The sequence below is a fragment of the Benincasa hispida genome, chromosome 1, assembly GCF_027475165.1.
Source record: "Benincasa hispida cultivar pf3 chromosome 1, pf3_genome.v1.1, whole genome shotgun sequence".
Taxonomy (NCBI): domain Eukaryota; kingdom Viridiplantae; phylum Streptophyta; class Magnoliopsida; order Cucurbitales; family Cucurbitaceae; genus Benincasa; species Benincasa hispida.
In genome coordinates this window covers 6,405,458-6,477,546 of record NC_143478.1, presented here as the reverse complement: position 1 = coordinate 6,477,546, position 72,089 = coordinate 6,405,458, and the positions used below count along the sequence as shown (strand labels likewise).

The 72,089-nt window shown below is 34.1% G+C and overlaps 4 protein-coding genes across 12 annotated transcripts; 2 read left to right on the top strand and 2 right to left on the bottom strand.

The window, feature by feature from the left end:
• Positions 1-29,623: 29,623 nt before the first annotated feature.
• LOC120071165 (UDP-galactose/UDP-glucose transporter 2-like) lies at positions 29,624-33,968 on the top strand. The gene is made up of 7 exons (XM_039023274.2): positions 29,624-29,910; positions 30,816-30,844; positions 30,942-31,143; positions 32,549-32,791; positions 32,873-32,974; positions 33,106-33,213; positions 33,595-33,968. Exons 1-7 carry the CDS (start codon positions 29,785-29,787, stop codon positions 33,844-33,846), a joined length of 1,062 nt encoding a protein of 353 aa, XP_038879202.1. The 5' UTR covers positions 29,624-29,784; the 3' UTR covers positions 33,847-33,968.
• Positions 33,520-38,396, bottom strand: LOC120071147 (myb family transcription factor). 8 transcript variants are annotated; one of them, XM_039023265.2, is made up of 5 exons: positions 38,193-38,396; positions 37,522-37,620; positions 36,922-37,173; positions 34,565-35,887; positions 33,520-33,772 (listed from the first exon to the last, which is right to left on the bottom strand). In XM_039023265.2, exons 4-5 carry the CDS (start codon positions 35,885-35,887, stop codon positions 33,755-33,757), a joined length of 1,341 nt encoding a protein of 446 aa, XP_038879193.1. In that variant the 5' UTR covers positions 36,922-37,173; positions 37,522-37,620; positions 38,193-38,396; the 3' UTR covers positions 33,520-33,754. The 8 variants fall into 8 exon arrangements, with proteins under 8 accessions (XP_038879193.1, XP_090167331.1, XP_090167333.1 ...); XM_090311199.1 differs by lacking the exon at positions 33,520-33,772 and adding an exon at positions 38,043-38,110 and having other exon boundaries at positions 34,131-35,887; positions 38,193-38,391; XM_090311205.1 differs by lacking the exon at positions 36,922-37,173.
• Positions 38,397-46,791: 8,395 nt separating this feature from the next.
• Positions 46,792-49,887, top strand: LOC150038193 (glyoxylate/hydroxypyruvate reductase HPR3-like). The gene is made up of 2 exons (XM_090317960.1): positions 46,792-47,371; positions 49,246-49,887. Exons 1-2 carry the CDS (start codon positions 46,910-46,912, stop codon positions 49,765-49,767), a joined length of 984 nt encoding a protein of 327 aa, XP_090174086.1. The 5' UTR covers positions 46,792-46,909; the 3' UTR covers positions 49,768-49,887.
• Positions 49,888-51,154: 1,267 nt separating this feature from the next.
• On the bottom strand, positions 51,155-54,534 carry LOC120084879 (ADP-glucose phosphorylase). 2 transcript variants are annotated; one of them, XR_005483775.2, is made up of 5 exons: positions 53,905-54,534; positions 53,461-53,751; positions 52,727-52,999; positions 52,356-52,417; positions 51,155-51,414 (listed from the first exon to the last, which is right to left on the bottom strand). XR_005483775.2 is itself a non-coding variant. In XM_039040695.2 (4 exons), the coding sequence occupies exons 1-3, from the start codon at positions 54,385-54,387 to the stop codon at positions 52,739-52,741; spliced, it is 1,035 nt and encodes a 344-aa protein (XP_038896623.1). In that variant the 5' UTR covers positions 54,388-54,533; the 3' UTR covers positions 51,155-51,414; positions 52,727-52,738. The 2 variants fall into 2 exon arrangements, 1 of the variants encoding a protein (XP_038896623.1); XM_039040695.2 differs by lacking the exon at positions 52,356-52,417 and having other exon boundaries at positions 53,905-54,533.
• Positions 54,535-72,089: the final 17,555 nt, after the last annotated feature.

Below are 72,089 nucleotides of genomic sequence, written 5' to 3'. Positions count from 1 at the left end.
GATCATGATAGGAATTCACGATAATATAAGCTTGCATCGATTAACATGTTGAATCTCAGCTAACCCGTTATTTTGCATTAATTATGCATTCAATGTTCTATTTTTGTAGCCAATGCAGGAAATGAATGCAAACGCGGAAACCGGACCATTGCATTGACGACCGCATGCGGATAAACAATTCATCGAAAGGCAAACGCATCAATCAACGCACGGATGTTGCAGTAATCAGTCGTATGCGTCCATCGCATGGGAGTTGCACTCGTCAAGTGATTGCGGTCATCATATAGAGTTGCGGTGTTAAGCGAATGCGGCCATTGAATGATTGCGGCTACGCGACAACGCATTCTAATGGAATTCACTCCTACCTGCTTTTAGGGATAGTAGAAATGTTGTTCCCTTAAGTGTTTATTCTTGGTCTTGAACAAGGGGCCCCACCCTCTTATTGGCCCGAGGGGGACTCGGTTTGATGATCAAACCATAAACCAATTGTTCATTAGAGGATCGATGGGACTTAAAGAACAAGAGGTAATCTTGGGGGTAAAACAGCCTTTTGACCCAGCCGTTATTATGAACAACCTGTGAATGGTTAACTTACTAATTATGGCTATATCGAGTGGACATAATATATCTACAGTGAAGGGAGTGCAACTACTAGGCTTCAATGGAGTGACCCGGTAGTCAACGGATGGGGATAATTTGGTGTAAAGAGTTTAGTCAATTAATCTCAGATCGTTGGAGCCCATGATCTGTAGGTCCATTAGGTCTCCCTACTAGCTCACAGACGAATTAGCCTTAGAATAGCATGATAAGTTGATTTGATACGTTCAAATTTGAATTAAGGGAATTAATAATTATATGTGATATAATTACATATTTAGTTTTGGAATTAAACGTAATTGGAAAATCGATTAATATATAAATATAATTTAAATATTAATTTCATGAATAGGGATTCATGGTGATGCATTTGGTGACAAATTAATTTAAAATTTTATATTAAATTAATAGAATCAATTATATTGTTTAATTAATTATTAATTATTAATTTTATTAGAAAATTAATTATTGAATTAATTTTTGTAAAATTAATAAAATTTCAATTTTAATTAAAGAATTAAAGTTGAAAATTGATTTTGATTTTGAATTGAAATTCAAAATTCAAAACGGAAAAAATTAAAAAATTGGAAAAACCCACAAAGTGAGATTTTTCCACTCAACTTCAAAGTACCTTAACCACCATAATCCATTAATTCCACCAAGTAGGTGGTTTCTTCATGGGATGAAGACTTCAAAGCATGGGTTGATGGTTTAAAATACAAAAATGGATTCAGCTAAAAAGGACATGCAATTTGCTAAATTGCTAAGTTTTTGAAAATTGAAGAAGTTGTTCTTCAACAAGCTGAAAAACCAGAAAACCTCTCCTCCAATTTCCTTAAGTTCAAGCTTGTTTTGAGTCCCACAACTCAATATAAGGCTCCTAGAGAATAGTAGGGAAACTCTAGTGGTGGTCCACGACTTCAATTGGAGAAGATTACAGCTCAAATTCGTGTTTGAAGAGGATCTTCAAAGGGATGTGATGAAACCTTCTTGATACCCCATGAACATGCTTATTTTGATGTTAAAATTGAGGAATTAGAATGCTTAATGATCATGTTTTCTTCCGCTGCATGTTTTTGTAAACCAATACTTAATGATTCTGTTTTCTTTCGCTGCATACTTGCTAAAACCAACAAGTTCTGTTCCCAACTCTCCAATTAGAGAATCCCCAAAATGGTAGGCATATTGAATCGGCGATCTAGCCACTCTCACCCATGCAAGTCAAAGGACCGCCTTCATAGGCAGAAGTTCACAACTCACTCAGGATTCCGGTCATGTCACCTATGGTCATGCTGGTGGAACATAAGTCTATACTATTAACGATATTATATAATGAGACTAGTCATTTTGTGGTCCGGTCTTATACAAACTCTTTGTATAGGATACCCCGCTCATATTTCTCATATGAATCATTAGGATCATATCATTTGTAGAACTTTACAACACTTGTAACATCTACAAAGCGGGTCGTATCCGTAGTGTCACCAGGATAAGGTACTCAACCTTATCCATCTATTACAGACTATTTAGGTTATCATTTAAACATAATCTACCTGTATGTCTCTACATACATGTTTAAATTACATAATACAATCTAGGATCTTTGTTTATTGGATTGAGTGTATGATCATAAAATAAAAATTATTTCAATAATAAAAATCTGTTTATATAGAGATTACAAGAGAGATTTAGGACACCAATCCCCATAATAGTAGAGACCATTGTTTACATTTTGAACATGGTTCCCTAAAAAAATGTTTCTGAAACACCATATGAGTTAAGAAGAGAACATAAAGGTAGTTTACATCACTTCTGTTGGGGTTGATGTCCTAAATCTCGTAGGGTCCTATAGTTTGTAAACACTTGTATGAACAAACACTTTGTGATTTATAATATATGATATTTTATTCACTTCAGTCTATGAAATATTTGATATTTTAGCTACATTAACCACAAACTAATAACTAATATCCATGGTTATCGTTGTAACTTAAGCATATATGTGGAGGCATACAAGTGGATCGTGTTTTAAGTGATAACCTAAATGGTCTGTAGTATATGGATAAGAAGGGATACCTTATCCTGGTGACACTACGAGTATGGCCTGCTTTGTAGGTGTTACAAATGATCTGATCCTGATCATTCGTGTATTAGACATGTGAGCAGGGATATTCTATACAGAAGAGTTTGTATAAGACCAGACTATGAAATGTTTAGTCTCATTATATAACGTCGTTCATAACTGAGACTTTCATTTCACTAGGATGCCCATAAGTAACATGACCTTAATCCTTAGTGAGTTGTGAACTTCTGCCTATGAGGGCGGTCTTTTGATTTGCATGGGTGAAAGTGGCCAGATCGCCAACTCAACAAGCCTATCATTTTGGAAATTCTTCTGATCGGGGAGTTGGGAACTCAGCTACACAAGATGGAATTTACTCCTTCCCCGAAGCAAGGATAAGTAGATAAATTTCTCTCTTAAGGGCTGATTTCAGGGTTGAACAATGTGATGTCACACCATCTCTTGGCCCGAAAGGGGTTTAGTCAGAGTGGGACTATGATTTATTGTTCATTAAGGATTTGAGGTAACTACAGGAGCAAAACGATAATTTGGCCTAACTATACTTACGAGCGATTTGTGAAGGGTCATCGTACTGTTGATGGTTATATCCAATGGACATAGAAATATATCTATAGTGTGAAGAGTGCAGCTGTCAGTCTTTGGTAGAGTGTCTAACAGTTAAAGGATGGTGGATAATGTGATTAAAGATTTTAGTTAGTTATTCACGTACTGTTGGAGCTTCCAGCTACAGGTCCAAACGGTCCCCTTGGTAGCTCAATGGATTCAAGTTGAGAATCATTTTTTGGGTTAATTTTAAATGTTCAAATTAATAAGAGGGAATTTGATACATTAATGTTTGATTGGAGGAACTGATATTTGAATATGATTCAAATATAATTTTTATGAATTAGATTCATAGTTATTAATTTTAATATAAATATGATTTATATTAAATGCCATAAAATAGAAAAAGAACTATGGTTTATATATATTGTATGCGATGCAATATTAAAACTATAGGTTATAAATTTAATATGATAAGTTGGTTATCATACTTATTTATATTTGTTAATTATTTGATAATTAAATTTATTTTTCTCAATAACTAACCTTAGTGGGTGGTTACATGGTTTTATGGCAATTGTGGGATAAAATGAAATTTGACTTCAAAATCTCACACGACTTAGATAATGAACTATCGAGTGACTATACGATAGCATCGAGTTTACTAGACAATAGCTTGAGAGACTACACGATCGAGTATCCAGTCTTTGCGATAGACTTTCATCTTCTACACGATAGTTCTACGTTTACTCGATTGTCACCTCCTCACTCTAAATCTTCCCTCAAACCAAAATTAGCCAGAGCCCACAACTTCTAGATTCTCACACCGAGAATACCAAGGAATCTTGTGGTTGTGTCTAGATCTTCGGGGATCGAGTTGATATTCATTGCTGTTCGAGGGAGTTCGAGTTGCTCGTTGTGTTCATGACTGATCGGGGGATATACTTGAAAAAAGTGTTCTTTAAAGATATTGTCTCCCTAACCTTTGTATTATTTCAAGAAGCATGCTGTAATTTATGATTTAATACATAATCTGTTTAGTATGACTTTGAAAGTTAGTCACTGAAGGTGGTTGTCGGAGCACGAAATTGGTTGTCAAAGTTTGTCGTGTGAAGGTTGTCGGAGCCTAGAGTTGATCATCGAAACTTGTCATTAGAGGTGGTTATCGAATCCCGGAGTTGTCATTGGAGGTGGTTGTTGAAGCCTAGAGTTGGTCGTCGAAGTTGTCAGCATAGGTGGTTGTTGAAGTATGAAGTTAGTTTTCTGAGTGTGACAGCGATAGTCATCGATAATGGTCGATGGGTGGAGTCATCGAAAACATTGGAAGAAGGGAAAGTTAAGGTGGATTGGTAAAATATACAAACATAAATCCACCAACATTTAAAGTTGGTAAGTCAAACATTGAGTTGGTATATTATACCAACTCAACTTAACTCATGTCAGTGAGCCAAACACCCCCAAAATATTTATTAGCACTAGATAATAATATGTTTCAAGTTTCTCTTTTATTAGGGAAAATTATATTTTCTGGCAATTTGAGTTTAGGGATTTGTAAGCGTGTTTTTCCCATTTGCAGATGTAGCAACTTTTCATCTTCACAGATTCCTTATCAGCTTTCTCTCTCACCCTCATGTTCCATTTTCTTCTCTCTCACTCTCACGTTCCATCTCTGAGTCGTCGGCCGATTGCCAACTACCTCGTTCACCGATTTCCATTTTCATTCTGATAGGCTCCCTTTGCAAGCTTCGGTAAAGAGAGGTTGAACCAGACGATTGTGGGAGAAGGCAACGATGGTGAGGAGGTGGTGAAATTGATCGACGGTGACGCAAAGTTATTAGAGGAAAATGCCGTCATATGCGTGCTGCTCTCCCTCCCCCCCCCCCCCCTCCCCTCCCCTTCTCCTCTCTGTGCGGTAGCCCCTCCCTTTTCAATATAAAGTAGCCCTAATTACAAAATTGCCACAAGTCTTTATTTACGTAAATGTCCTTAAATTTAAAATAATTAAAATAACTAATCATTTTCAATCATGTATCAATAGTATACCAAGTATATCAAGTGTCTTTCAATAGTTTATCAAATGTGTATCAACAGTGTATCATGTGTATACTAGTAGTTCCGGTGTATCAAGGATATCAAGTGTATATCAGTAGTGTATCAAGTGTATATTAGGTATATCAGGTGCGTCCGATCTTTTTTGACATTTTCGAAGTCTGGGTTATTAGCCCAATTTTTAAAATTTATTTTGCCAAATATGCAAGAAACCCTTTTATTAAAGATAATTTTTTTTTAAAAAAAAAACCCTTAAACGTGTATATAGTTTAAAACAAAGAATTTCAAATTTACAAGTGAATTAAAGTTTTCTTCTCAAAATAGTCATACAACCAATAATATATTTGTTTTAATAAATAAAAAAATATATCGACATGAGGAAAAAATCCTATATTTTTTTGCAGAAAACTATAGAGAGAGAGTATTTGATTTCCCAATGTGGTGTGATCTCTCTCAAAATTATTAGCATCCAAAATTATAACATACTTTATGAATTCATTTCAATTATGCCACATGGAAACTACTGTCCTGAAAGCAAATTTAGGACAAATCGTTCTTACCGATGTGCACTCGTAGGATATGGAGGGATGGAATCAAAGCGAGAGAAATTCATTTGCTCAAAATCGGGAGGAAGAAGAAAAGTTGAGATTGAAAGTTTGACCTCGAGCCCACCTGCCCGACCAGACGAATGACAGCAGTGGCACGGGTGGGGAAAGGCTTTTTACCCCCACTCTTTTAACTTTTGCAAGTCCCTATAAGTTGTCTTATATATATACCTTCTAAATAGTCCTTAATTCTCCAATGTGGGACAAGTGAAAAAAACAACCCTCATGTACTTTGTGGGCCTTGGGCCTAAGGTATATGTAGGTTATTCTCAACAATCCCACACGAATGACCTACAAATACCGAAAAATGATGAAAAAAAAGGGGGAAGTGATTTTGAGCAATGGAATGATAGTAAACTTAAGCATCAATATCTTGTGATTTGAATTGATGCATAGTGAAGTAGGACAACTGTGTTCACAAGGGTGAGTTGCTATTGAACTTTTGTGAATTCTGGTTGAGACTGTTGGGATAGGTGTCCTAATTCTCCCGAAGTCTCGTAGTTTGTAAACATTGTACACATTGTTATGAATAAAATAAGAGTTATTTTATTTTGCATTTACTCATATCCAATAAACAAAGATCCATAGTTATTATATGTAAACTTAAGCATGTATATAAGAAAAGCAGATCATGCCTTAAGTGATAACCTAAAAAATTTGTAGTATAAGGATATAGGAGGGATACAAGTGTTGTAAACTACTACAGATGGTTTGATCCTGACCATTCATGTGGAGACATGCGAGTGAGAGTGTCCTATACAAAGAGTTTGTATAAGACCGGACCATGAGATGACTAGTCTCTTTATATAACGCTGTTGATACTTAAGACTTACATCTCACCTAAACGACCATAGGTGACATGATCTTAATCCAAAGTGTTTTAGAAACTCTTACCTTTGAGGTCGGTCCTTTGATTAATATGGGTGAGAGTGACCAGATTGCCAACTCAACAAGCCTATCTTTTTAATTCGATTATATATGATACATCAAATGAAGGATTAATGTAAACATGATTTACATTAAGTATCATAAAATAGAAAAAGAACTATGGTTTATATATTTCGGAAAGTTACTCACGGTAAAGCTATCAAGTGAAATTGTTTCACTAAACGATAGTAATAGAGTGACTAAACGATCGTGGACGTTAACTGTACAATAGTTCATTCAATTGGTCATAGCTAAACGATTGTGTAGCATTGTCTATATGATAGGTTGCCATTTACTACACGATCGGGCATATCGTCTATACCATAGACGCTTCCTTTCTCCCACTTGCTCAATCGACTACACGATCGTTGTCTTCCTATCTCTTCCTCTAACCAAGTATATACAGAGCACACAACTCCTGGATTCTTACACTGAGAATACCAAGGTAACCATTGTGGTGGTGTTTTCACTCATCTCGATTGATTTCGAGGTTCTGGAGGCCGTTCGTTGGGTTCGTGATCGTTGTGATCGTGCTTTGCATCGGTCGTTGCGTTTGAGGGCTTTTTTGTTATTCTTGAATGCTTGTAGATTGATCGAGAGAGTTTAAAGAATGGTTCTTCAAAGGTACGCATACTTTATCCCTTGACACTCTTAGTAAGCATGCTGTAATTTCTTGTTGTGCATGACCTATTTGTTTCTGTTCTTGTACTGTAATTGTTGATGTTCAATTTTGAATGGAATTTAGAACGGTCCTTTCGCTGCTCATGAAAATTCTCATGCTTGATTTCCTTCAGAGACCCCCATAACATGTTTCAATCCTTTTATGTCACACCCCCTTCTAGATTACCCTATTAATTTAGAAGAGAATGTGACAACAATAGTTACCAACCCTTTCATGGCACTTATTGTCTAACCATTAACCTAAACCTCTTAGAGAACCTTGAAATATAACAACAGTTTAAGAAACTTAATCTTAGATAACTCAGATAGGGTTAAGCATACAACATAATTACATTGTTAACAAATACAGAGTTCAGTGGGTCCCGATAGTTAGCCCTTGTCCCTATCATGTTCAACACATATGTACAAGCATTTACAAGTAGACACCTAAACTTTTCTGAAAACTGGAGTTTTTGAGTGGCAGAGCAGCAATGCAGTTAACATTTGGGGAATTGACCACTACCTGAGGAAGAAAACATTTAAAACAAGTGAGCTACTAGCCTAGTGAGTGACTAATAAACCATAAACATCATGCTTTAAAACTAGAAAACTGCCAAGCGAATTTATATTTAAAACTTTCAAGCATAGCATAGCTTAAAACATAACTTAACATAATCCTTAGTTGAGAGAGAACCCTTTTGTTCAATCCCTAAACACAAACCTTAGTTGATGTGGAGTATTCTCAACACAACCAACGTCAATTCTACCTACATGCATGTGGTATAACTAAGTACTGTCATACGTTAGGTACTACTACCCAGATATCTTCTCTTTGTCCTTTGGTATTAGATTCTAATAATCATCACAATACTCATACTTTGAAAACATAGTATCATAAATCATATGCTTGAACATTTTTACAATTAAGTATCAACTTCCAACGCATGCTTCTTATAAAATAAGTATAGAAATACTTAGGTTATGCTTTATAAATTTCTTTAAACTAGTATGCGTTAATGGCTTCATGAAATATAGTTTGCTTGGAAATCATCTTAAACATTCTTTTAACATAAGCAAGCATAAGCCTAAACATTTAAGTAAAGCATGTGTAACTAAAACATTTGGAAGACATTAACTTGTCACTCACAACTTTGGCGTTCCTCCTAGGGTTGATAAACCCTTCCTATTGCGTTAACCCTGTGGAAATGAATAACATGTTTAGCTAGTGCCTTTAATCTTCTTATGAGACTAACTCACCTAAATAAGCTTAACATTTAACATAAAGCGTCCCTTTCAAGCTCCAACGCATACCTCCTTATGCGTTCAACACTTAGAATTTTCTTGAGTTTTTATGTTCTAGCTGTGCGACCAACAAGCACACACCAAACGCCTATCACATGCTTTATGCGCCCAACCAGTCGCACATCAACACATAGCCAGCCTTTCTTATGGCCACTACTTCAGCGCATGCCTGCATAGCTCAAAGCAAACCCTCACGCACAGGCCCAGCATATGCCTTTCTATAGTTGTTCTTCCCCTCGTGCATGCCTGCTGAAGGAAATCTAAACATAGAGATCCATGTGACTGGAAGCGAATCGTTCCAAATCCCATTGAGAAAGAACACAAACAATTACAGTCCAACGGAACAGATTATGCATATACTATAAATTATAGCATGCTTCTTATAAATGAATAAACAAGGGATAGTGTATGCAAACCTTTGAAGAACCTTTCTTCAAGTATCCCTCGATCGTTCAGCAACTTGTTCAACAGCACGAACTCAAATGCAATGATCAGAACTCGATCTCAACGAACGTCTGGATGAACCTCAATCACAATCGAGTCCAACTCGATCATCGAACCTCAAACAAAACTAGAACACCACCATTAGAGTTACCTTGGTATTCTCGATGTGAGAATCCAGGAGTTATGGGCTCTGTGTGACTCTTAGAGGAATCAAGGAGGTAGACGATCGATTAAGTGGGAGATGGATGAAGTTTATCGTATAGACTAGATACATGATCGTTTAGTAAGAAGCAACCTATCGTATATAGACTTGTTACTCGCTCGTGTAGTACCAAGTAACTACTGTATAGTAAACTCGATACTTGATCGTTTAGGTTGTGAGACACTATCATTTAGTAAAACGCTTTCACACGATATTCTTTTCTTTTGTGAAATGATACAATGAATCAACCACTGGTTTTGGAAAAACATTTTCCTTTTATCTCATAATTACTATAACCGTGTATAACCCCCCACTCAAGTTGGTTATTTAAAGAAAAAGGATAATTATCATATAATTAATATATTATAAATAAATACGATAACCAACTTATCATATTATATTTATAACCTATTGTTTTAATATTCATCATATGAAACATATAAACCATAGTTCTTTTTCTATGTTATGGTATTTAATATAAATCATATTTATATTAATTCCTCCAATGATAATGTATCAAATACATCATATCAATTATATCACATATAATTTAATTAATTTAATTATATCACATATAATTAAATTTCCTCTTGTTAATTTGAACACTTCAAACTAACCCAAAATCTGATTCTCAACTTGAACCCATTGAACTACCAAAGGGACCTTATGAACTTGTAGTTTGAAGCTCCTATGGTACGTGAATAACTGACAATTCTTTAATCACGAGATCTACCATCTGTTAACTATTGGTCATTCCACTAAAGACCGACAGTTGCACTCTTCACACTACAGATATATTTCTGTGTCCATTGGATATAGTCAATCAACAGTGCGATGACCCTTCACAAATCGCTCGTAAGTATAGCTTGACCAATTTACCGTTTTGCCCCTATAGTTACATCTAACTCCTTAAGTACCATTGATTCATCTAATGAACAATAAGTCGTAGTCCCACTATGATTGAGTCCTCTCTTCCCAAGAGAGGGTGTGACCACTATGTTCAAAACTCAAAATCAGCCCTTAAGGGAGCAATTTATCTACTTACCCCAGCTTCGAGGAAGGAGTGAATTCCATCTTGTGTAGCTGAATTCCTAGCTCCCCAATCGGACGAATCCCCGAAAAGTTAGGCTTGTTGAATTGGCAATCTGGCCACTTTCACCCATACAAATCAAAAGCACCGCCATCATGAGTAGAAGTTCCCAACTCACTCATGATTAAGGTCATGTCACCTATGGTCATCCTAGTGAAATGTAAGTCTCAATTATAAACGTCGTTATATAAAGAGACTAATCATTTCGTGGTCCGATCTTATACAAACTCTTTGTATAGGATACCCCCGCTCACATGTCTCCACATGAATGGTCAGGATTAAACCATTTGTAGCACTTTACAACACTTGTAATATCTACAAAGTGGGTCATATCTATAGCGTCACAGGATAAGGTATCCCTCCTTTATCCTTATACTATAGACCATTTAGGTTATTACTTAAGGCATGATCCACTTGTATGTCTCCACATACATGCTTAAGTTACATAAAATAACCTTGAATCTTAGTTTATTGGATTGAGTAAAAGCTTATAAAATAATACTTATTTTAATTAATAACAATATGTTCACAAATTTTTTACAAACTACGAGACTACCAGAAGAATTAGGGCGTCAATTCCAACACCTGCTGCCTTCTTGGGTTGAGCAGCCTGCTTGCTTAACGGTTGTAGTTGCCTGTTTGTTCAACCAAAAACCAGTTTCAATTTTAAGCTTGAATAACTTATTTTTTAAACTTTATCTTGGAAAATTTACTTCTACAAATTTGTTTTAAAATGTCTCTACTTACTTACCTTAAAATTTGGTCTTTAATTCCTCTTGATTTGTCCAAAAATCTCAAATCTTCATCACTGGCTCAAATTCATTAGAGAGCTTGACCTTCTTGCAACCTTCTTCAGATTTCACTTGAATTCCTTAGAGACTCCTTTCAGCAGCCCTACAACTTCAACTACACTCATCAAGCTTTCGAATGGCTCTAGAATTACTTCATTAGCATGAGTAAAATGCTAAAACTGACTCTCAGAACTGAGGTCATTCTTTTACAGTGAAGATTGCATGTTTCAGCTTGAGTCCTACATGCCAGCTAGCCCACTAAGTGGGATTAGTTCCCTTAATTTTGACAACTGGCCCACTAGAATGGGTGACTAAGTTATTAATCACCGTTTAATCAACGTAAGAATTCACCATCAACTCACCACTGCATGGCACAATCAATGTACAACCTTTGGCCCACGCATAGCCTTAACGCATCTAGCCCATTGCTTGGTCTAGTGCCAACGCCTGACTTCCCTTGTCATAGCCTTTGCCTTAAATATCGCATAGACTCAACCATCCCCTAAGTCGACACATGGTTCAACATCACCTTACTAATGCATGGCAACACCTTATCGCATAGCCCACCAGCCAGTGCACGCCTTGGCGATTTTTGCGCCCATCACCTTGCTTAATGCCATCGCATGGACTTGTCTGCTTACACAACGCATCTGGCCATCACACGCACGCCCAGCCTCGGTGCATACTTCACGTGTCTTGCACCAACGCACATGCACAACCCCATCACCTAGGGCCTCCATGCTCTTGCACGTGCATCCCTTCCTATCTAACCTCCCATGGGCTTGCTCAACATATGACATCTCATGCGGCCATCACTTAGCCATATAGCATGGCCTCATGCCCATCACACGCCCAAATAACCTCATGGAAATGTGGCTACCGCACATCTAGGCAACACATCAAGGTTTCCAACGCAAGGCGACTATACTTAGCCAAATTTTTTCTTACAAAGTGCTTCATTTGGTCTTGCTACCCGAAGGCCTTAATGCTCAACACTTATAACATTTTTCCTTCTTTTTACTCTTCAAGCTTTTCCCTACAAACATATTATTAACTTATTCTTAATCTTGATTAACATGTTAATTAACTTACTTAAGTAAGGAAAATAGGGTTCGAGGTTTACATTTTAATTTCTCTCTTAATTCCGCGACAAAAATCATGCATAAAACTCCATTTGGGCTATTCACCTAGAACCTTGGGTCATCGTAAAAGATCTAGAAAGAGACCCTCGAACTCTTTTATAGAAGGCAACTCACACCTTCACTTTCACGTTAGATGCTTCATCAAGTCTATCGCAATAGACCATTCAAAATTGAGCTATAAAGACTTTAAAAATTATCCATCAAGTCTATCACAAATAGACCACCCAAAATAAAGGGTTATGGATCACACTAGGAGTTTGAGTTCAATATTAGTTGATGATTTCAGGATTACTCTCCTTGTTAGGCCTTTGGTGAAAGGATCTGCTAAATTCCTCTCAGACCTCACATACTCCAAGGAGATAATTCCTTTCTTTAACAGTTGTTTCATAACTCCATGTCTCAAGCGAATATGTTGTTTCATAACTCCATGTCTCAAGCGAATATGCCTCTTTTTGCTATTATATACACTTTTATTGGCAATACTATGGCAACCTGTGAATTACAATGCAAAGAAACTGGTATAGAAGTCCCTCACAGTAGCACGTTTCCTAGTAGACTTCTTAACCACTCTGTTTCTTGTCCAGCTAGCTTCAGTGTTATAAATTTTGATACCATGGTGGATCGTGTTATACAGGTTTGTTTAGCTGATTTCCATGAAATAGCATTGTTTAGCTGATTTCCATGAAATAACACCTTCTTCTAATATAAACACATTTGTTTACCTGATTTCCATGAAATAACACCTTCTCCTAGTATAAACACGTATCCACTAGTCAAACTTACTTCGTCGTTATCTGTTACCCAGTTTGCATCACAATATCCTTGTAATGCTGCAGGAAAATATTGGGTTGTATGTCCTAAAACTTGTAGTTTGTAAACAGTAAGCATATATGAAGTTTATTCAGAAAATTGTTGTTGAATGAAAATAAATTGGTAACTCTATTGTAACGAATACTTGGACTTTATGTGGAGACATAAACTGGATCAAGTTTGAGTAAAATAGTCTAAATAGTCTATAGTACTTGAATTAGGTTAGGTACTTCTTTCTGGAGATACTATTGAATATGACCTGCTTTATGATTGTTACCAATGTTGTAAAGTGCCATAAACGATGTGATTAGTTTGTTCATATAGAGACATGCGATAAGGGGTTTTCTACACGATGAGATTATGTAAGACTGACCACGAAATAATCACGGTTACGTATTAACACTGTTTACTGTTAACACTGATTAATTTCACTTCTTGATGACCTAGATAACTTGATCTGAATCCTGAGCTGTCTATGAACTCCTGTTTATTCAGGATTGTCCCTTGATCTGCATAAGTGAGGGTAAGCTCAACAGCGCTGCTCATAGGCCTCCCATTTCAGGGATAAGACTGGATAGATAGCTAGGGACATAGAATTTACAATTTGGATTTCTCTCCTACCCATTTTAGGGATAGTAGAAAGGTTCTTCCCTTAAGGGCTGATCTTGGGTCTTGAACAAGGGGCCTTATCCTCTCATTGGCCTGAGAGGGAATGGATTTAATGATTAAGATCCTAAATCAATTGTTCATTAGAGGGACAGTGGTACTTAAGGAGAAAAGATGTAACTCAGAAGTAAAACGGTAATCGACCTAGTGAGGTTACGAACAATCTGTGAAGGATCAACTTATCAATGATGGTTATATCAAATGGACATATAATATATCTACAGTGAGAGGAGTGCAACTACACGCTATAGTGGACAGTCCTGTTAGTTAATGAATGTTGATTAACTAGGTTAAAGAGTTTGACCGGTTAGTCTCGGATCATTGGAGCCCATGATCTGTAGGTCCATCGGGTCTCCTTGCTAGCTCACTGCGAACAAAATCAAAGAACTAGGTGAAGCGAGAATTTGAAATGTTCAAATTCGGTCTTTAGGGAAAATTGTATTTTATATAAGATATAATTTATAATTAATTAATTATTTTTGGAGAGTATGTTTTAAATAAAATATTAGCATGGTTTTAAATAAAATATTAGCATGAAAGTGTTTTAAAAATTGATTAATATGATTAATCAAAATTAGGTGTCAAAGTCAATTTAATATGTGATATTAAATTTATTGATTTTATTTAATTAAAATTATTTTAATTAAATAATTTCTAAAATATGAAAATAGTATTTTATATTTTGTCAAAAAATCGTTTTGTTATAAATTTATTTTAATAAAAAATTAGTTAGTGGAAAAATCTAATTATTGGATTTTCCCACTAACTAAGTAGGTTTTGAAATGGCTTATGCGAAGCTTGACACCTACATTATTCATGCTAATGGAGTTTGAGGTGGAAACCATGCAAGAAGGGTTTTTGCATGTATTTTGTTTATAAATAGGTTTTTTTGTCAAGATTTAAGAACTAATGCTTCCTTGAAAAGTCAATATGTTTCTTCCACAAATTCTCTTTGACTCTCCAATTTAATTAGTGAAATTCCCTATTCACTGAAATTTCGGTCTCACAACCGTGTTCTTCAACCGGAGAATAGCGAGGATTTACCATTGGTGGTGTCGATTGCTCGTGGAGACGAAGTTTATCATGGAAACTACAAAGGTTGTATCTCTAACTCTCTTTGTATGCTTAGTTAGTTAATATATTTAGAGCGTATATGATATGTTGCTTCCGCTGTGCGTGCTTCTTTTAATTCATCATAAAATTGTTGAAATGCAAACAAAAATCCATTGTACCTCTGAGGTACCTTAGCAAACGAAAAAGTTTTGTCCAATGATCCTTATCAGGATTATAAGTGTATCTACTCAGTCTACTCATAACATATGTAATATCGGGTCTAGCATAGTTATAACACCCAAACTTTCATAAGAAGGATAAATTCATACTTAAAGTCTCATAGGTGAAATTCGATAAGTATTTAAACTATGTTTTGGGAGGAAGTGTTGATACTTAAGAAGTGTAACTCGAGATTTGGGTTAAATTAGAGTGACTCTTCGGGAAAATATGGGAAATTAGGTGGAACCCAAAAAGTAATTTGAGGGTAACCAACCAAGTCAAACATGAAGACATTGGATAACGGAGTAGGCATACTTGGGAAAGTCAAGGTCAAAGTCAACGGTCAATGGTCAAAGTCAAAAGTCAAAAGTCAACCTTTATAAATTTTGAGAAATTGATGGTTTTGAGTGAAATTTTGAAAATTTCAGTAACTATTAGTTCCATTTGGACCAGAAATTCTAATAAAATTAGGGAGAAAGAAGGAGAACCAAGAAGGATAAGAAGGAAAAGGGATTTTTAAAGAAGTTTGAGAAATTCAAGGAATTGAGTTGCTAATTTGTGATTTAAGGTAAGAGAGGTGGAAGATGCATCAACTAGGTGTCGTGGCTTATCAGAAGTAGGAGCTGTTGGGTGGAAATTGAAGGTGGAATTGTGGGATTTGAGGTTCCGGCCTATAAAAGAAGAAAAGAGGAAATTGGTTGAAACAAGCTCATCTGGAGCAATTATTATAGGGGAAAGTAAGCTAAACCTTTGGGGAGTTGTTAGGGAAGAAATTGGGAGAGTTTCGTTGAGAAATTGTGACCGGAGGAGCAAGAAAAAGAAGAAAAATATAGTTGGCTGAAGTTAACAAAAAACATAGGGGTGTTGTTCTGTCCTTGGATTAATTCGTGGATTTAAAGGGTTATTCGAGGCTCCAAATTCAAAGGTAAGATACTTCTGAAGTCCCTCAAGAGTTCTATGATTTTAATATGATTGTTATTAGCTGGAATTGAAGAAATTAAACTTTTCATCAAAACATAAGTACCCATGGGAAGTTTGATCGATTCTGGACGTTCTAGAGCAAATCGGACATCCAAACTTTGAGGTAAGATAGTTTAGATGATGGGTAAGAGGTTTGTATAAGTTAATTTGAATGGATATGACTACAACGAGAGAAATTAGTCGTCAGAGTGTTATCGAAATTGCCAGCCAAAATTCTAGAGTTTTAGGGGCTGGAGATTGAAGAAATAGTTGACTTTTATAGTTGACTTCTATCTGACATTTATTATCCAACATTAAAAGCTAGAAAATTCAATTTTAGGTTAATTAAGGTGTTTTTAAGCATAATTTAGGGTCCAATTGATATTAATATGATGTCTCCAACCTAAAATTATAAGAAGTTGGGATCCTAAGCTAATTTTGAAATCGATTAAGAGGTTAATTTAAAGTAAACCCTAATTAGGGTTAATGAGAAAGTTAGGTAAAATTGGACAAAATCAAGATTAATTAAGGTATTTCTAACCTCAATATAAGTTCTAACGAATATCAAAAAAATGCCTTGACCTTAGAATTGAGTTAATTTTAAGATAATTTAAGGATTAGAGTATAAGGTGAAACCCTGAAATTGGATGGCATTAGGGTTTGGGAAAAATTAAGTGTATTTAAGCTTAATTTAAGTTATGAACGGTGTTGTTAAAATACTTTAAGCATGAAATTGGAAAATTTTGAGGATTTAAAGTAATCTAAAGTTGTTTAAAGACTTGGTTGCAAAGAAAAACCCTAAATTGGACCAAATTAGGGTTTTGGGAAATTTAAGCGCAATTGGTTATTAATGAAGTCTAGTTTTCAAATTAATTGGATTATGTTTGTTTGGAAAATAATTAGAAATTATCAACTAAATTTCGGGATTAGAAAGTATCCGAGGAATGAAGGATTCGAGGGAAAAGTTAGTTGACAGTGAGCGACTTCCCCAAATATTTGGCAAATATGTTTATATGCTTAAGTTGTGAGTGGTTTATTTTCAGTTATTTTGGTTGAATTAATATATATGCATGGTATTATATATGTATGATTTGGAAATTGGACATGATCTTAAAATGAGACATCTTGGAATTTAATTAGAAATCATTGGTTTTCTATTGGTTCATTTGATGTACTATATTAGTCTATGATTTGCTTGGAAGTATGTTTTGTATTGAAATTATTACCTGGATTTGGATGAGAACTTGTATTTTAAATTGTGTTTGATGAAATGGAATTTCACCACTAGAAACTGGAAATGGGATTGTACCTGGGGAAATGCTAGTATGTCTTGAGCATGTCTAGTGGGATATTATCGACATTTGCACATTAGTCGGGTTGTATTGGGAACAAGTCTTGTTTCCTCAAATTTATATTTGGACTGAAAAAGTTTATTAGGGAATACATACAACCTCTATTGTTCTTTCATATTTTGATCATTGGAGTGTGTATTCTGGTTGAATGATTTCTCATATTGCTTGCTTTGCTTTCTTTTCTGTGTCTAAATTGGCGCTTGTGGCTTTCAGAGAAAGAAAGAAGAGATCGATTGTATGCTTCAAGATTGTCTCGACCGAGTCCAGAAAGAATAGAGTCATTTGTCGAAGTATTTTTCCTGAATAGTAGTGTTGAAGAAAGAGTATCGTTATAAATCAAATGATTGCTTCGTGAAATTATAAATCACATAATCAAAGCTCAATCTTGCAATACTACCAAATAAAAATCTCTTTAATTTTTCCACCGGAGAAGAAGAAGAAGAATAAAAATAAGAAGATGATTGATTCCAACGGCAGTGGTTAAATCAACGATTAAAATTAGACTTGTTACCTTTATGAAGCAAGTGCCCAACATATGATCGAATATGATCTCCATTTGGTTTTAATTTAATAGGTTCTTCATCTTTTTCCTCACTAAACCCTAATTCCTATTTCTCTTTCTTTCTATTTCATCACAACCAATTTTTGTAGATCTTCGAAATATGTCTCCCTTTGTAAGATAATTAGTTGTGTGTTTTCTATTCAATCATTTGATTAAATTATGTCTTTAGGTTTTATTATCCAACATCACGTGTCCAATGTCTAGATCTTTAAATTGCAATGTTGTTGAATATGTGATTTGCAACATGTCTCTTTAATCACATATATCATTATGCTATTGGTTCTCTTTCAATGGTGTATATCAGTCACGGTAGAAATAGAAGAAATGGGAAGTGAAAAATAGAGCTAAAATGACAAAATGTATAAAAGTAAAAGAGAAGAAAAACTAAAGTTCAAGTAATCGAAAGTGAAGTAAAAATCAAATAATAATTGATATAATCGACAATTATTATCAAATAATAATCAAACAACAATCTAATAACAATCTATATTATTAGTAATCGTATAACAATAAATGGCAAATAAAAGTTAGATAGCAATTAGATAACAGTCAAATTCCATACAACCAGTGAATCAGTGCAGGCATTTTTTACTTTTCAGTTCCAATGACTCATTTAAATTGGGTTGGGCTGATGATTTTGTTGTTTATGCAAAATTTAAATTGTGTGGACATGAGCCTAATTTTTATATCTTATTTTGACTCTGATTTTTAAATGTCAAGCAAGAAAACCTTAGAAGCAAAGGATTCCTTAAATTGTTGAATTGGCAAAAAGCACGAAGTATAGCCATTATAAGCATGTAGTTCATAATTGAAGAACATGTGAATTTGCACATGTTTGAACAATCATATTGTAGACATTAAATATATCTTTGTTATTTGTTTCATGCGAGTACAATGGTGTATTGTTTTGTTTTTGTGTATTAGTAGACGATTTTAGCAATAAGTATAAGATAGTAATGATGGATAACAATCATATAGTAATCAGATAACAATTAGTAGGCAATTAACTGATAATATAAAAAATGACTAACTATGGCAATCAAATGGCAAGGAGATATTTCTTGTGATAAAGTTTGACTCAAATCGAATCTCAAATCACTATTATTTTTTTTTAACTTTCGCTTCTCTCAATTTTTAAACTAACTGTCAAAAAATAATCAAATAGTCATTAAAAACTATTAATTAATTGATAAAATATTGAATGTAATAAGATAACAATTAGAATTACTAACTAATTGACAAAAATAAGAAGTTAAGCATATCGTAATCAGGAGGCCATCAAATTGGGAAATAGAAGCACGAGTAGATGGTCTAAGCATAAAGAATCAAATATGGCTATATGATTGATATCTGATTTTTATATGATTTGTGTATGATTTCTATCTGATTGTCATGTGATTGTTATCTAATTTGGCATGTGATGTTCACTAAATATCAAGTATTTTGTGATTTTTGTTTAATTGTCATGTGAGTGTTATGTGATTGCTATTTGATTGGTATTTTATTGCTATTTGATTGTCCTATGATTTTCATTAGATATTAAGTACTTTGTGATTTCTATTTGATTGCCATGTGTACTATCTGATTGATATGACAATGAAAGATATGCAATACACAAAATTTTGATAATAAATTTTCATTATTGGTGGCTTTACAATTTAGCACATTATCAATTAAAAAAAACGTGTTAATATGAAAGTTTAACATATAGTATACGATAACAATTATATACAACATTATTCAGTATGTTATCAATTATATACAACATTATTCAGAAAAACAGTCTCATTTCCGTTACAAAATCTTTAAAGTCAAAACTAGGTGTTTCAATGAATGTCTTTCATGCATTTTTGAAGGGTTTTTTTTTTTTTTTTTTGCCATTTCCAAATCAACAGCCTTGGTATAGGTTTCAATTATATACCACAGGCTTATCTCGTGAAGATTTCCTTGTTTGCATTCAATTCTCACTAACCTAAAATAATAGAGAATGAATTAAAAATAAGTATAAGATAGTAATCAGATAACAATTGAATAACAATCATATGGTAATTAGATAGAAATCATATGATCGGAAGTCAGAATTGAGTAATGATACAAAATAGAAGGTAGTCAGATGGAAATCATAAACCAATATCAAATACTACTATTCATGTGACAAAAAAAAAGTAATCAGGTGACAATCAGAAAGCAATTAAATTATAATATCATAAAACTATTAACTATGTGATAATCATAAAGCAATTAGATGACAATATCGTAACCAAAGAAGAAGAGAAAATGAAGGCATGATTTAGGTAAACATAGAAATTTAAAATCTTCCAAGAAAATTCATACAAGAAAAGGTAAAAGAGATAGGTTCCTAATTGGGAAAAATTATGTAAAACCCTAAGAAAATTCCTAAACACCACTTTTGTTCATCTTTCTCAAATAGGAATACAGAATATATGAGGTGAATAGTATCATGCATTTATTTTTTGTTAAATTATAAACTCGGATGAGATCTAATTTCCCTAGATTTTGCCTAATACGAGAATCAAAGCGATGATGAAGGATTAAGTTAAATATTCCGTTATTAATTACACCTCCAATTGAAACATAATCACACAACAATTTTTGCACCGGGAGAAGATCAAAGGGGATCTTCACCAAAGACAATTAGAGAAAGGGTAGGACCTGGAATGGCTTTGGGCGTTTGTTGCATCCTTGAGAGAGGAAGGGAAGATGAAAAGTGTTTGTTGTAGACTTGTAACAAACCCTAAAATTTCGTGAAGATGAGAGAATAGGGGTGAAGCTAAGTGAATTAAATTCGTGAGGGTATTTTCGTCTTTTTGTTTCAATCCATCAGTGAAATTAGGTTGGGCTTAAATATTTTTTTCATTTTTGCAAAATTCATAAACATGGGTCACGGGCCTAATTTTAAAAAACATTGGGTTGACTAGATAAATAACAAAATTTAAGTTTTCATTTGGATAAATAGCAAAAACTTTTTAAAATTGTAAAAATAGCAAAGTAGATTATAAAATTAGAAAATAATGATTAACAATTGTCAAAACTACCCCACATGGAATTCTAAAGGTGTGAGAGTTTCAAAACCGTTTGAAAACAACAAATACCCTCTACCTAGACAACTATCACACATTAAATAATGCATTCTGACAAAGTGTCTAATCCACGTATAGTTTTCTTCCATACAGATTTGCTCCTAAAAAGTAAACATACTCTGGTGGGAATACAAAATTGAAAGGAATCGAAATCTCAGAAATAAATAATTAGGAGGTTGGAAAGAATAATCAATGTCTGGTAATTCATTATTCAAATACAGAATTTGTTGGAACTATAAATTTGATGGAATATAAGCCTCAAAATTTCGAAAATCATGGTAGTGAGAATTCTCATCCATCGACTATCAAAGAGGAATCTAGTTGTAAAGTCATAGCCCAAACAATAGCTTGTTAAAGAAACCATAACAAAACCTAAATCAATGAACACTTTGTGTGAGTAGCAAAATTTATGGTCATTTCTTTACGTAGTGATATTTCTTTTTTTCTAAACCGTTAAAATAATATATAAAACTAATTTGTTAAGAATATGAGAATGTACAACTAATTTATTAAGAATGTATGTATAAAATTATGAAAAACAATTTAAAGATTTGAATAAAATTGAATACATATAAAGTAATGAAAAATCATTCAAAGGTTTGAATAAAATATATGGATAAAATAAAATTTAATAATATATAGATATTCAAAATATAAATTTGGTAGAAAAATAAGGATATTTAATCAATATGAGATTAATTTGAAAAGTAGTTAAACATAATCTAAAATAATAATAAAATATGAAGATTATGTTAATTACATGAGTAAAATTAGAAGGACGGTTGTTAAGAAATATCAGCAATTACCTGCTATTTATAGTTTGATCAATTTGGGGACTACATCAACTACAAAATATCTTTATCTTCAACAATATTCGAACTGGGATAGAACCAATCTAATACATTGTCGAAATATAGTTAACTAAACTAAGGAAAAAGAAATAGATTAAATTTAGGATTTAGTGGTAGTACATGGATTAAAAAAGAAATAGGATCTAAAAATACTAGAACCAAAATAGTATCTTAATCACTATTTAACGGTCATGAAAAGTCACTTAGATGAAAAAAAAATAATAATAAAGACTAAGATAACTCAAGTACTCATTAATGAATTAATAACTCAATTAAATCGCCAAAGCGAGCATGTCTCACTTGGCACCTAAGTGTGTTAATAACCGTAGTTTGTATCCTCTATCTCCAATTGTTCTAAAAATACTCAACCAAATCACAAGAAATCCGTATACCATAAACATTTGAATTTGTTTAAAAGCTAGTTAAAAAGTGTAAATTGTTTATTTCTTTATTTAAAATTTTAATTTTTTATTATATATATATATATATATATATATATTCAAAAATATCAATATTTTAGATCCCGTTTGATAACCATTTGGTTTTTTGTTTATGTTTTTGAAAATTAAGCCTATTTCATCCCCATTTCTTATAATGATTTGCATATGTTAAGTACAATGGTTGAATTCTTAGCCAAATTGCAAAAACAAAACAACTTGTCGCAAGCTACTTTTTTAGTTTCAAATTTTTGGTTGATTTTTTAAATCATCAGTGAAAATTATATAACAAAGGAAGACATATGGGGGTGGAAGTAGTGTCTATAGATTTAATTTTCAAAAACAAAATGATTACAAATGGGACCTTAAACATTGATTGTGGCCGCTCTTTTTGTATTCACCCTCTCTAATAACCTATTTTTACGTCTAAACAATGATACAATCAATTTTTTTAGTACAACAATTATAAAGATGGGAGATCAAACCACCGACTTCAAAGAAGAAAATGCATGTTAATTATCATCGAGCTAAACTCGCTTTGACAAGTTTCTAGAATGTTGCATATCAACGTTTGTCAAAATTAATAAACCATGCGATTTGCGAATTTATGAGTTTACTTAAGTATGTTTGAAAGTGATTTTGAAATTGTAATCAATTGTCCTTTCAAATCACTTTTAAACATTTGTTTTGCAGTAATATAAGATGCCTCGACGTCTTGAGATTTTCAAGCATCCTATGATACCCTTACAAAGAGCATATTGAGACTTTTGGGTCCCTCTTGAAACATAGGTTTTAAGGATTCCCATGTTATATAAGGCATCCATTTTTTTTCTTTTTTAATCCTTCTTTTTTTTATATATACATATTTATCATTCTTTTTTATTTTTATTTTATAATTAAAATAAATATTGTCAACCATATATATCACTAATAAAAATTATGTTGTACTTGTTTTTGTTTTAATGGAAAAATATTCAAATTATAATTCAAATTGAAATTAATATATATTTGATAAAAAAAAATTCTTAAAATAATATTTACTATTTTTAAAAAATAACAAACTATATTAATTTTTACAAAAAAAAATAAATTAATAAAAATATATATGTTGTATAAGGTCAAATTATATAAAATTAATTATGAATTAATGAAGAATTGTAAGGACATTGTTGGAATATTATGTAAATTTAAAATATTCTCAGGTATAAATCTTACCAATCGAACATAGTTATCCAAGTATTCTCAAATATTTGTAAAAATATTACTACAAAAAAAACCTAATTATCTAAAGATGTTGGACATCTTTAATCTTAGGGCATTTAAAAAATTTTGTTATCTACATTCCCACAAAAACAAACGGACCTTTGATGATTCAAAATCAGTATGATATGAAAAACACATTTAAAATTGTAAAGTCAAACATTAAAAAAAAAAAATCATGGTTAAAGACATGTTTAAGATAGATTTTCACAACAAACGTGTTAAAATCACTCTCAAACATATCTTAAAACCTTTCTAAGTCCACTTTTGACAATCTAATCAAATATTACGAAAATTTTGAAAAATAATTTTAATTAAAAAATTAAAAACCCTCCTACTCAAAAGCCAAATTCAACCTAATACAATAATTTCGTTTCTCTTAATTGAAGAAGTTTAGTATTTCATAGTGAAAGAAAAATATCTATTTAATATAATGTACACAAATCAAAGAAAACCCATATTAAAAATGGCTTAGTTCTCATAAATGTTATAAAAGCCATGCTTGACGATTTGGCAAAGCTTTTACTTTGACTTCACCCATGTGAAATGTCTTCTTTCCTCTTTCTCCAAAGTTCCGTAATTCTCTTCAATCAATCAATCAATTTTGCATCAATACATTTTAATCACTATTATATACACGGGTTTTGAATTGAAAGGTATAATCAACATCAAATATGAACATAAATAATTGGCCAAAAAACACCAATACCCAAACGTAATACAGCAATCTAGGACCAAAACGAACATAGGAGAAGGAGATATCCTTGAGCTTTTGACCTAATTAATCCATGTCCCAACCCGTTTAAGTGGATGGTTGTCTCGATTCAGCCTCTTAACCCTATTTTATATAACCTTTTGGTCATCTACTCCATATATAAATTCACGGTGACTTTAGAAGAAGTAAGTTTATTCTCCCTCAAACTAACTTGTTGCACTTGTTCACTCTAGCTTTAAGCATCTAATCGTGTCTAGTGACTGGTGTGCAGATTTTCCTATTTTGCATGTTAACGTTTTTCCTCCATTAGACGAAACTAATCTTTTGTATCATGAAAAAGTCCAATTATTTTCTTAGTTTGAATTTAGCAACAACATTAATGATAGAAAAAAAAAATTAACATAAAGATTAGAAATATAAATGAAACAACATTTTTTAAAAAAGTTTCAACAACATAGAGAATGGTGGATTGATCTAACCTTATCGTTTTTTGTCGAGTAAATATTTTATGATAACTTTACTATGTTGATATTACCAGCTTTAGATTGTATGTATCAAATTTATAAGGTAACTCAAATGAATTATTAGGAACTTAAATACATAAATAATGTAAAATTTGACTACCTATATATATCAATTATGTAACTTGTTGAGTCAGTTTAAGCACATATATAATCACTAAAATACAAAGAATAACTCAATATTTTTCAACGTTTATGAAGTTAAAATATAATTTTTAAAAAACTTGGAGTGGAAGATTTCTCCAATCTCCAAAAACATGTGTTTGACCTTTTTTATTTATTAGTGTATTATTTTTATAACCATATATTGCCATACATTTATTTATACATGTTGAAAACAAAAATAAATTTAATAAAATAGAAATAGACAAAAGGGAAAATTGGGTGTTACCAATATTAGGACATTGGGGAAAGTTAATGCTAGTATTTAAATATCTTATATTGCTTGTTCTTTAAATAATCTATATTCTCAAAAATTAATTTATTTCTTCAATCCCTATGGTAGATTTTTATTTATTTTTTTAAATGCTCAAAACCTAAATGTTTGGTATTGCCCAACCTATTTTGCGCCTTAATTTTCTATGAAGTCAAAACATAGTATTAATGAAAGAAAAACAAAAACTTGTCAATTTTTTTAAAAAAAAAATTTCAACTTTCCTATTTAAATGTATAATTTTAGTGTCTAAAACTTTATATACATATATATAATATGCATTTCATTCTTGTAATAATAATAATAATTATTATTATAATAAACTTAAGCATATATTGTATTAATGGTCTCTTTTAATTTATTGGTCATGATTTTGAATATTGAACACATATTGTTAGTTTTTTTTTTAAAAATATTTGTTGTGCTATATTAGAATATCTACCCCAAATGTTTTCTCTAAAAAAAGGGGAAAAAAAAAATCTCTCTCAAAGTTGACTTATTATTAATCATAACTTGAACTTTGTAATAAATTTCCTTAAGTCTCCAGCACCTAAAAAGAAGTGTGTATTAAAATTATATGGAGGTGTTTTTATTATTTTTTATTTTTTATTTTTTAACCAATAGGGTGAGAGATTCGGACAATAAATATTGGAGCTACAAGTAAAACATCTTAATAAATAATACGTTTGTATATCTTTTCGTTTTGTCTCGATAATTTTTTTTTTTTTTTTTTTTAAAAGAGCACGTTAAATAAATTAACAACATAATAAGTAGATTTTTATTTGAATATAGCTAAGTTTGTGAGATGATAAAATATTTGAAAGCTTAAATTACTAAATATAGGAATCAAATCATTTTTTTAATGTTTCTTTAGAAAATAGAATAAGTATTAAAGTGTAGAAATTTAAATATAAAATATATAAAATTGAATATAGCTTAGTTCGTGAGATGATAAAATATTTGAAAGCTTAAATTACTAAATATGGGAATTAAATCATTTTTTTTTTAATGTTTCTTTAGAAAATAAGATAAGTATTAAAGTGTAGACACTAAAATGAAATTTAAATAAAAAATTAATTAATTTATGATATAATTAGGCTAAAATACTATTTTGATTCATGTACTTTGTGTTCGTTTCACATTCGTCATTATAATTTTAATTGTGATTTTAGTTAATGTAGTTTCAATAAATCTTAAATTACGTTTATATTTTTTTAATAAATCTTAAATTTAATTCTTTGAAATTGTTTAAATAATAATAGCAATTTCCATACCAAAAACCAATTATTTGATTATATTTTCACAACTTACAGAGAGCCAATAAATACTATATATATATATATATATTTGTTTCTGTAAATCAAATTTTTCGAATTAAAATCCGTACAATTACAAGACATGTGACCTAAGCCTAGTATCTTTATTAGAGATACATATCTAATATACCTTGCCAATGAGAAATTTGTAAATATCCCAATAACTTTTATAAAATACTTTTAGATTTTCAAATTTAATTTTAAAAAATTACAAAATTAATTTGAATATAATATAAAATCAAGAGATTAGTTTGGGCTCTTTGAGTAACAATTTCATTTTTTGTTTTTTGTTTTTTAAAATTAAGTCTATGTCATCTTTATTTCTTACAATCATCTGCATCTTTTCTAAGTACAATGATTAATTCTTAGTCAAATTTAAAAACCAAAAACAATTTTTTAATAGATATTTTTTTTAGTTTTCAAATATGGCTTGATTTTTTTAAACAATCAATAAAAATATATAACAAAAGAAGGAATTTAGAGGGAAAAATAGTATATATAAGCTTCATTTTCAAAAACAAAAAACGAAATGATTACATCTAGTTTAAAGTACTTAAATAAACTTTAAAAAAGGGTAATTGTTTTTTTTAAAAAAAATAAAGATAATTGTTTAAAAAAAACAAAAGTCGTTGTCATCAGAAAGTGATATTTTGCTATATTTTAAATAAATTGTCCCATTTTGCTATAACTGAAAATATGTATTTTAAAAAACATGATTTTGAACTTATTATTTTTGTTTTTAAAAAAAGGGTTAAGATGCTAAACCACATTTAAGCGATTAACTACGACTTAGAAATTAACGTAGTTTTTCTTAATTTAAAATAAGAAAAATGTTACCGTTTCATTACTTAATACAAGATAAATTTGATTTGAAGTTTAAGTACATATATCAATTATCTCTAAATTAAACTTTGAGATATAATTAATAAATTTAGTTAAAATTTAAAATCAATTTATATTCAAATATACTGTCACAAGCTGACCATAGTTGATATGAAATTATTGCTAAATCTCAAAAAGAAACTAATGACAATACCAAAATATACATATGCATAGAAGCTTTTTTAAAAAATGTCATAATAATTATAAAACTGAAAATAAATATTATAAAAACTAAATTTGGACCAACACTGCTTTCTTCTTTATTAATATTTATGGAAATACCCTTTTTTATATGTATTATTTAACAATATGAATACATTTTTGGATATATTGAAGTGTTAAAATAGGAAATTACATGTCTACCCCTGCTCCACCGTGTGGAATTTCCTATTTTGAAGTAAAGGACATGGCAAAAGAGCTGCAATCCACTACACGCCAATCCACAATACTGAGTGCCCATTCGGCCGTCAGATAAAGAACTGAGATGATCGAATGGTCCACAATGACTATGACGCAAGGAAAAGTCAAAGTCGGAGGCAATACTGTTACCAACTTACCATATGTGTATAATTTGCACCATATATTAATATCGTCAAAATATCCTTAGAAACCTTTCTTAAGAAAATATAAATTATAAAAAATATATATATATATATATTAAATAAAGCTTAATGTATATTTTAGTTCCCTAGTTTTTTTCTTTTTTTTTTTTTTTTTGCAATATATAGGTAGAGAAATCAAACTTATGATTTTCAGGTTGATAATACAAGAATTACATTGATTTATGCTCATTTTAGCTACTCAGCTTAATTTTTTATGTTGACTTAAAACTTTTTTTTTGTTTATATTTTTTTTTTTTTACTCTTTTCAATTTAATTCTCCATTGGTAGTGAACTACTAAAATCCTAAATTTAAATGGCATAATACTTAGTATATGAAAGAAAATGACGTATTCTATTTTCTGCCATAAATAAGAAATGAAGTATCGACATTTTTTTGAAAAATTTATGTAGACTCTCTGGAAATAAACAATCTTTAGGAGATTAAAAAATGTCATTTTCGGAAGAAAAAAAAAACCTCATATTTCTATCCATCTCTTAAACTCCATTGGATAACATTTTAGAAGACATTTAAGACAAAAAGTTGTTATTATAGTTAGGTTATAATAGTTTGTTTCTAGGGTGTAAATTATTTTGGTTTGGATTATAATGGTATGTGTTTGAAGTGTAAATTATCTTAATTTGAGAAGAAAATTGTAAATATTGTATCAAATAATAAAAAAATGATGAATGTAAAATAGTAAAACTTTAGCAAATAATAAAAAAAATTATGAATGTAAAATAATAAAAACTTTAGCAAATAGTAAATACCATAGTAAAAAGGGATTTTGAAATAGTATTGATTATAGTTAATTGGGGATTATATGATTACAAAATAGTATGTATTTTAGCAAGAGATGGTTATTATAATTTTCGCATAATCCTTACCCCAAACACCCTTTTAGATTTTAAAAACTATGGTTATTTTTCGAACTATTAGCCAAATTTCAAAAAACTAACTTTTATTAATTTTTCAAAACTTAACTTGAACTTTTAAAACATCTATAATAACTAAATGATAAAGCTTATTTTTCTTTTGAGCATGGCAATACAAGGGACGATAAACTTGATTTTTTAATTTCAGGATCAAAAGTGATTAAATATGTTCAAATTGATAATAAAAATAATGTTTATAAATTTAATTTTTAAAAATCAAACGTGCATCTTGCTGTTAGATCATATATTTTATAAGCTTACGAGAGATTAAATTGAAAAGACATTAATTATAATACAAAGATTTATATTTAAATTTTGTGAAGCATTGGGACTAAATTGAAAACGAGTGAAATAAATGGTATAGCTATTCTTTTTGGAGTGGTTTTCACTTAGAATTACGAGAAAAGCCAACGCAGCGCTTAGAACGTAACGTGAATAGAGAGCTTCACTTTCTTCACCGTCAGCCCCGCGCCTACGTTTCTTCTATAAAATCCATTCTTCAACTAATTTTCTCTCTCTAACATGCAAGTTCCTTCAATGGGGGCCGATTCATGTTCTTGATTCCTTCAATTTCCATTTTTAGATTCTTATACTTCTTTCTTTTGGCTTCCTTCATTTGGGGAAGAAGAAGAAGAAGAAGAAGAAGAAGAAGAAGACGATTCGACGAACAGAGATTATGAAGAACGAAGACCAAGTTCGGACTCTGTTTGGGATTTCCCTTACTGATAGGCCTAAATGGCATCAGTTCCTCATTTGCTCTTCTGGATTTTTCTTTGGCTACTTAGTCAATGGAATCTGTGAGGTATTTCTCTCTTTTTTCTGTTTGGTTCCTGAGAATATTTTTTTTGCGGTTCACTGGATTTCCACTTTGTTTCATAAGCTTCTGAAGATTATTGCTAATCTTAGCGTTGGATTTTAATTCTGAGAGTTGATTTTTGTTTTTTTGTTATTGTTATTGGAAGGATTTTGTGTTTGTTTGGCTGCATGTTACTCTGTTTGTTTCTCGAGAAAAGGAAATTTGGGGGAAAGAAAATCACTCGGAAAATTCATTATCCTTAATTTTAGCAGTTAACCTGAAGATTTTTCCCTTATATTACATCTCCAAATCAAATAATTGCGGATATATTATTAAAAAAATTATCATAGTCTTGAACAATCAAAACGTGTCCCTATTTTCATATTCTCTCATGAGTCATGAATGATTCAAACGAAAATTGAGACTGAAAATGGTGCGATGGTGACCTAAAACAGAAATTAGACCCAAACACCACACTCAACGTCATAATTTTTATCTACAGTTTCAATGGATTTCTGCTCCAAAGATAGTTTTGAAACATCAAATACATGTTGGAAGTGATTTTGAAATATTCAAAATCTCTTCAAAACACGCTTTTAATCATTCAAAATATTTAATGTTACACTTTACATTTAAATATCATCAAAATTGATTTTGAATGATTAAAAACATATTTACAATGGTTTTGAAAATAACAAAAGTAATTTATTATTTCAGAATCATCAATGGTAATATTGAAGGGTTGCTTCTTTCATTCAAGGATTCAAATGTTTTTCAATATGGGTTTATTTTCTGTTTAATATTATCCTCTGAGATAAACATGGCTGATATTTAGTTTTGAGATTGAGATTCTTACATGCAAACTTTCCAAAGTTAACTGAACTGAATCTCTATTTCTGCCTAATTTTTAGGAATATGTATATAACAAGCTGCAATTCAGGTGAGCCTTTTGACAAAACAAAAAAAAAAAAAAGAAAAGAAATATAGCCTTGAAATTTCATTTCATAACAAAATTAATTATGTGTTTGTTGGTGTAGTTATGGATGGTACTTCACATTTGTTCAAGGATTTGTGTATCTGTTTCTGATTTATCTCCAAGGCTTCACTGCAAAGCAAATGGTGAACCCTTGGAAGACTTATGTCAAGCTTTCTGCTGTGTTGATGGGTTCCCATGGCCTTACCAAAGGCTCTTTGGCCTTTCTTAATTATCCTGCTCAGCTTATGTTCAAATCTACAAAGGTAAATTTTACAATTTTTGGCAAATTTAGCTTGTCCTATATGCAATGAAATTTTGTTTGTTTGGGAATACATATTGAAAATCAACTAGTCTTTGCAATTGATGTCTCAAATGTCGATTGACAATCTTGTCGAGAAATAATCAGGTAGCATTTTATGATTGAATTTTTTGTGGATCAGTATAGTAACCATCCGACGATAGAATTAGAGGATGCATTTTTCTCCACACCATAAGTTTGCTTTTAGGATAGTTAGCCAGAGTTGAATTATGGCTTTTTTCCCCCTTATAATTATAATTCTCAATGTTTGTATTTTTTTCATTTGTCGTAAACTTTTAATTTTTTTAGTTTCATCCTTTTATTTCGTCCTAGACTTTTAAAATTGTAGATTTTACTATTTGAGTTGACTCTTCTTTTTCAATTAAGTTCTCATAATTACTAAGGGGCCCATTACCAGTTTTGTTTTTATTTTTCTATTTATAAAATTTTGCTGGTTTCCTTCTGAATTTTCGATTATGGTTGTCACATTTCTTTTTTTTTTTTGAAAAAAAAAAAGAAAGAAAGAAAGAAAAAAAAGAACATTTCAACTTTTACCCAAATTTATAGAAACAAAGACAGGTCTTCATTTTCAAAAGATTTTTCGATTTTAAAGAGAATTGGCTTGGTTTTGAAAATATCATTAAAAATGAAAGGTTATTTTTCAAAACTAAAAATCTAACAGAGGCCTAAATGTTCAGAATTATTATTATTATTTTGTAAGGCAAAATTTTTTACTATTAATATTATTTTAATTAGGCTGTGATTCGTATGATATGGATTCGTTTAAGTTATTATTACAGCTCAAGTAACATCCCATTCTTTTAAAGATTGCAATATTATCCCAACCTTCCATAAACATTTTCAAACTACCATTAAAATAGAAATCAATTAGTTTGTCACTTGAAAGAAATTAGAATTCAAACATTGCCACGCTATTCCATGTCGCTGCTAATCCAGATCCCAATTTCATCTAAAATTCTAAAGAATTTCTTTCCAAGGGTAATTTAAAAATATTTATGAACGATGCTGTAGTTTTTAAAAGAATGAGATTTTTTAAAGAAAGAAAACGTGTATTTTTAAACAAATGGCAAATTTTATGGTTTTATTTCTTCATTTTAGTTTAGTGAAATATATTTTGTTATCCAGTAATCTGTTAACAATTTTATTTTTATTATTATTTTTTAAAATTTTGAAATGGAGGACAAAATTGGATGGGGATAGAACAGTGTAAAGAGGGTAAATGGGAGCAAAAAAAAAAAAAAAAAAAAAAAAAAAAAAAAAAAAAAAAAAAAAACTAAATATCGAAATATCGGAAATTATATATTTAGACATTTGAATTCCATCGATTAATTAAGTTTTTTATGTTTCAGGTTTTGCCAGTGATGATAATGGGTGCCTTCATACCCGGCCTCAGGCGAAAATATCCAGCTCACGAATACGTTTCTGCTGTACTTTTGGTTGTGGGTTTAATCATCTTCACTTTAGCAGATGCACAAACATCTCCAAACTTCAGTATTCTCGGCGTGGTCATGATATCGGGCGCTCTAATCATGGACTCGTTTCTTGGTAATCTGCAAGAAGCCATATTTACCATGAATCCTGAAACCACACAGGTGATCCTCGTTGTCCAATCCTCACTTCTGTGATTGGTTAACATATGAAAAAAGAAACCTAATTCCAAACTGATCAAACAGATGGAGATGCTCTTTTGTTCGACTGTCGTCGGCTTGCCTTTCTTGATCCCACCCATGCTTTTGACGGGTGAATTGTTTAAAGCATGGACTTCATGTTCTCAGGTAACAATGAGCTCTCTTTCTCTCTCTACAACTGCATTTTATCGATAACTATTACCCTTTTTTCCTTCTTTTTCATCCCTTAATTTGCCGAGTGAAATACACTTTCTTAGAACACCACATGTTTTATGCAGCACAAGTACGTATACGGTGTGTTAGTTTTTGAAGCTATGGCGACCTACGTTGGCCAAGTCTCTGTTCTTTCACTCATTGCCCTATTTGGGGCAGCTACTACAGCCATGGTACTACGATTCACTTCTTAAACCATTTCACACTTCACTTGCCACTCCTCCATGTGCTAAGTTAGGAAGTTTTGAATGCATTTTCAAGCATGTCATAAATGTACACAGCATCACTGTTGTCCTAGCCTTTTCTTTTAACCATTTTCAGAGATTATGGTCTATCAGTTTCAGCATTCCAAAGATGATAATGATTAAGAATCACATCGAGTGCATCTGTTATGTTGTCCTAGTTTGGTGTCATGAACTTTCCTATTCATTTGTCATGATCCATAAATATCTAGGACTAAAATGGAATAAACAAAAATGTTAAAGAATGAGAATAATATGATTTAAACTTTGAATTATTGTGATCCTAGTAATAACAATTGATTTCTGTCACAGATAACAACCGCTAGAAAGGCAGTGACATTATTGCTATCTTACTTGATATTCACGAAGCCATTAAGTGAACAACATGCGACGGGTCTGCTGCTCATAGGCATGGGGATCACGCTGAAGCTTTTACCTGATTACAAGCCCAAAAACAGAGCCGCTTCAAATGCTAAGACTTCAAGACCACCTGCTAACAAGGACAATGAAATGGCTCATCAAATAGAAATTGGAAAAGATGAAGAAAGAAGGCCATTGGTCTAAATTAGGATCTTTTTTATTGTTATTTCCCTTCCCCCCAAATTTCATGTTATAAATGTAAGAAGGATGCACTCTCAACTATACAATTTCAATATATTGCTTCTCCACATGGGTTGGTTTTCAGATTTTCTGGTTTGAACTTCTAGATTGTCTTACCAAACAATGCAAAGATAAATATTAGTAAACCAAATTAAACAGAGATTTTCTGCAGCGAGGATTTTCCCACATAAAAAATGATTGTATACAAATGAAGGAATAAAAATGAGAAAAGCTGAAGACTGGTGAGATGAGAAAAAGAAACTCCCAAAACTTTCACCTGTGTAGAGTAACTGGAAAATTATAAACGTAGCAACTAATATCACTATTAAGAACAAAATAAGACATGGGATATGCAATGAATAAGCAAGCTATATATGTTCCCTTGTCCAAAAAGATCATACACAACTCGATAATCCTAGCAAGAGATGTTTGGGCTGGCTGAGGAAGACGACATCTTACTACACATTGGCATCAAACACATGAGACATCTTGATACAATACCCTGGATGAGATTGGAACCATGTTTTCGTTAATCAACTATAGAAGGATTGTCGTAGGCTTCTCTTGCATCAAGTACATCAAGGCTATATCGCTCGGAAAGGACTTCAACTTGTTCAGAAAATGACTTGTTTCCATTATCACCTATGTGTTTGACCATTTGAGACCATCGCTTTCTACATACCTCACCATTTCTGTGTTCAAGCAGTTGGTCCCATTCCACATCTTCAATGGAGCAAGCATCCAAGCTGGAGAGGGCATCAACAAGCCGGTAATCATCAACGTCTGCCCATTCATTGTCAGCAACCATTGGCGATGTCAACTGGCCATACCATTTCTGGCAGCAAATAGCAGTTGATCTTGTGGACAACTCGTCGCTAATTGCTCCCCAGCAGATATTGTCACGAAGCATCCCATGCTTGGATCTTTTTTCCTCATAAGCCTTGAGTCGCAGGTCTTTGTTAACTAAATCAAATAATTTCTGGTACTCATCTTGTGTCCACTTTCCTTTCTTCATATTGGGGAGTTTTATTCGTCGCCACGTATCTTTCACATGAAACCTATGTTTTCCAAGGACTTCTGCCAATGCTTTCCAATCCGATCCATGTTTCTCATGAAACTTTCGAACAAGTTCATATTCCTCAGGTGTCCATTTATGTGTCTCATCTCTTTCAAACAAGATGTGAGCTCTATAATATACACTCAAATAAGGCCTATAAGGTAAGGCTTTTCCTATGTCCTTCCAACAACTTTTCACTTCTGGAAACTCCCTGCAATGAAGAACTTTCTTGAGACCTTCATCACCAAGAGCGTGTTCCTCAATATATTTCAAGACAGCCTTTTTAACTATCTCATCTTCTTCTTTGGAAAACCGCTTGCCTCTAATTAAACCATCATCCTGCTTTGTTTTCCCACTACTTTGGGCATCAACTAATGGAAAAATCTCCACATCTTCTGAAAATCTTACTTTCTTAGATGATCCCTTGGGCGAAAGTCTTTCAGGAGGACTACTAATTTCCTCCTCCCTCAATCCTGCTTCTCCTTCATGAACCTTTTTTAGTGATCCACCTTCAACATACTTAGTTTTCTTCCTCTTCTCCTCCTTGGTAATATGTGAAGAACTTTCTGTAGAATCCTCAGTTTTTTGCTTCTTTTTCTTCTTCTCCTTACCACTATCTGGCCCTCTTTTACAATTATTTTCATCAATGCCTTCAGACAACTTAGCTTTTTTCTTCTTCTGCATTTCCTCGTCTTTTTTTACACAAGGTTCTGTCTCAGATTCTATTTCTTCTTTCTTAACCCGAGGTTCTGCATCCGATTCTATTTCTTCTTTCTGCTCGTCCTTCTGGGTTTTATGCTCCTTCTGCTTCTTCTTCTTCTTCTTCTTCTTCTTTTCTCTGTCCTTTTTATCTGAACCATCTGGACACTTACTTTTTTTCATTGTCTGCATCTTCATTTTGGTGTGAGTCACATCTTCATCTTGAGCAATCAATTCTGAAGTCGTCATCTAATACAGAGACATAAATGTGTAAGCAAGTAAAAGATAATAGTACGAACAACAATGATATGACTGAAAGAACAGTTCTCCCCCATCAAATAATTGCTAAGATAAGAACCTTTCAATCAATGAGAAATATGACAGAATCAGATGGACAGTACTTAAAAAAAGAAAACCTAAAAAAAAATGTTGCTAAATTAATGTTTCATGAAAACAACTGTATATAAGTCCACAACCACTATGTCCTTGAACCATCCCACGGTAGAATGTCATTTGATTAACTTGCTTCTTTAAACAACTTCTTTCCATTAAAGGAAAACTTGAAACTGCCCCTCCTTAAACCATAGTGAGGAATTTGATATATATTGATAAGTCGAGGCCTGATGAACTTAAATTGTTTAATGCTGAATTTAATATCACAAAGGATGATATGAGCATGAACAACTCTAACATTTGTCTTACTCCATTAAAGTTGTGGTTAGTCAGTTAGACCGAGCAAGTAAGTAACTATTGGTGTCAAATCTACTCTTCTTTAAATCATGCAAAACTCCTTGTGGATAGACTCCCACCTATAATTTATGGGTTTAAATCTGCCCTGTGGGGATTAGCATATTGATGTGTAACGACCCAACCCCTAAGACCTCTAGTTCGGCTATTGCGACATGCATGGCATTCTAAATATCAAAACCCAACTAAAATTTTAATTTTGAATGAGGAAATATAAGAGAATACTTTCATAAAAAATTCTAAATAATTGTTGCTTCGGGATCCCTATTAAAACATTAAGACAAATCATTCAAATGTGACAATATCGTTGTACGTCTAAGAAGAAATCTCTTAAAAAAAAAATAAAGCAACTTTGTTTTAGAAATGACACATGCGGAAACATGACACGCCTAGCTCCATGAAACTATCAACATACCATCTCGTTATTCGCCCTGTACAAGCTTGCCATTACTTGAAAATGAATTTTAGAAAAAGAATGAGTATTATGAACCGAGTTAGTAACCCCATTATCGGGGTTGGTAAATGCAAACACTCACCAAGTGTGAAGTTTTAACTTGTGGGACTTGAACTTTCCATCATTTAATACATCATCTTTCAAACTTTTCTCACCAGCTTCAAGTACACAACTCACCCTTTCCCCTTTAAACGTGTTAATGCCCAACTCCTCGGTGCTATATAAACCACTGTGGAGACTTTACCCCTACTGATGGTTAGTTGGCCTCCAGTCAGCGGGGTTGTGCCTTGGTTTACAAGCCCAACATATATAGAGGAAAGGTATGCACCATAGCCTTCAAAAACATAACATTTATACAAACAACTGCACATCTATACACATAAAGGTATTTACCATAACCTTCAAAATTATAACTTTAGAGTGACTATGCATTCATACACATAAGATTATAACTTTAGAGTGACTATGCATTCATACATATAAGGTATGAGGTCCAATAAATTATTAAGTTGAAGTACATCAAACAATAAAATCTACAGGCGCTTCAAACTTAAAAAGTTCTAAAGTTTGACATAAAATCCTACACCAAACAACCAAACACAAGATCACACCTAATTCTAGTCAATTGCAGCACAACATTTGCAACCTAGCACTAAGGCGAACCGATAGCAGAGTTACTTACCGATTTCGCAATTCCAAATTAGCTTGACTCAATTAAAATCATTTGTCCATCTAAATATGTCCTCAGACCGTGGTTGGCCCGTTCGAAACTTATTTGAAACTACAAGCAAAAAGATTCTACATATTAGAGTTAATTTAACTATGCATAAAACAAAGCCAAGAAGAATTGAGCCAACTTTACCCACAAATTCTTAATCAAAAGTTCAAGCATGCCAGTTCGAACCTCTTCGGGACTTTACATGTTAAGAGTTAATTAAACTATGCATAAAACGAAGCCGGAAAGAGTTTAGAGCCAACTTTATCCACAAATTTTTAATCTAAGTGCCTAAATTCTTGCTGCTAGGTGTCGAAGAGGGTCGAACTCGCATGCTTGAACGTTTGAGCTTTGGGTAATCCAATTCGGGACCATTGCAGTTGTGGGTCACTTCCGAAAGACCTTAATTTGCTATGATACAAGCTACCATGGTCGTTAAACCCGCTAAAAAGCACGCTAAAAATTCAAACCCTTGAATCCATACAGACCAGCGACGGCTGAAATTGAGACCCACGACGATAGCAGCCCACAGAAGGTGTCGGAGGAAAGGTGGCAACTGAGGGACTCCAACGATGACAGGGCAGTGAGAGAACTAAGAGAGCAAAATTGACGAGAGAAAAACTTATGGGTGGACTGACCTTAACAGCGATGAGGGCGCGCGGTGGAGTTGACGGCGAGGCGGAGCAGTATCCGACGAGACTGGCGGCGCGAGCGGCGGTGGACGGCAGACGCAGAAGCAACGAAACGGTGGACGGCGAGGGTTTGGGTTTGAAGCAGATGTGGGAGAGAGAGGGGTGGGAAATCGCGCGCGTGAGAATGAAGGCGGAAAATTCTCTCTCTCATTTTTTTTTTATATATATATATATATACACACACTTGAGACCGGATAAAAAGTTAGTTATTATAATCTTAAATTATTATAGTTGGATTATAATATTTTGTGTTTGGGATATAGATTATTTTAGCTTAGATTAAAATATCATGTATTTGAGAATGAAATAGTTAATATTGTAGTAAATAAAAAAAAATAATAGTGAATGTAAAACAGTAAAAACTATAGAAATAGTACGATGGCTAGTTGGGGATTACACAATAGTACTTACTGTGGCAAAAAGGGATTATTATTAGTCTTAGATAGTCGTTGTCCCAAATGCTCGCTTAAATCTCAAATTACACATTAAAACCGAATAAATCAAGATTTTCTTCCTCATATTCTAAATTTCTAAATTCCAAAACTTCTCTTTTAACAAATAAAATATAAATAAAGTGATTGTTTCTCCAATCGTGTCAATTTTGGCTGTAAAAACCCAAAATTTTAGGAGAAAAAGATCTAAATAATTTATGATAATTGATTCTAATTTGTCCAATTATAGATGTTACATGTTGGTTCCATTCTACGAGTGCATTGGGTTAGTGGAAGTTAACTAAATCTAAAAAACGCCGATAGAAAAAGTAGGGTTAGTGGGAGGCCCAAATGAAAAATGGTCACATGTAGAAAAGTAATGGAAAGTGGTCTTCTGCTGACATCATCCATGTATGATTTTATCGCTTTGCCCCTGAAATGCACCCCGCGCGCCTACTAACTCGATCCCCGATTACTCGTCACTCGATCCTCATTTGTTCATCACACGATCCTCGATGTACGGTCACTCGATACCCAGATGCATGGTAACGAAATATGACTGCAATAGACACGTGTGTACTCGATCATAGCCACATCATACTCGATACTCGATTAATGTCTACTCGATCATTTTGAACTTTTTTTAATTCTTAAGCTATTTGAAGTCCATTCTTTCACCACTTCAACTTGTTTCTTAGATTATTCTCTCTCATCTTCCGATTTTATATCACTCGACAACTGCACCTCTACACGCGAAACTCTCTCGATTCTCTCTACATCAGGTAATATTATTCTCTTTGTTTATATTTTGGCATCATTCGTCTCTTTGTTTTTTATATTTTGGTACCATGTTCCTTGACATGTACTTGCATGTTCCTTGATACGATTTTTATTTATGTTTTCATATCTTGCATGTTTGGTTAGATCTCAAACTTTTTCGTTTCGATTTTCACATTTTTGGTATTTCAGACCGTTTAAAGTTTAGGGTTTGAGTAGGATAAGTCATGAAGGTGGAAACTCAAACTGAATACTCAATAACAACCATCTAGTCACATGTAATGTAGCGAGCAAGAGACACGATGCAACATGTAGAGACACGATGTAGCATGTATCATGTATTTGGTATCGAGCAATTGTGTATCATGTATCGTATATCAAGTATCGAGTATCGTGCATCGTGCATCGAGTATTGAGTATTGAACATAATGTTGTGCAATATGGCTAGACAATTTAAGATTCCTCCCCATAATCGTTCTCCAGGCCAAGAGATCAACCTATCCTTTCACATTGGGACAACTAACAAGATTATGAAAGATAAGCTTACTCCTACTCAACTTGCCTTCTTCAAGAAGACGGTATTTAGGTGGTTCATGGACATGGACATTATCTTCAACAGCTCATTGGTCCACTACATTCTATTGAGAGAGGTTGTAAACGATATGAAGGATGCAACAACCTTCGATTTGAATGGTATGATTGTTACATTCTCCAAAGAAGACTTCCTGTTGGTGACGGGATTGTGGCGGCATCTAATCCAACAATTGTGAGGAGGGTAAAGTACTTAGATCACTGCGTAGTAGGTATTTCAAGAATGATTGCGGGAGACATTCACTTTGGTACCTTAGAGACAGTGTACGAGGAGACGGAGTTTGAGAACGACATGGATGCTGTGAAGATGAAATTGGTCTATTACACTGAATTGTGTATGATGGGAGGGAGAAGACGAAGGCCAATATACAAGACATTATTAATTGACGTGGATGATTTGGATTACTTTAATTCCATGGATTGGAGAAACGTGCTATGGGAGAGGATGTTACTTGGACTGCAAAGAGGATTAAGTGGCAAGGCAGAATATTGTCAAATACAACCTACCTGGGTTTCCTCATGCATTCCACATAATATTCATTCATTGGTCATACGATATCTACTTATTTTAGTTACAATATGACTTACTATTTATTCTTGTTTTATAATCGTTTATGCATTATGGTAGGTGTGGGTATACGAGATCATATCAATGGTTGTCGAAAAAGTTACAACCCGACTGAGTAGACACGTCGTACCTCGATCCCTGAGGTAGGAGTGTACATACTCACTGCTGACCAAAACAATACAGCGAGACATGTTTGAGTCCAACGAGATTAGTGTATTACATCAATGTTTACTTGGATTTAAGGTGAATGTCACATATAACTAATAAATTATTCGTTGTTTTGACAGACAAGGATTACACCCACACCATTAATCATGTCGGATAGGGAGAAGCGGTATAGGGACACTAGGGTAGATGAACGGCCCGTATACGGGCGCATTGATGCTGAGACAAGCTCGCCAGAGACACATAGATCACACTACGATAAAGATGCTCATAGTCACTAGACTCAAAATCACGAGCACACAAGGCATAACTTGATGAGCTTCAGTCTCACGAGCTCCCTGCTGACGAGCATGTGTCCCCGATTGAGGAGCAAGTGTCGCCTCGGTCGAATACATCCCATTCAGACCCCACGAGAGGTGTGGACATTCATACATAACTCTATGACATAGACCAGAGGAGTGTCTATGATGGAGCTTAAATTAGACGATGTGCAGTCAGACTTGAAAGATGTGAAGTCTGACTTAAGTGTCTTTCAGGCCGACGTACAACAAGTCACTAGTTTACTGCGATTCTTATGTCAGGTAAGTAATATTATATTGAACTTTTCCTAATGTAAATATATAACATATAGTGCTTGACCTAATGTACTTCATAAACGATGTAGGGTTTAGGCGTGGATTCCACCGAGATTAGTGACCCCATTTCTCCACCATCCACTGAGTCCCTTGACCCCGTTCCTCCACCTTCCATTGAGACTAATGTCCCCATTCCTTTACCTTCCACCGAGTCCCATGACCCCATCCCTCCACCATCTACCGAGTCTATTAACCCTATCCATCGACCATCTACAAAGTTCATTGACCCCATCCATCCACCATCCACTGAGCCCATTGACCTCATCCCTCCACATTCCACCGAATCTAGTGGTCGTATCTCTACACCCTCCACAGAGTCTATTGACCCCATGTATCCACTTTCCACTATATCTAGTGACCACATCCCTCCACCCATCCTCCCCATCGTTATAGTATCCACCGCTCTCCCCGAGATACCACATCTTTCTATGTTACTTCCCGAGATACCACCACCCTTTCCTCCACTGACACTACTGCATCCTGAGTTGCTTCCACCACAGGCGTTAAAGAAGTTTAGGATTAAGGTCGAGCCCAAGGTGAAGGTTGAAAATCTTTTCATTGATGCCCCATTAGGTAACCATTTGGTTTTTTTTTTTTTTTTTTTTTTTTTTTTTTTTTTTTTTTTTTTTTGGAAAATTAAGCCTATTTCATGCACATCTTTTACAATGACTTGCATCTTTCTTTAGTAAAATGGTTAAATTCTTAGTCAAATTCCAAAAACAAAATAACTTTTGAAAGTTACTTTTTTAGTTCTCAAAACTTTGCTTGGTTTTTTAAACCATTAGTAAAAAATAGATAATAAAGCAAGACATTTGAAGATGAAAATAGTGTCCATATGCGTAATTTTTAAAAACAAAATGGTTACTAAACGAGGCATCAACAATTTAGTGAAGCTCTTTAACGTATAATGATTAAGCCCTTTGTAATTTTGAATTTATAACATTTATTAATTAAATTCAATGAATATTCAATCAAATTTAAGTTATATCTTAAAATTTTGTCATAAAAAATTTCAGTTTACATGCATACGTCTCTTTCAACTAGTATGAAATAAATGTTGATATATTATATAAGAGTTTTTTCATAAGTCAATAAAAAAGAATGTGCACTTCTCAAATATTTAGTAGGAATTCAATCATCTTAAGAGTGAAACATAAATATTGATCTATTAGATGTGAAAATAGTTAAAGAAGTTGACTTTTTTTTTCAAATATTTTTTGGATTCTTTGTTTTATATTATGTAAAATTTTATTTGTTTTTTCTAAAATAACATGGATATTCTTAATTAAAAAAATCTATGCCATTATTTAGTTTTTTCAAAAAAAAAAAAGCTTATTATGATAGAGAATACATATGAAATTATGAAGTAAAAAAATATGTAGAAACTAAAGAATTATGTGGATATTGTATACAATTTTTTCTTAAGTACAAGAAAGGAAAAGAAAAGGAAGAAATAATTTAGCAATCCGACCATATATAGTTATTAGAGATTAAGAAATATTTATTAATAGAATATAATTATTTAATTAAGGATAATTGGAATGGTTGTTTTTTTTTTTTAAAAAAAAATAATAATTTGTAGATTCTCTATTTTTTTTTTTTTTTATGAAACATCTATTTTTTTAAAAAAAATATGGATAATATCATATTTTTAAACAAATAAATTCTATTAATGTTTTTCAAATGTGTTTTAGATTATTAGTTTAAAATTTTGTAAACTGCTTTTTTTATAAATAAAAAAACACTTTTCATATATTTTTGGAACCAACATAATCTAAATGTAGTTTTTTTTCCCTAAATACTTCTTTAGAATTACTATTGTAAATTACTTTTTCTTTTTCGAAAAATAAATTATCACACACAAAAATGGTGATTAGATTTGGAAGAACTCAATCATTTTATAAAAAGCCATAAATCACTAATTTGCAAATTTTCAATATGAAACATTTTGCAGGGAAGGTTATTTGCCTATCCCAAATTTTCTCTTAAAAGTAATTCCAACCAAAATAAACAACTTAAGATTATTGTTTTGGAATTCAACACTTTTTCTTAAAATATAATTAATAATCATAATTATAAAAACACGCGTTTAGTAACGATTTGCATATATTTACAAATCTATATCCCTGCACAACAATTTTAATACATATATATATATATATATATCAAAATACGAATCTTAACAAATTAATATGGATATCTTATTATAGTAGTCCCTTGCGAAGGCCAACAAAATCATATCCAACTATATTGATCTTCACCTTTTTGAAAAAAAAAAAAAGGCTAAAATAAAAATACAAAAGCATGGATGTATGAACACAAAAGAAAATAACAATAATTCAACACTTTACAAAATATTTATTGCCTCCTAACGCATGCAAAATATAAGTCACAAAAATCATGCAATTAATCAAAGTAAAAATTCCACTACCATTAATATATTCTCCAAAAAGTAATTAAAAAAACATAGAATTGTCGTTTTAGAATTTAACCTTAATTTTTTTTTTATTAAATTCACTACCATTAATAGTTTCTTCAAAAAGTAATTCGAAAAAAAAAAAATAAAAGAGATTAAAAAAAACCTGAAACCACGTTTTGGAATTCAACATTAACTTTTCAATTGACACTAACTATATCAATGGTCACCTAGATTTTAGAATCTCTACGTACTCCTGTTGAATTTTAATTTTGATCTCTGATAATTTGTAAATAAAATTCTTCAAAGACTTGAATAAATACATACGAACAAGTCATGGTGATTATCATTGAAGGGTTGGAAACTCTTTACAGATGGGTGTTAGAGAAAAGTTTGAGATTTATTGGTCAATTTTTACCTTCCAATTAATTTTTACTAATTAACCCACTAATTTTAAAAGTTAAAAGAAAGAAGGTAAAGAAATAATAATAAAGTTAAAATGGTAACAATAATCTAAATTTGAAATATATAATTTTTTATATGCTTAAAGGCCAAAAATGATTTCGTTATAATTTTTTTAAAAAAAAACATAAATTATGGTAGTCAATACGAACATAACTCAATTACAAATACCTGGATTAAGGGTGTGATCTTCATATTTGATGTTGTATTCCTGGTCTCTCAGTCATAAAACCTAAATCCTTTACTCTGAACATATAACATACTAACATTGATCATTATCGTATTCAAAGCAAAATAAAAAGGTTTTAGAGCAACGAATAATTAAAACATTGTCAAGAATGGAGTTTAGGGTTTAGGGTTTGAATTACCATGTCATTGATTTTTATAAAAAGCGGATGATTGGAGATAAGGAAATAGAAAGCCCGGGCAAGCAAGGAATTCATATAAAGAGGAAGCAGAGAGGAAGATAGAGCAATCATCTCCTGGCAATCCTCCGACAGAAAGGTCTTTCAGAGAAGCTCACAATCGGCGGCGGATTTGAACGGCAACGACACTCCAACCAATCGGCGAACATCCTTCGGTGAAGTGAAAAATGTGACTAAATGTGACTGAAGCATTCCACCGAGAGATTCTCCATCCCCTGTTTGCTTTTATTTTATTAGTTTCGCCACTAATGAATTTCTTCAATTTAATTTTCTTGGGTTGAATTAGAGGATTTTTACAGATTTAAAAGAATGATCCAAAACAAAGTATTTTGAACTAAAATGAGTATAGCTCAATTGACATAATATTTTTACTATAAACTTCGAAGTCATAGATTTGATTCTCTCAACTCACCTATTAAAAAAAACAAAAAACAAAATAAAGTATTTTGAAAATATTTAGGAAAAATATATATATATATTTTTTACTAATTGTGTGGAAAACCTTTTGATTTTTTTTAATCATCGTTGAGACGTGTCTCCAATAAAAAACAAAACAAAAAACAAAAAACAACTCATTTTTCTTAAATATTTGATTTTTTAGTATATAATGTACATCTAATTTGCCCCTTCTTTTGATTGCAAAATCTTTTCAAAATAAACTAAAAATCAACGGAAACTTTGAATTTAAATTTATTTCCTTCCCTTTTTTCTCTTTATCTATTTATAATGGGATAAATTACATTTTTTAGATTAAGATTTTATCCGGGCTAAGTTTCAAAATCTGTAAGTTTATCTATACTCTATGAAAAACAAAGCAAAACAAAGCCTCCAAATACACTAATATAATTAAATTTATTTTGATTATTTAATATGGTAAGAGCTAAAGTGTTGATATTATTAAATTTACTATAATTTATCTGCTTAAATTTTTTGATTCATTGGTAATTTAATACGGTATCAAAGTAGATTTGGAACGAACAATTATGAGTTATTCCACCCTTTCGTTTGAAGTAAACCACAAGTTTGAAGTAAACCACAAGAAAATAAAGGATGAGAATAAGAAAAAGAGGAAAAAGAAAAAAAGGAACAAAAAAAAGGTAGGTCAAAGTAAATGTTAGACAAAGATAGACAACATTAGCTATGAGAGGGGAAAAAAAATATATTAAATGGTTTTTTCATTTAATAATTTTAAAAATTCATAAAGATATTTCTATTATTTTTTTGTTTAAAAAAAGAGTTTGAATATTAAGAACCCCAATGCAACATAAACCAAGTTTCACGAACCAAATGTGTGCATATATTAAAAACCACTTATTTTGGTCACAAACTTTCACTCAAGTAATGATTTTATTAAACTTTTATTTATAACAATTTAGTTTCCATACTTTTAAGTTTACAATAATTTAGTCTATAACAGTGAAAAATTTTATCAAAATTAATTATCAATTTTGATTATGTAACGACTAATTATTCTTTATAATCTATAAACAAACTTATTCTCAATCAATTTATAAACTTTGTCAAATCTTAATAATATTTTCTTAATAGAGACTAAATCATTACAAGTTGAAAAGTACAAAGACAAAATAACTTTTAAAAAAACAATATGAATGGATTTTTTTACTGATGTCATGGACGAGTGAAGTTACGGATTTACCCTTCCTTCAAATTTCTTTCTTTCTTTTTTCTTTCTTTTTTTCTTTCTTATTCTCTGATGCAACCAACTTCGGTGAAACCGTGCACCAGCTCTGGTGAGTTAAGAGGAACAACTCTAGTGAGCAACTCTTGACCAACATCAATGAAATCAGAATGCGAGAGAGAAGAGCGATCTATGACTAAAGAAAGGAAGTGATAGAGGAAAGGAAGCGAGAGCAAGATGAACTCTTTTCTGCATGTGTGAGTTTATTTTAGTAATTTCACCAAAATTTGATATCAATAAATAGTATTTTATTTATTAAAGAAAAATCATTTTTAAAAAAAGGGGACAAATTTCATTTTTCCTCTAAAATTCGGGTCATCCATCAAAAAATCCGAAATGATTTTTAACCCTACCTATATAATATAATATAATATAATATAAAAAGATGAAATGATTTTGATCACAAACTACAATCTTTAAGGCCCTTATCCATAAAACAAATTTGGGTGTCTCAAATGTGTATTTTGGTAGTAGCCGTCCTATAGCTAAGTAGAATGGAAGAATCGGAAGGCGATAGCAAGAAGCTTCCTGAAGTTTTGGTTCTAGGTTCTCCATGGTTATTCCCCGCTCTCGAATCCCAATTCTCAAGCCGATTCCATTTCCTCCGACCATCCCTTTCCGATCTCCCCCTTCTCCAATTCCTCTCTTCCTATGCCCAATCCATCCAAGCCTTGCTCATCCCCGGCGGCTTCCTCATCACCTCCGCCGTTCTCCATTGCCTCCCGGCGCTTAAGCTCGTCGTAACTACCAGCGCCGGCGTCGATCACCTCGATTTGCCGGAATTGCGCCGCCGTCAGATCGCCATTGCCTATGTTGCGGACTTGTACTCTGAAGATGTCGCTGATTTCGCCGTTGGATTACTGATTGACGTTCTCATGAAGGTCTCGGCGGGAGATCGGTTCCTTAGGCTAGGGTTTCCGTCTACCAAAGGGGATTTTCCCTCCCTCCGATCAAAGGTACTATGGATTATTATTATTGTTATTATACCTTCCTATTCTAATTGAAAATTACTCCTTCTGTTTCACTACACAGTCTCACTCGTTAAAAAACATTTTTCATCTATAATAGTAAAAAAAAAACGTTAGTATGCAGTGATTTATTCTCTATACTTTAAATTTTGTAATAATTTAATTATTGTACGAAACAATTTAGTCTTTAACGAAAAAAAATTAATCAAAATTATATGTCAATTTTTAATATTTTAGGAAGTAAATCCTGTATTTTATAAAAAATATTAACTCTCTAATTAGTTCAACGGTTTATTTATGTATGAAATCTCATCAAACTTTAACATTAGTTTCTATAATAGAGACTAAATCCATAAATTTTAAAGTTTAAGGACTAGATTGTTATAATAAAGTTCAAAGACTAAATCATTACAAAATTGAAAGTATAGAATCGTTATAATTTAAAGTTTAGGACTAAATTGTTACTTATACGAAAGTTTAGGGACTAAAAGTGATTTTTAATTATAATAATTAGAAAAAACAAGGAAAATACCTTTTTGATCCCCATATTTTGAGTTTAGTTTCTATTTGGTTCCTAAGTTTCAAAATGTTATACATTTAGTCCCTAAGTTTTGAGTTTGATTTCAATTTAATCTTTAGTTTCAAAACGTTGCAATTTTACCTTTGAAATTTGAGTTTTGTTTGAATACTCATTCTTCGTCTTTAATATTGATGTATGTTAATAAATTTAAAATGATTAATATAATTATAAATAATTAAGTTTCACTATTTTTCATCACTTTTAAGATTAAAATCAAAATTTCACTTCATAATTATTTTTAATTAATTAAGAGACATTGACGTCAATAATTGAAAATGAGTATCGGATGAAAAATTGAGGTTGGAAATGTAAATTTCATAAATCGAAGGACCAAATTGAAACAAAATTCAAATCTTAAGATTGTAATATTTTGAAACTTAGGGAGTAGATTGAAATTAAACTCAAAATAAGGACTAAATGTGTAACATGTTGAAACTTAGGGACTACATAGAAACTAGATCCAAAATCTAAAACCAAATATGTATTTTTTCCCAAAAAAAAAATACCCATAACCTTTGATTTATTAACTTTTATTATGTAACATGATAGATTTTTGCTTAGATTTCGAGCAAGGATTGAAATATCAGTGGATAAGTAGCGGTCGGGATTGTTTTTTATTTATTTATTTTTTACATTCATAAAACATATAAAAGATATCATCTGAAAGATTACAACCAAAATCTATAAATTTAATTTCATAGTAAAAACAACCTGACTTGGTTATAATTTAAATAATTTTTATAAATTCTTTTTTCTAGTACAAGGAGATCAAACCTTCCACATGTGGAGGAACTACTTAGTTTTCAAGTCCTTGTAGTTTAAATATTATTCCATCTTAGTGGTTCTTTCTAATTATGGAAGGACAAAATTTAGACTGATTAAGAAATTTAAAGTACATATAAAAAATGGTATTATAACCCAATTATTTTGTCAACAATTTGTTTAATGCATAAAAAGGGTTTTAATTAAAATAATTGGATCTTCCTCAAAGTGATCTTCACCCTCTAAAAAGGGATTCGACACTGATTTTTGGTTTTTAAATCTAAAGTGATTTAAAAAGTTAGTCCAGTATTTAGATCATGTTTAAACTTTATTAAGGGAAAATAAATTTAGAAACAATAATTTTAAATTTACTGCCAACGCACAACAGTGTAAACATGAAACATGACATTATTATTATTTTTTTTTTCTCGAATCTCTTATGTTCAAATTTCTTGTTTAGAGGAGTTGTAGTTGAATTTGGATGATGAATTTCACAATTGAAAATTTCAACATTTTGCAGCTAAGTGGCAAAAGAATTGGTATAGTTGGATTGGGGCAAATAGGGTCTAAAGTTGCCAAAAGACTGGAGGGATTTGAGTGCAAAATCTCATACAACTCAAGGACTAAAAAGCCATTAGTTCCATACTCCTACTATTCCAATGTATATGAACTTGCAAGCAACTGTGACGGCCTTGTAATTTGTTGTGGGATAACGAAAGAAACTCGACATATGATCAACAAGGAGGTGATGGTTGCACTGGGAAAAGATGGAGTGATAATCAACATCGGTCGAGGGGCGATCATCGACGAGAAGGCGATGGTTGAATGTTTGATTAAGGGGGAGATTGGGGGAGTTGGACTAGATGTGTTTGAGAATGAACCTGAAATTCCTGAAGAGCTCTTTAGTCTTGATAATGTTGTATTATCACCACATGTTGCTGTTATGACACATGAAACTTTAGTGGATTTGTCTAAGTTGGTGGTGGACAACTTGGAGGCATTCTTCTCAAACAAACCTTTGGTATCTCTGTTTCCTAATTAACATACTCTTTTGAAATGTTTCATTTCCAACCCTTCTACTTTGACATTGATCTCAAAAATACTCTTGAGATTAAAGGAAATGAATTCTTAAAGTGGAAGTGATTGATCATCTTTTTGCCCAGATGTGTTACAGAAATGTTATTTTTAAGCATGCTTTAGACTAAAATACAGGAAAAAACAGCACACACTCTTGAAGACTTTTCTTGAAATTTCTCCTTGTCTTGATCTACGTCACGAACAACACAAAACTTTTCCTCAAATCAAACACCATGACAAGTGTTTCCCTGCTATGCTATTCTCTAGCAAGAGTTTGACTCGTGAGAACCTTTTAAAAGAAAGAGAGGGAATGTTACAGAGAAGAATTTCTCGATATTTTTTTGCTCGAGAGATTGAGAATAGTCTCTATATTTATAAATACTTGAGGGAAGTATTCTTCCCAATAGCCCACTGCCTATTTATAGGGAAGTTATTTATTATTGTAATAATAAATAATAAATAATAATTTAATTTAATTTAATTTAAAATAAAATTAATTAATTAATTAATCAAATAACTCATATTTCTCACCTTATTATTTGCATCAACTCTCTCAATTACTCTGCTCCTATAATAATTACCAACTCAACTCTGCGCACCAAACGTCCCTTAGTAATTGATATGTGAAAATTGATTTCGTGAATGATGTTGTAAATGATTTCAACAATATTTGTTGAGTTTGTAATGAACACAATGATATTAACTTTTAATTTTCTAATTTTTGTATTCACTGTCACATCAATTTATATCCCTTTTAGTATGGGGGAAAACCATCTTCCAAGTATCTTTTTGAGTCATAAAATTTGAAAATCTAAAAAAATATTTAAAACCAGACCTTTCTTTTGTGTATTTTGTATAATTAAATGTGACTGAGGGAGGTTGAAGGAAGGTAGTTTACTGAAAACCATTAAATATGACCTCATTTAATAACTATTTATATCCTGTTTTATAGAAATTTTTGTTTGCTTTCATAAAACTTATTTCTCAAATAGTTATCAAACAATGTCCAAGTTTGCAAGATAATGAATTTCAAACTCTTATATATTATCAGTCCTTGAAAATGTCTAACAAATCTATTAACTTGAGGGGAGGGTGGTCGTAGTTCCATACTTCTATCAAATAAACCTAACTTCTCTTATGGTTTTTGCTATTTTTCTTTACTTAGAAAAATGATTGATATCAAAGAGAGTTTCAGTCCTGTGTCCAGTAAATCAACTAGTTCACTCGCAGCAACTTGGGTAGTTGGCTTTGCTATCGAGAGATACCATTCTATGCACTCTTTCACAACGTCCATAAATGAAATGCCATCACGTTGTCTCCTCAACTAATTACCAAAGTATGATAATGGGACATTTCCATCAACATTTCCCTATCTGATGATTATTATGCTTTTGATTTCTTCCAAAAGCTCTTGGATGGAGTTTCCATAATCGTAAAATAATTGACAAAATATATCAAAAGTATCGTGGACATGATAGTACTATTAAGGGTGTTATTTGATCACCTGGATTGAAGGTGGGAATAATATCTACATTCTATTATTCTCAGTGTGTTGGTCCCTTGCTTCAATCATGTAACATATGCTCCCGCTCTCTTTATCCAGAGCAATACCCTGATTCAAATCAATCAATCAATCACAAAACCAAAATTAAGATCCAATTTCCACAACAGAAAGAAGAAGAGGAGGAGGAGGATATCCAAGAGCAAACCATGGAATTGAACCCCATGAGTTCAAAGCTACGAAAGAGGAAGATAGAAATGGTACAAAGGTGTGAATTGTGATTGAATCCAAAAACAATGTTCCAAATTAGAAGCGGAAGACAAACAAGAAGAAAAGAATAGGAACGATTAAATACTGCTTAATGCCGAATTTGATTTTCAGAGAGACGAAGTAGAGAGCCTTCTCCAATCTTGGTTTAGTTTAAAGCAAATTTCAAGTTTTTCTAAACCTATTAATATTTAAAATATGTTATCTGTTATGTAGTTCCCCAGAACATAAAATCATATTACTTACAAATAATCTTGTCCAAATGGGTGGCCTAACCTCACTCTACAGCTCACTAACATCTTGAGTGTAGACACTTTAGTTTGAGTTCGTTTTCAACACTACTTTATCACCTTTTGTACACGTGTCAGATACTCATAAATACAAGATGTATGTGTTCAATAAAAATTATCTAGTATTAAAGGAGTATAGATACCCACTGTCTGTCATGTCAGCATCATTTAAAAAATGTTGTGGGGTTCACTAACATTAACGAATCATTATAAAGACAACCACCATAAGGAATACAAGAATTTTCCCTCCAACAAAATTAAATATAAATTTCTTTTGTTTAAGTTCTTAATTCAACAGAAAATTCGTTTGGATGTATCTGGACTATTTTTACATAATTTTTTTTTTTTTATCATGAATAGTAAACTATAACAAACATTTAGCATGAGAATCGTCAAAATGTAATAATATATATTAAAAATGTTTGTTATAACAAACTTGTCGATGTTGTGTTTGAGTTCTAAATTTCTAATCATTGTTAGAAATTAGTGTGTTACCGTGTCCAAATGTTGTGTCCATCTCTCATTATTGTACTCGTGCTTCCTAGTTAATATACATCCTGTGAAAATTAGATTTCAAAGAAAGAGATCTCACTCTCAGCACCAAATAGGAAAATCATTAACATTCAAGTAGCCATTACTCATGAAGGATTTCCCAGAAACATCCCAAATGAAGTTATGGCAGAGATTTTTTTTTACAGAATAAAACTACTGTTAACATCTTTAATAAAACTATGCATCGATCTCAGTTCATGCTAATATGTCAAATTGTCAGATGAAATCCACATTTTTCTTAAGGAAAAAGATAGGCCAGCGCTAATCTCACGCCAAAAAGAAAAGGGGGAGATTTTTATCAGAATAAAACGTACCTGGGCCTGTGCCTATATTGAGATGTTAACCTCCCCCATGACTTTAGCAGCATCCTCTGGAAAAACGGGATTGATGTAGCAACCAGTTCCAAGTTCAAACCCCCCTACACCAGAAAGCTGAGGAACAATCTGAAAAAACCAGTGGCTGTAAGCTAAGTCCGAATCCAAAGCCTGCAAGGGAGAAGTGTGAATCATGAAGTTGAATGGCGGTTTGTTCAGCTGCAGAGACATCTTCATGAGTGTCACTTTCAATAGCCCTCCAAGATCAACAGCCTGCACTGCACATAAATCACACACCATCATATTTCGTTGTGCCCATCAAATGAATGTAATGATTTGAATAAAGTTAAAATTACACGTTTGATCCTTGAAGATTTAGAATTGTGTCTATTTAGTCTATGTAGTTTAAATGTTTTTCACATCTTAAGGGTTCGTATCAATCTACTACGAATAAAGTTAAAATTACATGTTTGGTCCTTGAAGTTTTAGATTGTGTCTATATTGACGACTAGGGTCAAATGTTTTTCACATCATTTTGAACTCTTAAAGGGGAACATCCAAATCCACTACTCTTAAAATTTTGTGACTAGTAAGTCCTACCATTAGCTCTTTTTAATGTTTAGGAAATGTTCGGGCATTTGACGATGTCATTAAAATTATGAAATTAATAAATGAATCTTATTGGACATAATCTAATTCAGAGCCAAACTTATATAGTTTAACTATTGATTTACCGTCTCCTGGTCCAGCTCATGAAAATGAGGAACATGGTCACGAGGAACGATCCAGAGCTCAAAAGGAAACGAAGCTGCATAAGGAACAACTGAAATGAAATGGACTGATTCATCAACCAAAAGGTCCTTTGTAGGAACATGACAAATGCTACATTTTCCCGTCTGATTGAAATACTGCTTCATACTATCAAGTCGAGTAGAAACAGAGGGAGGAATGACGGGAAGACCCACCATCTGACTATGGGAGTGCGTCATTGATGCTCCAGCTGAGGCACCGTGGTTCTTGAACACCTATCGAATCAACAGAACGAAAACAGATAACAATTCAGAATCCTAATGCACCCCACGTGTTCGACGAAATGCAAATGGCACAGCGCAGAAAAAACCACATGGAAAAATCATCTCAAAAATCCCAATAACGAGCATTATACAGAGAAGAATGACCTGAACATATTTGATGCTGTCATCGCCTGCGAGCTGCAGAATCCGCTTCTTGTAAGCAAGAAGAACCTGAGCGACGTCCTCGGGGGTCAAATCAGAGAGGTGAACTGAGTGAAGAGGGGACTCGATAATGACGTCGTGGAATCCATAGCCGTCCAAAAGGCAACCCCATAAGAGAGAATCGGAGCTAAGGGAAGTTGAAGAATCGAGACCCTTGTCCCTACTTAGAGCAGGATAGAGATTTTGAATGACGCGAACTTTCCAATCGGAGTTCTGAGGAGGAAATCGGAAGATCTCGGGAGCGCAGTGGTGCTCTTGGCCAATGCAGAAGGGGCATGTTTGGAGAGAGTCGGAAGAAGAAGGGGCTGGGGATTTTGATTTGAAATCGGAGGGCCGTTTAGCTCGGGCGGGTGAGAATATGACCCAACGATTCGTCACTGAGTCCTTGCGGAGTTCGGGACGGCGAGATTCAATCGGCGGCGCCATTTCCCTGAGAGATGTTCTTGGGAAAGTTTGGGCGGGAGATCTGTTCGTGAGCCTAGGGCTTTTCCCCTTCCAAACGGATTCTTCCTCCTGTGATTCATTTCGCTTCCCAGGCAATTACTTTTCAAATTGCCTTTACGTCTGATTCTTTCTTTTTAAAATATTGGCCATGTGTTTTGGTTATTTATCTGATTGCCCTTTTATTTTTATTTTTTATTTCTTAAAATTAAACTTATGAATACTACCTCTACTTTTAAATTTCTTATCTTGTTTTTTACTATCTAGATCTACTTTTCCATCGATGGTTTAAAAAATCAAGCCAAATTTTGAGGGGGAAAAATAGCTTTTAAAAAATTGTTTTTGTTTTTAAATTTGACTAAGAATTTAATTATTGTACTTAAGAAAGATGCAAACTATTGCAAGAGATGTGGATGAAATAGTCTTCATTTTCAAAAATATAAAAACAAAAAACCAAATGATTATCAAATGGGATCTTAATATTTATTTTTTGATTGTGGGTCAAACTTTTTAGGCCAAACACTTTTACCAATAGACACTTGCCAGCTCACAATTGATTGTGTACTCGAATGCAGTTGATGAATTTAGTGTAATAATAAATCAAATATTTGCGTATCGCAAACAATATTATTGGGTATCTTGTTTTTTTTTACTAATAGACAAATCAAATTACTTGCCTATTGATATATGTGCTAACCAATTAAACTGTGTATATGTGAAGACAACTCACTGAAATTACTACCACATATGTGTTTATTGCCGACACAAGTTGCACACTTTGAAGTTAAAGAATTTTGTTCCACTGCAAGCATCAACAAAATGCATTAGATAGGCCCATCAATTAGTTTCTTAATAAAATATTTAATATATATATATATATATATTAGATTCTCTTCCAGTTATTTTTAACTAAGCAAACGTGGGTACGTGGAGGTTATTTTATAAACACATGTTCTATACTTATTAACTCATCGGTGAATGTAATTAATAGAGGATATTTAAATCTCTTATCCATTAATAAAATAACACACGTTTTTTGCCTAAATACAATTCATCGAAATATTCAATTTCTCTCAATTTCATTATTGGTATCAAAACCAGGTTCAAAATGGTTGTCGGAGGTGTAGATGAACCAAATACTCGACCTGAAGTATTGCTAACCAACACAATCATCCTTAGTACAAACCAATTCACAAACTCCTCATTTGGCCATCCATTAAGTACTGTTCTTACAATGAAACTTGACGATAAAAACTATTCACTATGGAAGAGCATGGTTTTGGCTTATTCTTAGAGGCCAAAAAGTGGATGGTTTTGTTCTTGGCACAAAGCCTCAACCTTCTGAATTTCTTACATTTGCTGATGGAGGAAGTAGTTCCACTTCTACGATCAATCGCAATCCAATGTATGAAAAGTGGAACACTACTGACCAAACTTTGTTGGGATGGTTACTTGGGTATGTGACACCTTCCACTGTTTGTGATGTGATCGATTTGAAGACTTCAAGAGAAGTATGGTGTGCTTTATAAAATCTTTATGGTGCATCCACGAAGGCTATAATTTATCAATTGAGGAGTATCATGCAAAACATAAAGAAGGGAACAACCAGGATGTGCGACTATTCAAGCTATATGAAACAAACGTCTGAAGATCTAAAGTTTGAGCTTGTTACATTTAGTTATCTAATGTATTTATTGTGTTATTTCAGGGTTGGATGCAGAATATCTATCAATTGTATCTATCGTTGAAGGAAATAAGAATGTTACTTGGTATGATCTTCAATTTATACTTATCACTTTTCAAAGCAATTTGGGTGGGTTCTGAAAACATCGGAGAAGTCTCAGCAAATTATGCTTTCAAGAAACCACGGTCTTCAGATGACAATCATAATAATTATGGGCATGACAAAAATTATGGAAAGACCAACAGAAATGAAAGAAGGTAGTCGTGGAAGGTTTTCATCCTATAGAAGCAATACATACAAACTAGCAGGTTAGATCTGTGCTAAATTTGGACATTCTACTTATATATGCTACCATGGGTTTAATAAAGAATATATTACTAGTGCTGGAAATCAAAGAGGAAATAACAGAAACTTAACTTATGTGGCTACTCCTGAGATGGTGATAGATCCTAGCTGGCTGGCGGACAGTAAGGCCATTAGCCACATCACTGTTGATCTTGCAGATCTGAATATGAAGACAGAATATCATGGTAACGACTCTTTGACTATAGGTAATGGGAATATATTCAAAATTTCTCACATTGGATAAAACGTTGTCAAATATTGTTCTAACCAAAATCCTCTCTTTGAATAATATTCTTCATGTTCCACAAGTTACTTAAAATATTCTTAGTGTTGCTCGTTTAACTCGAGATGATAATTGTCATGTGGAATTTCATGTTGGGGTTGATGCCATAAATCTCGCAGGGTCTTATAGTTTATAATTGTAATGTACAAAATTTTTATTTATGTAATAAAATATTTGATGTTTTATTTCAAAATTAGTTGCATTAACCACAAATCCATAAACTAATATTCAGATTTATATCGTAACTTAAACATGTATGTAGAGACATACGGGTGGATTATGTTTAAGTGATAACCTAAATGGCCTATTGTAGATATATGAGGCTGGATACCTTGTCCTTGTGACACTACGAGTATGACCCGCTTTGTAGGTGTTACAATTGTTGTAAAGTGCTACAAATGATATAATTCTAATCATTCATGTGGAGACATGTGGGCGGAAATATTCTATACAAAAGAGTTTATATAAGACCAGACTACAAAATGTTTAGTCTCATTATATAACGTCATTCATAATAGAGATTTACATTTCACAAAGATGACCATAGGTAACATGACCTGAATCCTGAGTGAGTTGTGAACTCCTGCCTATGAGGGCGGTTCTTTGACTTGTATGGACGAGAGTGGCTAGATCACCGACTGGAAAGCTGGGAACACGATTACACAAGATAGAATTCATTCCTTCCCCGATGGTGGGGCAAGTAGATAAATTGCTCCCTTGAGGGCTGATTCCGGGGCTTGAACTGTTGGGGATGATGCCCTAAAGTCTTGTGTCCTGTAGTTTGTAAACACATTTTGTACGAACGTTTGTGATATATAATATATGATATTTACTTCACTTATTGACTTTGCTCATTGGATGTTTTATTTGCTTTGCCACAAACCAATAAATTAAAATCCTTAGTGTCTTTATGTAACTTAAGCATGTATGTGGTGACATACAAATTGATCATGTCTTAAGTGATAACCAAAGTACCACACCCTCTCCTGGCCCGAGAGGGGTTTGATCATAATTGGGCTATGATTTATTGTTCACTAGAGGGATCAATTATACTTAAGAAGTTAGATGTAATTGCAGGGGCAAAATGGTACTTTTGACCAAATTGTACTTACGAGAGTAATTTGTGAAGAGTCATCGTACTATTGATTGGTTATATCCAATGGACATTGAAATATATATGTAGTGCGAATAGTGCAACTGTCAATTTTTAGTGGAGTGTTCAACAGTTAACGGATGGTGAATAATTTAATTAATTATTCACGTACCATTGGAACTTCAAGCTATATGTCCATGAGGTCCCCTCAATAGCTCAACGGGATTTAATGAGAATCCATTTTTAGGTTAACTTGAATTGTTCAAATTAGTTGAGGAAATTGATTATGTATGGTATAATTAATTAATTTTTTTAATTATATGCGATATAATTACTATAATGTATTTGATACATTATAATATTAAGTATTTATGAGATGAAATAAATATTTGAATATGATTTAAATATTATATAATTAAATTTAATGTAAATGCGATTTATATTAGAAGTCAATGCTGAGAGAAAATTGAAACTATAGACTATATTGTATTTGATACAATATAAAAATTATAGGTTATATATATATATATTAAAATTTTATTTTTAAATTAATTATTTAGTATTTATTTTTTTAAGGAATTAACTTCCCTCCCCAATTTTTCTCTCCACCCATGTTTGACGTGGGTGGTTAACAGAGGATGGTTTTCTTCTTCTTCTTCCTGCAACACATAAATTTTGTAAAAAATTTCAAAAAAGAAATTCCTCCTCTCCTCCTCTCCTCCGCTCTTCTTTTAATCTCTTATTCTTTCCCTCACCGAAATCACCAGAGCCCATACCTCATGGATTCTCTATCTGAGAATATTGAGGTCTCCAATTGGTTGTGCCCCAGTTGGCCATTTTGGTTGTCGTTCGTGATTTGCACATATAAAGGTTTTTACGTGAAGAAGATCTTCAAAGGTAAGGGTTTTTAAACCCTATTTCTTTATTTTTTACTGCATGCTGTATTTTTGTGTTAAATGCATAATTTTTTTTGTTCTCTATAAAATTTTGAGAATTGGGACGATCTCGCTTCCGCTCGAATGATCCTATTATTAGGGTTCATTCATTTCACTCATCTCATTGTTTTGTCAAGGACAAGGCAACAAGGAGAATAATGCTACAGGGAGTTCTTAAAGGTGGCCATTACCAGTTGAAGCTTCCTCTTATAGGTTCTCAACTAAATCATAGAAGTCACGTATCTTCCTCCAATACAAGTATTTCGAAGTCTACTAGTCATTTGTCAAGTTATGTCAGTACTGTCAAGTCTAAAGTCAGACCTCCTACTAAATATTTTGTTGGTTCTACTTATGTAAGTCACAAACAAGTCTCAAAAGATGTGTCGCACCAAATACTTGGTCATCCATTTGAAAGAATTGTGTCTTTGATTTCTAGAAATAGCAATGTATCTTTTCCTTCTACTGTGAATAGAAAATTAAGCTTTTGCAACTATTGTCAAATTGGGAAATCTCATTCATTTCCTTTTAAGAGATCAAGTTCAATTACAGATCAAGTCTTGAAAATTGTTTACTGTGACTCATGGGGACCTTCACCCATATTATCAACCATTGGATTTAGGTTTTATATAAGCTTTGTTGATGAGTTTACAAGATGAACACACATTTTTTTTTCTTTGAAAATTAAATCAGAAGCTTTATCTAAGTTAATTGAATACAAGAAGATGGTTGAAAAACGATTTGAGAAGAAAATTAAAACATTTCAAAGTGATTGAAGAGAAGAATTTTAGACATTTTGCCAATTATCAAAAAGAATGTGGAATTGAATTTAGACATCCTTGTCCTCATACAAGTGAACAAAGTGGAATTGTAGAAAAAAGATATAAACATATTGTTGAAATGGGTTTGACTTTATTAGCTCAAGCTTCAATGCCCTTAAAATATTGGTAGGATCCCTTTAGTTTAACCATTTATCTCATAAATTGTCCACCTACTCTTGTTCTAAACGATGTTTACAAAAATAAACCAAACTACTCTTTACTCAAAGTCTCTAGTAGTGCATGTTTTTCTTGTCTAAGACCATATCATTCTCATAAATTTCAATATCACGACACTAAATGTGTGTTCTTAGATTATAGTGGTGTTCATAAAGGTTATAAGTGTCTTAGTTCAAATAGTAGATTGTACATTTCAAGACATGTTATTTTCAATGAGCAAGAGTTTCCTTTTAAAAAAGGTTTCCTTACCACTTATTCTAAAAAAACATCATTCTTATGAAACTATTATTTCATGTCTTAGTTTTCCTTCTTACTCACCAATCTCACAGACTTTTCAAATTGCTCAAAATGAGTCAATCCCAGAACCAACAATGTCAAGAGAAATTCAAGATTTTCCATGTAATTTTAATGAAATTGTTACAAAATCTGCATTAAGTAATCAACTTGGTGTTACTGAAGTTATATAAAAAAAAAAAAGGTTTGGCTAGTCTCATCATCACATGGAAACTCGATCTAAAAGTGGAATTTTGAAGCCCAAAAACAGAAACTATTTGGCTAAAATATAAACAAATTCTCATCTTCATGAAACTGATAGCCAAGAACCAAAATCAGTGAATGAAGCTTTGAACTCAAAGAAGTGGATACAAGCAATGAAATAGGAAATGGAAGCCCTTTAGAAGAACGAGACTTGTCTAGTTTCTTACTCTAAAGACTATAATTTAGTTAGTTGTAAATGGGTCTTTAAGGTAAAAAATAACTCAAATGGAAGTATTAAAAAATATAAGGCACGCTTAGTTGCAAAGGGGTTTCATCAGAACCCAAGAATTGACTTTAATGAGACCTTTAGTCTAGTAGTGAAGTCTTCAACCATTCATGTTTTGTTACATTTAGTAGTTGCTAATGACTGAAAGGTGAGACAACTTGATATAAAAAATGTTTTCTTAAATGGAAAGCTAGAGGAAGCAGTTTACACGATACAACCAAAAGGTTTTGGTTGACAAAGAAAGAACCGGGTATGTTTGCAAGCTTCACAAGCATTGTATGGGTTAAAATAAGCTCCTAGAGCTTGGTATGAGAACCTAAAAGGTGTTCTACTTAAATGGGGTTTCAAAAACTCACGTGTAGTCAATTATTTTTCTTTTTTTTCAGAAATGTGAAAATATATATTTTAGTCTATGTTGATGGCATTCTTGTAACAGGGAACAACATATATGCTATCAATCAATTTGTAAAGGAGTTGAACAAAGAATTTGCATTGAAAGATTTAGGAAATCTATCTTATTTCCTAGGAATTGAAGTTCACAAAAATGAAAGTGACATATATCTAAATCAAGCAAACTATGTTTGATCTTCTTGATCGGCTGGATTTGACACGTTTGAAACCATGCCCAACTCCAACTGCAACAGGTAAACATATTACAGCCAATGATGGAAAAGTAATGTCTGACCCTACTTTGGATAGAACTGCAATAGAAGCTCCACAGTATGTAACACACACACAACCAAAAATTTCATATATTATCAACAAATTAAGTTAGTATCTGTAGAATCTAAGAACAAAACACTGGTAAGCAATAAAAAGAGTGTTGAGATATTTCAAGGGAACATCAAATCATGGTTTATACATACCAAGATCTATAGAATCTCAAATTGTTGCATATTCTAGTGCAGATTGGGGCTGTGACCTTGATGATAGAAAGTCGATTGGGTCATCGTGTGTTTATTAGGGATTCTTGAATTTCTTGGTCTTCAAAGAAGCAACGCATTGTAGCACGATTGAGCACAAAGTCAAAGTACATATCTTTAACCCTTACTGCAGCTGAAATTACTTGGATTCAAGCTCTTCTTCACAAAATTGACTGCAAATATAATCAAATACCTATTGGTGTGATCATTAATGCTATATCACTAGCCGCCAATCCAGCATTTCATTCAAGAAGTAAGCATATTGAAATTGATATACATTTTTGTAAAAGATAGAGTGATAGTCAAAGAAATTGAAGTGAGATATGTACCTTTTAAGAAGCAATTGGCAGATGGATTGACAAAACCATTGTCTGAGTTCAAGTTCACTGACCTGAAGAACAAACTCAACGTTATTGAACTCTCGTTGAGTTTGAGTGGGGTTATGAAGATGATGCGTTATTTTATGATGTAGAGTTATGGATGATATGCGATGATAAAATTGAGTTGAGCACTCAAGTTTTCCCAGTGGAATCCAAGTGTAAACCCCATGAGTTCCTGATAAGTCTAAGGTCGAACTCAAGGACTTGAGAAAATAGGTTGCGGTGGTAATTTTTATGAAAACTTTACGGTAACCGGCAACTCAAATGATTATTGGTTTGTTTGTTGATTACAGTAATGAAAAATAACAAATGCGACGGATTTGAGAAAAGTTAGTTGTGTGATAGATGCACTAAGTACATGGATGAATGGGTTGAGAAGGTCTTTAGCTAGCGTTACTTGGGAATGCGTCAAACTATGCGATCATGCTACAACCATGCACAACAAGTCATTTTCTAATGCAAATGCGATGCTCCTAAGTCTAGGACTCATGTGTTGAATGCAAAAGTGTCCATAAAGCGTATTTCTGAGTCTCTACTATTTTCCTATGCGATGATGCAAGATGCATAAAGGCAAGGTGATGGCATACAATCATATCCTATCTCTAGGATGCATGCAATACGTTAATAGCAAACAGTGCTTATTCCTATGCTCCCATCTCTTGATTATGCGTTCTAATCTGACTCTCTCGTGCCTAGATTCTGACCTGACCTTCCCAAGCCTCGATTCTGTCCTTAGACTACCCTCCTGAGTATCTCTAATGGACAAATGAAGCATACATAATCAAGATAATTGCATAGAATGAAGATCCCCAGTTAAGCTACCTAAGTGCTTCTCAACCCATTCAACAGATTTAGCTACTCACGCGTAAATAACAGAGAGTGAACAAATATAGAGAAGTAAATTCCATTTCGATAAATGAGTTTGAGTACAAAATGACAATAAAATATAAAGGTAGAGAGCCTAGTAGCAATTCCTTGTTGACTGAGACTTTTACACTGTCAATATCTATTTGGTTCAAAAGATATTCCTGCTTCCGCAGGAGTCGGCCCACTCTCTGTTCTTGAAGCTTCTGGCCCTCCCAAGCTTACCAGAACGATCTGTCGGCACAACCTCCTTCTCTCGCGTTCGTCTTGAAGTAAAAGAAAATCTAAGAACTATGAACAAAACTTGTGAACTCGTGAGATAGTGAACTTATGAACTCCTTTTCTAAAGGATGCCTTCTGTATTTATAGAACTTCCAGGGTGAAAGGCGATTTTTCTCTCATGATTGCACAGATAGGACGACTTTAATTCCCTAACTGATGCATCAAATATTTGTCACCAAAAAGCTAAATGTACTTGTTATCGTTAGCGGTTGTCAACTTAATTCGGATTCGACTGTCATCAGATTTTTGTCCCATCGTGATTAATTATGTCTTTCACCTAGATACGCCCACCATGTTGCACCAACCAAGTTGCGGCAATATTTCTTGAGTAAATGTTTGCGAACACGATCACCGCAAAGCCTTGTGATAATGCTGCGCTCGACCAATTATTTCCTATGATCACAATTTCTGTCTTGCATCAACGCATATTCTGCATAAAAATACAAAAATCAATTGTTCCTATGCGATGAATGCATGCGACCGCAATATTATGAATTTAATGCTTTTTGGACGCAATTTAACATGTTTTATCAACGTAAACCAACATTGTTTAAGAACTTAGCACTATGATAACGTGCATTTCTGCCCGTTATCACACCCCCAAATTTAAACGATGCTTGTCCTCAAGCATAAGCTAAAGATTTTCTTTAGCAAGTTGACCGCAATGTTATTTTTCTAGATTTCTCAAGGATACTTCGTTCAAATCCTATATACCAAAGTTTCCTTAAGTCTTGTTCAAGTCTCTTCTTAAAATATTTATAAGACCTAGGGACCGCAAGCTTAACCTTCAAAAGGACTTTACTAAGTTCCGGGACATCGCATGATTTATTTAAAAAAGAAAACTTTTCCACTGGGGTGTCAACTGATTTAATCCTGTCATATTTCTTGACGTTATTATTTTTTTCTGACCTTGCGCTGATCCAAGTGCTTTGCCTTCGTTTTGGCCTGCCCCCACGTGTGTCATGCGAACATCCAACTACGAGTAATGCACTCTTCCTCAGACTAAACTCATACCTATTAGGTAACGGAGTTGTGGTCATCTATTTATGCATTGATCCTGGTGACTTACTTTCGTTTTGGCTTGCCCCCATGTGTGTCATGCGGATATCCAACTAAAGATAAGTGCCCTTCACAACTTAACTCTTATCAACATGGGTTTCCCATTGCGTTGACAGTGGAGTTGTTATTTTCCTCCCTTTTTTTTTTCAAAATAGCAAGGTTGAAAATAAATACCTTACTCCCAAATTTAAAATGTGGCAATGTCCTCGTTACCAAAAGATTGAAATAGGTCATGTGATGTTCTTAGAATGCTTTGTAAAGAGAGTTTGAAAGAAAGCTAGCAAACTCCTAACTTTTAGAAATATTTCATGAGGTGACTATCTTAAAGTTAAGTTGACTCTAGTATATACGACAGAAATAGAAGCACGTTTTTCATCATTAAAATCATAAGTGGCAAAGAGACAGTAAGCGGTAACCTACTATATTTATCCATGTCAAATGATTGCGGTAATCAAAGAGTATGCAGTGATAAATCTTTTAAACTAAAATGCGATGCGATGGTGTAAGATTTGTAATAAAGTGAAGGAAGAATACAACCCCCAAATTTGCACTGTCGCCCGCATTGTATATCGATGCATCATTCTTTGCGGTGATCTCTCTTCTTTGGATTGCGGTGACGAAGTAAGATAGATTGCTTCTTCGTGTAATATCTCTGCAATCCAGTGCCTCGTTCGTTGTAAGAAAAATATAGAGAGGGTCAAATAATTTTAAGCAAAACAAAATTCTCTTATCGCAATCTCCATTTTTTTAGAAGTAAGAACAGTGTAGAGCGATAATCAATAACAACAAAATAATCTCGATAATAGATAATAACGAGTGTGATGAAAGTTCATGAAGTAATGATGCAGGAAAAAGGACGTTCAAAAGAGTTGGGCCCTAATGAAGCTGAGTTAAATAGTAACTCAGGGACTACTTATTCCAAGCTGGTCTTTTCATGTCCACGGTGGCTTTTCCCTATTTTCTTCGTCCTCTGGGATTTTGACTGCCTTAATCCGAAGCTTTTTCCCATGAATGTTCATTACAATCTCCTCCTTGCGTACATCAATTTGAGCGCGACCGGTCGAGAGGAATGGTCGTCCCAATATGATGGGCGCATCTTCGTTCGCTTTATAATCTAAAATGAGGAAGTATACCAACAAGATGAATTTATCAATTGAGATTGCAGCATTTTTCAACTCTTCTTCAGGGTGTATTCGAGATCTGTCTGCGAGCAGGAGAGTTTTCTTTGTGGGCGTGAGCGTGCCCGCATTTAACTGTTTGAAGATTGATTGTGGCATTATGTCTATACTTGCCCCGAGATCACATAGTGCTTGGCCACTGTAGACCTCTCCAATGGAGTATGGTATCGTGAAAATTCCTAGGTCGCACATTTTTTATGGGATCATAGCATTTTGCGCTGCGGCCACTATTGCAATATTGTCTTCATCATTTTGTTTCTCTTTCAATATTTGCGGAGTTGTTGGTGGTTGGACTTATTCTATCTCAAGATCTTGATGCTTGAGGGTGGACGCAACTTCAGGGTTCATTTTTCTCGTGCTTTTTCGAACTATAGGTCAACAGGTCTTCGATTGTCACCATATTCAAGTTGGTCGCGATGGGTTCCTCCCTTACTTCTGCAGTCATTTTGTTGCTTAGCACAGAAACTATTAAGCATTGTTCCTTCCCGGTATCCCTAGCATTGCGAGGAAGCTCAGTTGAGCTTGGCAACGCTCCTTGCGGTTTATTCTTCAACTTGCCCGCAATTTATCCTAGTTGAATTTCGAGATTTCAAATAGATGTTACTTGATTCTGAAGTACTGATTCGTTTTTCTCAATGTATTGCTTCAAAAAGCTCTTTAAGGACGAGAATTGTGGTGTTTGCGAATTGCTAGCTTGACTATGCGTTGGACCGTTGTTTTGTGGGAAAAGTCCGGGTGGCCCTCCTTTTTGCGCCACATGTTGGAAGTTTTGTTGTTGATTTTTCTACATAAAATTTGGGTGGTTTCTCCACCCGGGGTTATATGTGTCGGAATAGGGATTGTTCTTTATGAAGCACATTGACTACAGGTTTGCTGGATATTCCTCCATCGAATGAGCGTCTCCGCAAATGACACAACTTGCGATTTTTTGAGCAATTGTGTTTGACCTGCCCTTGCTTTGCTCCCGTGTTATTAATTGCGATGGCTTGAATCAAACTCATCATCGCGGTCATTTGGTTTTGCAGAGATGCAATGGCCCCGTTGTTTATGTCATTATCTTTAATTCTTAATCTTTGATTGCTTTCCCGCCAATCCTCGTGATTTTTGAAAATGCGATCAAGTATACTCTTTGCCTTCGCATATGTTTTGTCTAGCAAACCACCAGCGGCTGCTGCATTGGTAGCGGTCTGCGAAGAGTGATTCAGTCCTTGATAAAAGATCTCCATCTGCAGGCAATCTGGTAAGCCATTATGTGGACAGTCTCTTACCAGCCGCTTAAACCTCGCCAAAGCATCGTTAATCGATTCGTCATCTTCTTATTCAAAATTTGTTATTAATTTCCTTCTCCTAGCATTCTTACTTGGTAGGAAATACTTCTTCATAAACTTTTCCAACACTTGTTCCCACGAAGTTATCTCTCTCGATTCGAGTGAATATGCCCATTTTCTTGCATGATCACACAAAGAAAATGGAAACAAAGTTAGTCGAACTTCTTCGGTAGAGATATTCGGGAACACAAAAGTGTTGCAGATCTCTATGAAACTCAGAAGGTGGGCGTGCAGGTCTTCGCCACGCCCTCCTCCAAACTACCCAGTGTCACAATCGCTCTTTTGGGAGCTTCTCTTAGCGATTGTGCGGCACTTGTTCCCACTCACGAACAAGTCAGCCAATTCGAATACGGACTGTCGATGGCACACCGAATGCCTCTCGCAACCTCCACCCCTGTTTTAGGGAAAACGATTTTAGATTACGGGTTTGGAGAAAAGGTTTTCGTAAACAATTTTTGTGAGTGTGAATAAAGAAAGAAAGATTGTAATAGGCTAGAAAGCAATAAGCAACAACAACAACTTTATAGAGTACTACTCCGGGTATGGGGAAGTGATGATTAGTCTTATCCCCATATAGTGCATTCTGAACAAAAAGCCAACTGGCACCCTTGCATATGCAAAAGGGCGAGTGGTCACTTACAATAAAAATGTAAAGAAAGCAAGCTAACTAAGCTAATACAATACAAGATATGAAAGTATGCTAGAAGGGGGTTGGATCGGGCATGCGGCCATGGGCAACAGGCCCTGGACAAGCATGACCGTGACATTCTCCCCCACTTAATTGGTTGACGTCCCCGTCAACTGACCTTGTTCAAAATCTGCGATGGCTGAAGCTGCATTCTTCAAATCTTCGGCCCGCTCCCAACTGATCTCTTCGTCGAGGAAATCCTTCCATTTTACTAAGAACTTTGTCAGTTCTCGTCTGAGTCTTCCAATACGGCGCGTACGTTTATCCAGGATTTATACAACTTCTTTCTCAGTAGAACTCTTCATCGTGACCAGTGGGCGCCTTAGCATGTTTTGTTGTTCATCCTCGGGATCAGGATGATAGGGCTTCAGGATACTCACATGGATGACAGGATGAATCTTCATCCATGAGGGTAACTAAACCTTATATGAGGTTCTCCCGACCTTCTCAATTACCTCCACTGGACCTTCATATTTCCTTACTAGCCGTTGGTCTCTCTGGCCTTGGAAACGAAACTGTTCCAGTCGTAGCTTGATTAGGACCTTGTCCCCGGCTTGAAACTCGAGGGCCCTCCGCTTCTTATCAGCCCACTTCTTCATCCTTATTGATGCTCTTTCTAGGTAGGCACGAGCTATCTCAGAGGTTTTGCTCCACTCTTTAGTGAAGTTATATGCCTGAGGACTTTTGCCTGCATAAGGGTGGTCCACCAAGTGTGGCATGAGTGGCTGTCTACCGCACACCACTTCGAAGGGCGTTTTTCCGATCGCGGAACTCTGCTGGCTATTGAAGCTGAACTGAGCCACATCTAACAACTAGACCCAGTTCTTCTGCCTAGCGTCGATAAAGTGACGCAGATATTCCTCGAGCATACTGTTGAAGCGTTCTGTCTGGCCGTCAGTTTGGGGATGATAGCTAGAGGAGATATACAGTGGTTGACCCCAATATTTTGAACATTTGTCCAAATGTCCCCAGTGAATCTTCCGTCCCAATCGCTAACAATGCTTGCGGGGACTCCCATAAATTTCACGATGTGTGTTAAGAACAACTGGGCAGTCATCACGGTGTGCACATCTCGTCCATGAATGAAAGTGGCATATTTTGAGAACCGGTCGATGATAACAAGGATCGATTCGAACTCTCCCACCTTGGGTAAATGGGTGATTAAGTCGAGAGACACGCTCTCCCATGGTCTAGAGGGCACAGGTAGGGGTTCCAGTAGACCCGCTAATTTCACCCTTTTGACCTTGTCTTGTTGGCAGACAAGGCAAGTCTTGATAAATTGCATGACATCATCTCGAAAGCTAGGCCAGTAGTAGCCTTGTTTCAGGAGGGCATAAGTCCTCTGCCAACCATTATGTCCTGCCCACGGTGTGTCGTGACACTCCTTCATCAGCGACCTTCGTAACTCCCCGGATCTGGGGATGTAGAGGCAATTGCCCTTGGTGTATAGTAGATCGTCTTCCACCCAAAACCGGCGTGTCTTCCCCTCTTTGGCCAACTGTATGATGGCCTGCGCCGCTGTGTCATTTTTCAAGTGAGTTTTGACAGTTTCTCGTACTGTTGCACTCAACGTACTTACTTGTAGGCGGGCGAACATGCATAGGGCCACCTGTTCGCTATTTCGGCTAAGAGCATCGGCCCCTTGGTTACTTTTCCCCGGTCTATGTTCGAATTGGAAGTCGAACTCCGCTAGACACTTCTGCCACCGCGCCTGTTTTGACAACAACTTCGGTTGGTTGAAAAAGTGGCAAATGGAGTTGTTGTCGGTCTTGACCACGAACTTGGCCCCCAAGAGATACTTTCTCTAGGCCCTCAAGCAGTGAACTACTGCTAACATCTCTTTCTCAGAGGTGGCATACCTCTATTCGGCAACATTTAGTTTCCTACTTTCATACGTGATGGGGTGTCCGTCTTAGAGGAGGACACCGCCCAATGCAAAGTCAGAAGCATCAGTCTCTACTTCAAATGGCTTGGTCACGTCGGCAATTCCGAGGATCGGCCCCTCAATCATCACTTTCTTCAAGCCCTCAAAGGCGGCTTGACATTCAGGAGTCCAGCTCCATTGGCTATCTTTCTTCAGCAGTTCGGTTAATGGCTCTGTTCTTCTTGAGCATCCTTCTACGAACCGCCAATAGTAGTTGACTAGTCCGAAGAAGGATCGTAGTTCGGTCACGGATGACGGTACCCTCCAGTCTCTGATCGCCGCCACCTTGCCCTCTTCCATACCAATCCGACCACACTCAATCACGTGGCCGAGGAAATTTATGCGCTCTTGGGCAAAAGAGCACTTCTCTCTCATTACATACAATTGATTTTTCCTCAGCTTTTCGAAGACTAGTTGGAGGTGATGTCGATGGTTCTCCAGCGAGACACTATAGACCACAATGTCATCGAGATACACTACGACAAATTTTTCGAGGTATTCGTGAAACACTTGGTTCATTAAGGTACAGAAAGTTGCTAGAGCATTGGTGAGGCCAAAGGGCATCACGAGGAAATCGAAGGCTCCATATCTCGTGACACAGGTCGTCTTAGGTTTGTCTCATTCAGCAATTTGAACCTGATAATATATCGACCGCAGGTCCAGCTTCGAGAAATACTTAGCGCCATGAAGCCGATCAAATAAGTCAGCAATGATAGGAAGGGGATATTTGTTGCAGACTGTGAGCTTATTCAAGACCCGATAGTTGATGCACAACCGGAGGCTCCTATCCTTCTTCTTCTGAAACAGTACTGGGGCTTCGTAAGGGGCCTTCGCCGGTCTGATAATCCTGCATTTAACAATTTGTCTAACTGTTTTCAGAGTTCGGCCAATTCTTGTGGGGCCATCCGATATGCATTCTTGGCGGGCGGCTTTGCCCCTGGTAACAACTCAATCTCATGGTCAATCCCCCTTCGTGGGGGTACGGACTTGGGCAAGCTTTTAGGCATGACATTTCGATACTCTTCCAAGACAAATAGAACGTCTTGGGGGATCTCCTATTCGGTGGATTCAACTGATTCTATCGGGATGGCCATGAACGTGGGTTCGTCGTGGGCCAGGCCTCTCTTCAATTGGAGGGCTGAGATCATTCCACCCCATTTGGTTGCTTGATACTAGCTTAAACTACGGTGGGTGTAGATCCGGTAATGACTAAACATTTGGTGAGGGGTATTGGTATGACTTTATGTTCAAGTAGAAACTCCATCCCCAATACCATGTCGAAATCATCCATCTTGACAATCACGAAGTCAACGAGGCCCTTCCAGTCTCCTAACTTCACCGAAGTTCTCTTCGCTATCCTCGTAATCGGTAGGGCTGCAGAATTCACAGCTTTCATCTTCCCTGCATCTCTTTCCCAGGTCAAATTCAGGCGGCGGGCTTTCATTTTAGCCATGAAGTTATGGGTGGCCCCAGAGTCGACCATAGTGCTCTTGGCCGATCTTTGGTTGACCCAAGTGTCTACATACATAAGTCCTTTCTCTAGTGGCTCCGTCGCCTTTCCCATTTTCTTCTGGAGCGCAGATAAGAATTTCAATGCCCCCATCCTAGGATTCTCAATTTCTGCAGCTAGCTCGATTACTGTCTCCTCCAGTTCAGCCTTGTCTTCGGAGGTAGAGGCTAATGTTGCTTGAAAAGCATTGAACGCGGTTCGATTTAGACATTCGCCCGCCCTGTGTGGCCCTCTACATATGAAACAAGACAGGGGGCGATTATAATTGTTATGCTGTTGCGGCGGCCCCCGCCAGTTGTTTCTTGATCTCAGTTGGGATGGTTTATGGTCCTCCCCTATGTTCTTGTCTCCTCCCCCAGGTCTGGGAGGACTGGAATGACTGTTTTTGTTTCCCTCATTTGAGGAAGTTGACTGCTTCCTCACATCTTGCGAGTCAGTGCTAAGGTCGTATAGCCATTCAGCTGCTGCATAGGCAGAGGGGAGATCCTGTACTCTCTGTTCATATAATTTTGATTTCGCCCGCGGTTTCAGCCCTTCGACAAAGCAAAAGACCTTGTCTTTCTCAGACATATCTCGTATGTCCAACATGAGTCCTGCAAACTGTTTTACGTAGTCCCTGATGTTACCTGTTTGCTTCAGCTCTCGAAGATTTCGTCGAGCCAAGATCTCGACATTTTCAGGGAAGAACTGCGAGCGAAGTTCTTGTTTCAATCTATCCCAAGTATCAATAGTGCATCGTCCTTCCTGTATATCTGTAAATCGTGATCTCCACCATAGTTTTGCATCTTCAGCCAGATGCATCAATGCTAGTGCTAGTGTGACTTTCGACTCTTCAGTCACTGTGTTCGTCGACTTGAAGTATTGCTCAAAATCGAAGATAAAGTTTTCCAGGGCTTTTGCTTCCCACACCCCATAGAAGGGTTTCGATTCTGGGATTTTTATTCTGCTTACTGCCATTGCTCCCCCAGATGGAGCTTGGTTCCCTACCGCTCGGATGGTGAGATTCACCCTTGCGCTCACATCCGCTATCTCGGCTCTGACGACGTTAAGGGCCGACCGAAAGTCTTCAGACAAATCGGTTACCATCTGAAGTATTGCTTTTTGGGAGCCGTCCAACTCTTCGACGTGCTCCTTTATGTAGGCAACGAAGCCCAATGAGCTATCGTCACATTCAAAGCTACTGAACCGTGCCGTTTTGGTCTCAAGGGTCTCTACCCTCATCATCAATTCTCTGACGGGTAATCCGTCTAGGCGGCCCACTATCGCATCAATTCCATCGGCTTTCTCAGCAACTTCTTGTAGCCGAGTCTCTAGGAAACGGATATTATCCGGGACCTCTCTCAAGTAGAGCATTTGCTCTTTCATCTCTACCAACCTATCCACATGGGACTTGTTCAGGTTCTTTGTCGCCGACATGATCACTGATCTTTCCCTCTGTGAGCCAACCTGGGCT

Excerpts from the sequence above, each read along its gene's own strand:
- LOC120071165 (XM_039023274.2), top strand. The coding sequence starts at position 29,785 with ATGAAGAACGAAGACCAAGTTCGGACTCTGTTTGGGATTTCCCTTACT. Across the intron at positions 32,792-32,872 it reads TGAATCCTGAAACCACACAG|ATGGAGATGCTCTTTTGTTC; the intron begins GTGATCCTCGTT and ends CTGATCAAACAG. Across the intron at positions 33,214-33,594 it reads GGGCAGCTACTACAGCCATG|ATAACAACCGCTAGAAAGGC; the intron begins GTACTACGATTC and ends TTTCTGTCACAG.
- LOC120071147 (XM_039023238.2), bottom strand. The coding sequence starts at position 35,887 with ATGACGACTTCAGAATTGATTGCTCAAGATGAAGATGTGACTCACACC.
- LOC150038193 (XM_090317960.1), top strand. The coding sequence starts at position 46,910 with ATGGAAGAATCGGAAGGCGATAGCAAGAAGCTTCCTGAAGTTTTGGTT. Across the intron at positions 47,372-49,245 it reads TTCCCTCCCTCCGATCAAAG|CTAAGTGGCAAAAGAATTGG; the intron begins GTACTATGGATT and ends AACATTTTGCAG.
- LOC120084879 (XM_039040695.2), bottom strand. The coding sequence starts at position 54,387 with ATGGCGCCGCCGATTGAATCTCGCCGTCCCGAACTCCGCAAGGACTCA. Across the intron at positions 53,752-53,904 it reads ACAGCATCAAATATGTTCAG|GTGTTCAAGAACCACGGTGC; the intron begins GTCATTCTTCTC and ends TTGATTCGATAG. Across the intron at positions 53,000-53,460 it reads ATGAGCTGGACCAGGAGACG|GCTGTTGATCTTGGAGGGCT; the intron begins GTAAATCAATAG and ends TGTGCAGTGCAG.